The 72089-nt window shown below is 41.3% G+C and overlaps 1 protein-coding gene and 1 pseudogene across 1 annotated transcript; both read right to left on the bottom strand.

Moving 5' to 3' along the window:
* Positions 1 to 12239: 12239 nt before the first annotated feature.
* On the bottom strand, positions 12240 to 67636 carry LANCL2 (LanC like 2). The gene is given in 10 exon segments (XM_043975427.1): positions 12240 to 12566; positions 17045 to 17117; positions 21044 to 21220; positions 26393 to 26575; positions 31347 to 31493; positions 33198 to 33290; positions 33292 to 33346; positions 33926 to 34133; positions 37219 to 37336; positions 66056 to 67636. Coding segments are annotated over 10 exon segments (1365 nt in total). The 5' UTR covers positions 66251 to 67636; the 3' UTR covers positions 12240 to 12450.
* Positions 67637 to 69650: 2014 nt separating this feature from the next.
* LOC122726573 lies at positions 69651 to 69976 on the bottom strand (annotated as a pseudogene).
* Between the last annotated feature and the right edge of the window lie 2113 nt (positions 69977 to 72089).

The raw sequence follows: 72089 nt of genomic DNA, 5'->3' as shown, positions 1-72089 counted from the left end.
GGAGTTGAACTAGGTATTACCTAGTTTCCTAGTGCCATAATTCACATTTATACAATAATGCTGGTGGTGGTGGTGATGATGATGGACAGCTAAGCAGTTCAGGGGAGTCAAAAAGACCTGAGTTCAAATCCAGGTCACAGTCTAGCTGTGTGACCTTGGGCAAGTCACAACCCTGCTTGCCTCAGTTTCCTTATCTATGAGCCGGAGAAAGAAATGGCGAACCACTCAAGTATCTTTGCCAAGAAAACCCCAAATGGGATCACAAAGAGTCAGATAGAACTGAAATGACTCAACAAGAAGTAATGATAATAATAGTAATATTAAGTAGCATTTATATAGTACTTTAAGGTTTGCAAAGTGCTTAATATGTGTTTGCAAAATAGTTCCCTCATGGGAATTCTGTGATGTATGTAGTACAAGTATTAATACTGTATTCCTAGTTTATTTCCTCATCATTGCTTTATAGTACAGTAGTATTCCCATTACATTCCCATACTATAATTTCAGCTATTCCCTCATTGATGGGCAACCCATCAGTTCTCAATTTTTTGCCACTGCAATAAAAACTGCGACAAATATTTTTTTTTTTACAAAGGAACCTTCTCCATTTTTCTTTTTTCTCTTTGGGAAATAGACTTAGAAGGGGTATTGTTGGGTCAAAGGGTATACACAGCTTATTAACTTTGGGGACATAGTTCCAAATTACTTTCAGAATGGCTGGACCAGTTCACATCTCCACCTACAGTGCATTTAAGCCTGTTTTCCCACAGTCATTTCCCTTTTTTGGAGAGTCAACTCTCCCAATCTGATGTGTATAAGGTAAAACCTCAGCGTTGTTTTAATGAGCATTTCTCTAATTATTAATGATTTAGAGCACTTTTTCAGATGGTTATTAACATTTTGGATTACATCCTCTGAAATCTGCCTGGTCATATTCTTTGACCATTTGCTAATTGGGGAATGGTTCTTATTCTAGTAAATTGGAATCCGTTCCCTTTGTAGTTTCCTTTTGTAGATCTTTATCAGAGAAACTTGGGTAGCCAAAATTAATGGGACCTTAGACTACAAGAGGTGCACAGCATCCAGAACTGCTATACTCATTTTTTATTTCTTTTCTTTTTTCTTTTTGTGGGGCAATGAGGGTTAAGTGACGTGCCCAGGGTCACAGAGCTAGTGTCAAGTGTCTGAGGCCGGATTTGAACTCAGGTCATCCTGAATCCAGGGCCAGTGCTTTATCCGCTGCGCTACCTAGCTGCCCCAGAGTACTTTTTCTCAATCCTGAGTGTCACATTTAGGAAGGACATTAGTTAGCTGTAGTGTATCCAGAGGAGGGCAAGTAGAATGAATGGTAAATACCCTTGAGCTGATGCTATATGAGGACTGGTTGAAGGAACTGGGAGCTTAGATGGGAAAAGAATGATTTGGGGGAACATGACAGCTGGCTTCAAGTGCCAGAGGGGACATCCCATGGAAGAGGGATAAGACTTGTTCTACTTGGTACCAGAGGAAAGGATTTGGAACAATGGGTAGCACAGTGTAAATTGTACTGACTCTGATTTCAAATAATTGGGGTTCAAATCTTGACTCTTTTACTCAGTATGACCTTGGGTGAATCACTTCATCTCCTGGGATTTCGGTTTCCTCACCTGTAAAAATAAAAGGGTTGGACTAGATTGCTCCTCCCAGCTCCAAATTGATGTGTGTTGCAAAGGCAGGTTTAGATGTGATGTAAAGAGACTTCCCAATAATTAGAATATCCCAAAGAGAGTCATCACCCTCTAATGGGGCTCACTGGTGACACCTCTTATCACATCAGCCTCCTGAAAAGCACAAATCTGGCTGTTCTGTGGAAATTTTGAACGTCTCAACCTCATCCCACCTGTTCCAGGGGAAACATGTGTTTCTTATTGTTCCATCCTCACCAGAGATTGCAGAGTTCACTTAAAACATCTCATAACATGCTAGGTCATGGTGAAGCCTGAATTTTCACTAGGTAGAAAATGTGTAGAAGCCAAAATTTCCCAGCTGCAGTTTCAGCATAGTTTTAAGTATCCACAGGGAGCCAGTAATGAGCTGCCTGGCAAACATTCTGAAAATGGTCCAAGCCCTCCCTTCCTTACCCCCTTGTTTCCCAGAGGGCAATTCTCATTCTTACCTTCAGCCCTGCACCTGCATACTTTGAGGGAAATAGGAAGGCTTGGGGCATCCCAATCTCCCTCTTCTCTCCTCTTCCCCACCCTCTGTTCCCACTTCCATATCCCCTGCCCTAAGTAGTGTGCTGTGCTAGCATCAGCATCAGCCTTCACTGCCTGCATTTCAAACTACATCAGGATCCTTATCAGGTGTGTGTCCCTATGTTCCAGAAGTACTTCAGACAGGCAGCAGGGTGAACCACTTAAACACCACAACTCTGGATTTTATGCATGATGACTTAACTCTAAATTAGAAATCCTGTCCAACCTTGTTTTTAAAAAGGGAACTGGAGGAAAGAACATAAGACAGATGTTGATGCAATTGAAGCTCTCCCTTGCCAATAACTTCCCTTATTGTTCTTATAGAAAAATGGCAAACTAGCCAGTCTCAGTTAATCCCCATTACCACTGAGAGTAAGCTCTTTGGGAAGGTAGAAAGCATGGAAGTACATTAGTTGTTTCTCAGTCTACAATTGTACCCCTTTTCATCTGTGGGGCTATAGATAGGGCAATGAATCTCTCTGAGCCTCATTTATAAAATGGAAGAATAACCCTCGAGATACCTGCCTCACAAAGATGTTGGGAACATCAGAATGTTCTGGCAGTTTCTGAACCACATTTTCCAGAAACCCAGGTATGAATTTGTCATTTTCAGTGGGGACAGTTTGAAAGTAAATTGCAGAAAATATATAATAAAAGAAATTAAAAGTAAACTTTATTATACTGTGTTATGGAAATTCTTGTTTTATTCCATAAATTTTAAAAAGAAGTAAAATGGGATTTGTGGGAAATCTGAAGGATGATACATTGACCAAGACCAAAGGATAGAAGCTAAGGAGATGAGGAAGAAGAAAATGGGGAACTGCACTGTGGCGATTAAAATTATACGGGATCACCTTATTACTGTCCCAAGTTTTAGGGAAAATTAGCTGGGATTTTTATATGTAGCTACTTAGAAATTAGAGGCTACTGCACCAGTTTTGGGCATTAGCATTTATTAAAGCATATTAAATATTAGTAAAGAGAGAGAGCACATTGCTCAGAAATATCAGAAGGCCTCTGTAGGATAGAGGTGAGAGAATCATCCACATCTTGCCTCCTTGAGCATTCTAAGCCAAGAGAGTGAGTCAGAGCAGACACTTCCTACGGTCAGAAGCAGAGGTGGCCCTTACACACTGTTTAAAGCTAATTGGCTAGCATCATTCAAATCTATTGGTTCATTGGACATAAGGGTGGTCCATGAGCAGTGTGTGCTGATGTCAGAGGACAGAGGGCAGACCCTCTGAGGGGAAAAGCTTTCAGGTAGATGTGGTTTTGAGTGAGGTAACTTCCTGTAGGTAGTCAGCAAGGTCATTCTACATTTCCTTGGACATTCTCCTGACTCTGGGCTGGCCCCAAGAAAGGTCGGGCAAGGCTCTCTGGGTTAGGCCCTCAAGCAGGGGCCTCTGGGAGTCTCAAAACCCCATTATTTTCTCACAGCACCTAGTTCATGTCAGTACTTATAGCCTGAGGTATTTCCCCTCAGCTGTGCCCTTCCAATGCCAGTAGCTCTACTGTGGTCTAGGCCTAGCTGGTTTCTCCTCTTCTTCTCCATAGGTCTTTCTCGTCCGTCTCTAGCCTGTCATGTTCACTAGACACTAATCTTCATATGGACTCCCATCTTTCCTTCATCCCCTGCGTGTTCAGAGATTCTGACTCATGTACAAGGTTCTGGGAGTTGTGGCTCAGAGACCTCAGGAACACCATTGCTTACGAGTGCTATAGAAATGTGAGCAGGGGCAGCTAGGTGGCGCAGTGGATAGAGCACCGGCCCTGGATTCAGGAGGACCTGTGTTCAAATCCGGCCTCGGACACTTTACACACTCACTAGCTGTGTGACCCTGGGCAAGTCACTTAACCCCAATTGCCTCACTAAAAAAACCCCAAAAAACAAAACAAAAAAAAGAAATGGGAGCTATTCTTTTTACTGTTATTATTATGACGATGTAGTGGCTTTCCTCCCATTGATGTACATAGCAGTGACTTTGTTTCCTTTTTTTAAAAATGATTGAAATAGAGATACTCCAGTGACACGTGTTGAATATGGAACAGTTAACTGTAGGCAAGCCTCAAGTAATGCATGTAAAGGGTGTTGCTGCTATTTCTCCAGAGCAGGTAGAGAATATTATGGATGACTCAACATGGCTAATGTTAAATTAGATTCCACATCTCACTGGAAAGGCTATATTGGTCTTACTACCCAGCCAGGCTGTCTAAGCTAACTAGGAGTTAAACTCAGTTATTTCTTTTCTTTTCTTTTCTTTTTTTTGGTGAGGCAATTGGGGTTAAGTGACTTGCCTAGGGTCACACAGCTAGTAAGTGTTAAGTGTCTCACACCATATTTGAACTCGGGTCCTCCTGACTCCAGGGCCGGTGCTCTATTCACTGCGCCACCTAGCGGCCCCTAACTCAGTTATTTCTAATGGCTATCAGAAGTCTCTAAATCTGAGCACCCTGGGAAGACCTCCACTTGTCCTGTCCTAGTTACAGTTTGGCTAAACACACATTTTACCTCCCACTGCTGAATGACATTTCAGATATAAGGCAGTCAACCTGAAAGTGCATGAGTTTTCTGTCCTGTTTTTCTCCCAAATTGACTTCTGTAAAAGCCATGTGCTTCAAGGTTGGTAGGGAGATGCAGGAATGGCCAAACAGTATGGGAAGCACAGTTATGAAGGCCCAAGAGGAGTGTGAAATGGTGATATAGATGTGACATGTAGATTTAGGTGTGAAGTCCAGATCTAATGAAAAACTCCCCCTCCTCCATTACTGGGGTTTGCCATAGTCAGGGCTGACCCTGACAAAATTGTTAAGCCAGAGCTGTTTCCTTCCAACCTTCCTAGATGGCGATGCTCTCTTAGGCAAACTCAACTATATGGAAAGGTTTGGGTTTTCATTAATATTTCAGAGGTGAAGCTGATAATACAAATACCCCTGGGTGAAGTAACATGATAACACAGTTAGACTAACTGTGCTAGGAGAGATTAAAGGAATCTCTGACTCCAGTGAGGAAGGGGGTTGGGCTCATCTGGCCCTTTCCTAAGAAGAGCTGATTATGTCACCTCCTTATTCAGTAAACTCCAGTGGTTCCTTATGTGTAGGCTCAGATAAAAACTCCTCTGTTTGCCCTTTAAAGTTCTTCACAATTTGGCCCCTTTTCTACCTTTCTTTTTCTTTTTTTTTGTAAAGCCGTTGGGGTCAAGTGACTTGCCCAGGGTCACACAGATAGTAAGTGTCAAGTGTCTGAGGTTGGATTTGAACTTGGGTCCTCCTGAATCCTGGGCTGGTGCTTTATCCACTGCGCCACCTAGCTGCCCCGCATTCTTCCTTTTTCAAATAAAACCTCAATACAAGGAAAAAAATCCAAAGTAAAACGGTCAGCATATTGTTGTTGTTCAGTTGTTTTGGTTGTGTCTGACTCTCTGTGACCCCATTTGGGTTTGTTTGTTTTTTGCAGAGATACTGGAGTGATTTGCCATTTCCTTCAGCTCATTTTACAGATGAGGAAACTGAGGCAAACAGGGTTAAGTGACTTGTCTAGGATCACACAGCTAGTATGGTCAGCATATTTCAACACTACAAATGTCCATTACAGCAAAGAATTTAAAAACATTTGGGGGGGGAAAAAGGGAGGACACTCAGGCCCTCACTCAAAGATTACTATGAGTTTGAACATGCTACTGACAATGCTTGTTATCTGATCCCACAGAAGGTTGGAAGTGGGAAATGGAGTTGATAGAAAGGCAGTCAATAATAAGAAGTGATGGAGTACAAAAAAACCCCCAAACAAACAAAAACAAAACAAAACTCTAACCAAGAAACATTAAAAATGTACCCTCCACATCCCCATTCTGAGACCATTTAGTGCAAGGGCCAAGCATTCTATATACTTATTACCAAGGGCATACCAAGTGCACAGCTGATCATTAATTCTGTTTTGAATATATTCATATTCACTTGCATATATGTTAGATTTATTATCCATTTACAAGGCACATCTCTCCAAGATAAGCTTTTTAGGACATCATGAAGCAGTAGAAAAAACACTGGATTTAGAGTCAAAGGACCTTGGCTCAGTTACTTAGGACTAGTGTGACTTTGGGTTAAGTTACTGAATCTCTGTGGCCCCAAGTTTCCTTATCTGGAATGAGTACTAGATGTCTTCTGAGAACTCTTCCAGCTCTAGGCTACCACCATCCTCCTACTTATTCAACCTTACAACCTTGGTGTCATTCCCAACTCCTTATTCTCATCCCAAATAATCAGTCCCAGACCAAATCCTGTCATTTCTGCCTTTGTGATGCTTCTCACCAAGTTCCCTTGTCTCCACTCACATAGCTGCAAACCTAGTGTAGGTCCTCAGCACTTGCCGCCAGCCTTATCCTAATAGCCTTCTAATTGGTCTCTCTGTAGCAGATCTTTCCCCACTCGGCTGCCAACGCCCCTGCTCCCCTGCTCAGTGAACTTGTTCCATATTGCCTGTAGGGTCAAATAGAAACTATTCTGTGTTTGGCATTTAAAGCCCTCACAACTCTTACATGTCACTCCCCGCCCCACTTTGTACAAACCAGCCACACTGGCCAGTTATCTCCAACTAGCCACTTCTTTCCCATCCCCATGCCTTTGCACTGCTCAAGCCCTGTGCCAAGAATTTTCTGCCCCCTCACCTTAGTTTCCCTGACTTCCGTCTAGACACAGCCCAGATCCCTCTCCTATCCCAGCACTCCCCACCTTCTACAGCCTTCCCCACTGAGACTGCCTTAATATATTGTGAACATATCTAATTGAGTCCCCTTCCCCTTTAGACTGTGGGCTTCTTGAGGGCAGGAGTTGTTTTTGCCTTTCTATGTATATCTCCAGAGCTCAGCACAGCACCTTGACACATAGCAAGTGCCTAAGAAATGGTAGACATTTTTTTGTTTGTTTTTTTTAGTGAGGCAATTGGGGTTAAGTGACTTGCCCAGGGTCACACAGCTAGTAAGTGTTGTGTCTGAGGCTGGATTTGAACTCAGGTACTACTGAATCCAGGGCTGGTGCTCTATCTACTGTGCCACCTAGCTGCCCCCAATGGTAGCCATTTTTATTCCTGCCTTTGTAACCCCAAGGCCTAGTGTTAAGCCAGTCCTATAAGGTAGGTGATTCATATTTGTTGAATTTAAATTGAGTCATTAAGGAAAGAGAGCCTCCTTTGGTATGTTGCATTTTATGTTGACAGGAAAAGCAGCAAATAATGCATTTTAGAAGAATTTCCATCGAAAATGTTAAAACTGAAAACAAATTGTGCTGTCTGGTTTCCATCTTCCCCGTTCAAATGCTATCTCCTTGTGAACAGGAGTTATTCTGTATCCTTGTTTTTGCAGTCCGAGGTAGGTACTTGCGGGTAAATGCTTGTTGACTCACTGGAACAGTTGAATCAACACTACTATTTCTGAACAGGAACCGCGGTAGGGGAGGGGATCACCTGCCCTGTGGTTCCACTCAGTGTTTCTGTGAATGAATCTCAGTCTCAAACACCCTTCTTTTGGCTACCCTTCTACTATGGGAATTGCTTTCCCTAACACAACAACTTCCATGAAGGCAGGGCCTGACTTGCTTTTTGTATGTGTATACCAGTGGTTAGTAGTAATTGGCAAATAGTAAGTACTTAGTAAATGTGTTTTTGTTCGTTCATTCATTCATTCTTCATTCCCCAACAATACTGGGGTTACATTAAAAGCCATACATTTTAACACAGGTATATTTTGTAACAAAAAGGAGCAATAGATCTATTTTTCCTAGTTGACTTTACTTTTTCCTCTCACCTATCTAGGAAAGTTTGGGATAGCCCAGATTCCCCTGCCTTGAACCAGACCAGACTTTTGGGAGTACAGCCAATATGCAGGAAGGGAGTAGTCTTTGGACCACACCTGCCTTATTCACATCTTGGCTGCCTGATTAGTTTTTCCACCTGCAGTCCCAAGGTTTTCTCCCTTGCTTTCCTGCCAGAATCTTTTCCTTCCAATTAGTTGCCAAGGCACATGGACATGCCCGTGTCAGGTGAAGCAAAGTTCTAATGACCCTGATAAAGCTGTTGGATGCATTCAACTGCAAAGAAAAGCTCAGTATCCCTTCTGTCTTGCCAATAAGACATTATTTTAATATTGTAAAGTTTTGCCTGCAGGGCTCTACCGCTTAAGAGTGATCAATCACCCAGGGAAACTTGAAAGGAAAGAGGAAATTAGGCAGGGGAAAAAATGTTTTCAAACCATCTTTTATTTGTCTCTTCCTCTCTACTCCCACTGGCTCTGGCCCTCATTGATTCGTTCTAGATTACCGCAGTAGTTTTCTAAGCTGATTCTCTCTGGTTCCAGGTTCCTTCTCCAGTCTGTACCAGACACTTTCTCCAGATCTTTTTCTTCGATCACCCCATAACCCCTGAAAAATTGACAATGGTTTTCCACTTCCTACCATTTGATGCAATGAACAGTACTAGGTTCAACCACCTCCACTTCCCCCCATCCTCCCCAGGCCGCTACCTGTATGACCACGGGCAAATCACTTATTCTGAGACCATGTCCTTACCTGTCAAATGGAGAAAATAATTCCTGTAGTAGCAACCTCACAGGGTTGTTGAGCCACTCAAATGAATGTATGTAAAGCCCTTTGTAAGCTTTAAAGTGCTATATAAAAATCTTTTTTTTTTTTTTTTTGTGAGGCAATTGGGGTTAAGTGAGTTGCCCAGGGTCACACAGCTAGTAAGTGTCAAGCATCTGAGGCTGGATTTGAACTCAGGTCCTCCTGACTCCAGGGCTGGTGCTCTATCCACTGTGCCACCTAGCTGTCCCTGCTATAATAATGTCAGTTATTATCAGACCTTTTCAACCTAATTTTCCAGAGTTTCTGTGATTTGACCTCATTCTACCTAATCTTATTTCTCACTACTCTGCCATACTTAGGCAATGCTCTTAATGTCTTGGTTTTCTCTTCTTCCTAGCAAATCCTACCCACCCTTCAAGACTCAGTTCTAGTAATGTTTTCTATGAAGCCTTCTCAGACTCCCCAGTGACCTCCATGGCCTTCCCTAATTGCCACACCTTCACAGCCTGTTAGGGTACCCTAATACAGTTCCTGGCACTAAGTAGGCACTTAGACTTGTTGAATTGGATTGAAAAATGATTTGAGCCTTCAGAAAAATTATAAAAAATAATTAATATAATTCTTCATGAAGCAAATGCAAGAAATAAAGAAACCTCAAGGCATCACCACACGCAAAAAATATTTTTACTAATGAAACCAAATAATCCCCAGCACTTTAGTAGACATCAAAGTTTTTCCTAATTTTCAAACAGTATAATGCACTTAAAGCATTGAGAGCATCAGTGTTACACAGCTGTGAACCCCAGGAAAGCCATATCCTCACCAATGAAATGGAGATGCTGAAATTTTAGGAGTCAACACAAACTCCCATCACTAACTACTAAATATAATTCTTTAAATGACCCACCCTTTGAAGCAAATGGTACTATCTACTTGCTTTCCAAATAATGTGTTGCAAATTCTTGACAAACATCCATGTGAGAAGACACAGGGAATTGGGGGGTGAATGACAAATAATAATGCAACCACCTTACTATTTAAGAGTGTGAATATTGGCAGCCATCCTGCCCCCCTTCCCAAAAGAAACCTTCAAACTATATTAATTTTCACTGGGTTGAAAACTTGTTTTCCACATTAGCTCTTTCAGGAAAGTCACTCATTCTGCAAATATTTTTGTTGTTAACCTGAGATAAACATAATTATTCTACCTCATCAGGTTAGCCCCAAAGTCCAAATAGTTATTTTTCAGACAGAAATCAAAATGAACAAGCTGAAATGCAAGGCAATCCAGTTAGACTGAACCTTTGGTGCTAGTCTGGAGCTCTCTGTCATAACCAACATCCTTAGGGGAGTATCTCTTCATCTTGGCAAGTCTCATTTTTGGGGGTACCTAAAGTGATTCTATTTGCCCCTTTTCACTGGCCCACTGAGTCCTTCTAGAGATGGTCAGTCTTCTATTCAGATCACAACTACTGGGAACAGAAAAGGGCATATAGGCAGTAGGAGGTCACCAGCAAGTCCTGCAATTTGTGGCTACTGATGATGGGTTGGTAGTTTATAGGGCACTGGATGAGGTTCCACATGATGTATTTTGTTTTGCAAAACAACTCCTCTTATATCATTCACGACAGCAAATTATTAGTCTGAATCCTGATGAAATTGTACTTTGCATTTCACTTTTTTTTCTTTTTTGCAGGGCAATGAGGGTAAAGTGACTTGCCCAGGGTCACACAGCTAGTAAGTGTAAAGTTTCTGAGGCCGGATTTGAACTTAGTACCTCTTGAATCCAGGGCCGGTGCTCTAACCACTGCACCACCTAGCTGCCCCCTGAAATTGTACTTTGGTATATAATTTTTAAAAAGTCAATGACTTAGAAAAATGCTGCAATGGCAAGAAGAAACAATGATAATTTGAAAGTTATGGGGCATCTTTCATCTTTGAGGATTTCCTCAAATGTTATAAACTGATTTGTGAACTGAGGTCTATCTATTCAGCAATTACAATTGTGGCTTGTGGTTCTTGTTAATAGGGCTCAGGAATCCTTCAGTAATGGTACAGGGCAGGAAATTAAATTTAAACTGAAATGTAGGTTATTTTCCATTTACAAAAATAAAACTCAAAACCAGGGAAGAAAACACTTGTATAGGTTGTTCCTGGTAATGGTGAGGTTGATCATCAAAAAATTATATTGTTCTTCAAAACCCAGAACATTCTGCCTTGGCAAATGTCATCAAGGTTACGTGATTTCTTTGTATTATCTGTGAGGAACTAAGGTGGGTATGCAATGGACTAGAAATGGAAATTACCAAATGGAATTTTTAAGATATGTTAGCCAGATTAGTAGCAGATGAAAATTGAAGCACTATTATTTTTTTTTAAACTGGTAACATAAAGGCAATGATATTGTCAAAATATTCTACATCTCTATTATGGAAAAATTATAATTAGGTCTGCATGTGCATAAACACAGTTATACTCCCATATTAAATATAGCTCATGAAATGAGAGTACTCAAAATTTTATCAAATAATTTTCATTGTAAGTCTATAAGTGGATTATTGTTTCTGAAATATTTTAATTACAGGGTCACCGTGATGGTTTAATTAATGTTTTCCTTTGAAATTCCATTCACTGTTCTCATCATTATAACAGGTTATGAAATTCATTAATTCTTGAGGCTCAAGTGTAAACTGCTTTAATAATGCCTATTTTCAGTACATGTTCCTGTTCCTGAATTACTGACAATCAGATCTTGGTACTAACTATGCAAATGTTCTGGTTCAGGCTCCTCTTAAGATGTTGCCTTACACACCATAAATCCAATTTGACACAGGAGGGCCTTGGGAACCAGTTATTGTTACTACTACACAATAAAAGGAAACAAGTCATTGGAAAATGGCATCAAAGGTATATGAATTCTCTAGTAAAAATTGGGTTATGTCAGTGAGGGTGGGGAGGGGATAGTTACAACTTAGCCCAAATAATTCCTAAAAACAGAGACATAAATTGCGCACTTATGGGAAATTCTCAACTGTTTTCAGAGGGGTTTCCAAAGAACTCTTCACTATGGCCCACCCTCTACCTACTAGTGCTAATTTTAACTTCTTAGAGATGCCCTTTTCTCATGAGAGCTGTGAGAAAATACTGCTCAAATGAAAAGTACCCACAGAAAATGTGAGGAAGGGGGGAAGAAGAAGGGAATACAGTCACCATATTAATAGAGTTCAAAGATCATAAGCTCGATGGACATCATAGTGCATTTGCTGTTCTCCTTTGATGTAAATGAGGAGGAAGCACCGCTTTATTCACTAGGGATGTGTGTGCTGCTGCTGTTAACACTCATGCGAGGGCTCTATCTCCAAAGAGAACAACAAACTCACACCTACAGACAACACCAAGAAACATGCAAACACCAGAAAGAGCCTGAAGGGGGGAATGGCAAATGAGTTTAAGGAATTCATATTTGACACAACTGATGGGGATGTGACAACAGAACACCAATGTGGTGGTTTCCTTCGTTCATGCTTTTCAGGGTCCTTGGGACAAAAAGGGCGAGGGTAGATGCTGACTTCTTCAAGATCCAGAGTTGGTTCTGTCTTCAGGCACTAAATAGCTGTGTTGCTTTTGGTACAAAGGGATGGTTTTAGCTGTCCTTCTCTACCCTTTTTTCCCTCTGTGGAGGGGCAAGTTCGAATGCTGGAAAGCGGGATGTCTCTGGAACCAGGATATCTGACAGAAAGTGAATAGCGCCTCCCATACCTGTAATACACAAAATATGATTCTCTTTTCATGAAAAGGTGCTAGGATACCTTCTACAAAACAATCTCAAAGTATATTCTTGAAAATTCATAAGTCTCAAGGGCTTAAAAATAAACACAAAACCAAAATTCAATGAGAACATAGCCTATAAAATGGAGACCGCCATTCAGAATAGAATAAAGATAAATGAGGGGGAAGAAAGAAAAGGAAATTTTTTGAAAGAGAGAGCTGGCAAAAAAATTTCTCAAAAGCAAGTGGAACCGCATCTTTCATTAGGCAGGAAAAGAGGAGGGTCAAACGATGGTGAGAAATAGATTAAATACAAAAGAAGTAAACAGAGGAAAACATAAGCCTAACAAATCATGATCTTAGATATGAATGGATTAAATAGCCTAATAAAATGAATGAAAATGGATAAAAAATAAGTTTAACATCTGATTCTTCAAAAGAACATGTTTTTCAAAGCAGAAATATATTAATTTCTAGGCTCTAATGAGGATGTATTCAACATATGCTTATACGTGGTATCTCTATGAAGAATGACAATGTCTTCAGCTTGACTCTTAAAGCTGTAGGTTGAGGCTCTTCAGTTGTCAATGCTCTCATGACCCTGACTCCCCTCATTGTTTCTATTTACTTTGCATATATTTTGTATTTACTTATCATGCAAATATTTGCCCCAAGAGAATGCAAGCCCCTTAGGGGCAGTGACAGCTGTATTTTTGATTCTGCTCCCCAGAGCTCAGCACAGTGTGTGGCATACACCAGGAACTTAAGGAAAACTTGCTGAATTGGACTGCACTGGGGACAAGAGATATTTGTAGAACAAAGTAGGGCTCTCGAGTAACTACAACATTCTGGGAAGAAAATGGAAATTATAATAATGTTTAGCTGATATTTACAAAGTGCTTTTCCTAAACAAAAAGCTTTACTTATTTCATTTGGTCTTCACGATACCATGTGGTAGCTATCCGTATCTATCTTCATTTTAATCCAGATGAGAAAATGAGCTCAGAGAGGGTTAAATGACTGAGTCACAATCACAGAGTGTCAGGATTTGGTCTAATTCTCTGTGTCTCCAGAAGGTAAACTTAAGACCAATGGGTAGAATTCACAGCCAGGTAGATTTCTGCTCCATATGAAGAAGGGCATCTTACCAAATGAAGCTCCTTGAAAAATGAGATTGGGGTGGGGGGTGGGCTCCTCAGACAGAGAGTTCCCCATTATCAGAGTTGCTGAAGTAAAGGCTGGAAGAATATTTATCAAAGACAATGGTAGGTGGGATGCATGAGTTAGGGTGGAGGATTAGAATCAATGATTTCTAAGGTCTCTTCCAACTTTGAGAGTGTTGTAGTGTTTTCAGAGTAGAATGCAACATTCTCCTCAAACACAAAAATTCAACCAGCTATGGATTTTGTCTTGTTTTAAGTAAATATGTTTCAGAACTGCATTTTCTATTTTGTTTTTTAAAGTTTAAGAGGCCCTGGAATATGTCAGGTCCACTGAACTGAGATGATAAACTTTAAGAGTCAATCAGATGGGGGCAGCTAGGTGGCACAGTGGATAAAGCACTGGCCCTGGATTCAGGAGGACCTGAGTTCAAATCCAGCCTCAGACACTTGACAATTACTAGCTGTGTGACCCTGGGGCAAATCACTTAACCCTCATTGCCCCCCCCCAAAAAAAAAAGTCAATCAGATTAGGCCAGGTTACAGGTAACCAGTTCCTCAGGGACAAACAAACGATGTGTCTATGAAGTTTTCTGCAAAGCAAGAACTCATTCACTCTTAGGTGACTGAGTAGGGTGGGCACACATTCAGGTTTCCCAATCAAAAGGGCTCTATCTATCTATCTGTTACTCTTTCAGATAGAGATAGAGATATATTTAGAGGCAGTCAGGTGGCACAGTGAACAGAGCACTAGGTCTGGAGTCAAGCCGCTTATTAGCTGTGAGATGTTGGGGCAAACACTTAACCTCTGTCTGCCTTAGTTGCCTCAACTGTAAAATGGGGATGATAAGAGCATCTACCTTGGCAGGATTGTAGGAAGATAAAATGAGATCATCTTTTTTTTGGGGGGGGCAGGGCACTGAGGGTTAAGTGACTTGCCCAGGGTCACACAGCTAGTAAATGTCAAGTGTCTGAGGCTGGATTTGAACTCAGGTTCTCCTGAATCCAGGGCCAGTGCTTTATCCACTGCGCCACCTAGCTGCCCCCTGAGATAATCTTTGTAAAGCCCTTAGCACAGTAGGAACCTGGCACACAGTAGGTACTATATCAATGCTGTTTTGCTGCTGCTGTTATTATTATCACTAAGAGCATATGATTCCCTCCTAATTATTTGCCAGCTTTACTGGCAATTGCACTTATGTACTAGAAAGTTCTGAGCTTTGCCTAAATAGCTAATAAGAGAACATCCAAATGAAGAAATGGGTCGGAGACTTGGTGGACACTTGAGGACATTCATGTTTAATAAGTTCTTGATCAAATGGAATGAGCTTCCTTCCTAAAGACTGCCCTTGACAGGGACTCCCTTGGCTGGAGAAGGAAGCAACAAGATCACAGATTTAGACCTGGAAGGGACCACATAGATCACCATGTAGTCCAGCTCCCTTACTTTATGATGAAGTAAATGAAACCCACAGATGTGGGGGCGGCCGTGGTGGCACAGGGAGAAAGCCCCGGCCCTGGATTCAGGAGGACCTGAGTTCAAATCCGGTCTCAGACACCTGACACTTACTAGCTGTATCACCCTGGGCAAGTCACTTACCCTCATTGCCCACAAAACAAAACAAATAAAACAAAACCCAAAGATGTTAAGTAACTCGGCAAGGTCATAAGGTAAGAAGTATCAGGCTTTGGACTTGAAGCTTGACCCTCTAATTCCATATCCAACGCTCCAATCTAGGATGTGTACAGGTCTACTATTTTAATCAAGATCTTCAAGCTCTCTCAATAGCTTATGTCAATTTCCCCTCACCTTCATATACATACACAATAATTAACTCACTCCTAAGACTTCACTTTATCCAAATTAAAACAATTCTAGTTCTTCACAGCAGAGGGTTTCCCATCCACATGTTTATTTTTGCTACCCTCTTTCAGACCTTCCCTAGTTGTTTTCATATTTTTTGTTGTTTTTTGCTTTTTTTTTGCAGGGCAATTGGGTTAAGTGACTTGCCCAGGGTCACACAGCCCAGTAAGTGTTAAATGTCTGAGGTAGGATTTGAACTCAGTACTCCTGAATCCAGGGCCAGTGCTCTATCCACTGCGCCACCTAGCTGCCCCCAGTTTTTTTCATATTAAAAAAAAATGGGATGCTGAAAAAATGGACTCATGATTGTAACTGAAGTCTCTCACCAAGAAAGGGTTTAAGGAACGTTGACAGTTGGCTCTTTCCACAATGATCATCTATTGCTAATTCATATTCAACTCCACGTTGCACTCCAGAAGGCTAGGCAGGGGGCCTGTTAATATCTTGCAGTTTTAGGTAGTTGTAAATTGGTTATTAATGATTTGTTTTATCAGTCTTGTGATCTTTTCATTCTTGTTATTGATGTCAAGCTGATCTAACAGTAATTACCAAGGTGCTGTCTTTTTTTTTTTTTGGAACATGGGCATAAGACCAATAAAATTTATTTCCATTCACATACACAAGTACTATGCTACAAAGTTAACGTGAATGTTTACCACTAAACCCCTTAATTTCTCTACATTTCCACCTCTTTTAAAGTATTCTATGTCTGGTTTAAAAAAAAAGAATTTTGTTCAAGCTACTTTGGGGTTCAGGTTAGTTTGGACACTAATGACTGCTCCATTGTATTGCCCAAACTCTAGCTACTATCCTCAAGCCACTGAGCTATGTGCCAGGCACTGTGCCATGTAGTAAGAATATAAATAGGAAGCACAAAACAAACCCTAGTCTCCAGATAAAGGAACTAACAAAAATTATGCTTCAATCTGTATTCAGATGCCATCAGTTCTCTCTCTGTAGATAGATGGCATTTTTCATAAGACCTTCAGAGTTGTCTTGGATCATTGCATTGCTGAAAATAACCAAGTCATTCACAGAAGATCATCTAACAGTATTGCTGCTATTTTGTATATAGTACATTTCACTCTGCATCAGCTCATGTAGGTCTTTCTAGGTCTTTCTGATAGCATCCTACTCATCATTTTTTAAATAGTAAAACTACATTTATATAGTACTTTAACAGAAGATTTCCTTACAATAAACCCATGAGGTTGATTATTGCAACAACAGTAATAGATAACATTTACATAGTACCTTATACAACAACCCTATTCTCAAGGAACATAATATTCTAATGGAGAAAAGAAGGATCTATTTTGTTTCTTAGTATTCTTCTTTACGTAAGAAAACTGTCTATCCTGCTCATCCTCAGAGAGAAGTCATGGATTTTGCTTCATCACATTTTAAGCACAAATGTTTAGCTCCTTTCTCTTGGCAAGCCTTACCTTCAAAGAGCGAGTAGGGTCTGTCTGGAATACGACAGCCATGTGCTCCATAATCTAAACACCATTCTGCAAACTGCAGGGAAAACAACAAGGAAAAAGGAACGTGTTATCCTGGAAGAGATGGATTCAAAAGGTACTTACTTGCTGGAAAGGGCCAAAAAATTGGCCTGATATATGGTAACTTCCATGAAGACGCTGGGAAACAATTTTTAAAGTACCATATTAAATACTCTGGATAGCTCCACTGAGATATGAGCATATGTTTAGTATCTGATAGTGTGAAATTAAACCATTTCAATCTTCTTAGTTACAATTAGAGGAATCAAAGTTATTTTTTTGGTTTCATTTCTACATCACAATATAGAAAAAACATCATTAAGTATCAGTTATATATACTACAGTTACATTATCATGGCTTTTGTGTCAGTACATTCTTGAGGCCCATGAATGGTGTTTCACTTCTCTTTGGGCTGTTTAATGGTCTCTTGCAGGTTTACAGATCGATTAAAAGTGTTTTCGCTAACTGGTTCTGTTTATTCTTCCTCACCCTTTTCACATATACTGGCCACAGAGCCAATCTTGAGAAACTAGAACTAGTTAACTGAAGAAGCATTTTTGTGCAATTACACATCCTTGCCTTAAACAGTGCCGCAGGGGGAGTGCAGAGGAAGAGACGGAGGTGATGTAGCAGAGATTTGGACTATTGACAATAAAGCGGTTTTAAAGTTTTTTTTTATAAACTTATTTATTATATTATTATTTCTTAAACTTAGTGTTGGAAAATGCTAGAAAACACTTCCTCTGAACTGCAGGGACCATTTGGACAAGACCTTGTTCTGTCAAACACCGCCATTTCTGGGAATTGGGGTTAGCAGATGAGCAGAAGCAGGGAGGCCGACCTGGAAGCAATCACTGGTCCAGACCAGGCTCAGTGATTGGCATGGGACTCTGGACACCAACAGAAATGAATCTGTAGGAGCGGCCTTCTGGACAGAAGCCAATAAAAAGCTCAAAAATTTCAAAGAATTAAATTTTAGAGACTTTAAGAGAGAAAAGGTTCAGCCCTTTGATGTAACTGAGGTAGTAACAACTCAAAGGGATGCTCTTAGTACAGGGAGCCTCTGACTTATTCATGGGCTGTGTTCCCTAAAGGGTGTACATGGTTTGGAATTCAGAAGGCATTTTCCCATAGAAGCTGTGGTTTATAAATGGTGGTTTTATTCCCACATAGAAGCATCAAAGTCCTATTTAACCCAAAGGGTAACAGTCACATTGTATTAAAGTGCAGTAAAACCCTATTATCATTTAGGACAATGTTTTGATAAGAGAACTGTTCAGAGCTGTAACTGGGAGAGCAGGAAGCTATCTGCCTCTGATTCTGGTCCTGAAAATGGGGCTTGCCCTTAAAAAAACACAGCTCTGGAGTCAGAGAACTTGGGTTCAATCACATCTTTGATGCTTACTATCTGTGCAACCCTGGACAAACAGCTTAACCTCCCTGGGCCACAGCTTCCACATCGGAGGGGAGTCTGAGGTCCCTTCTAGCTCTAATGTATAAGCTCTATGAATCTTCCAGGCAAGCAACACCCCAGATCTAAGTCATGAGCAAGTTCCTCTTGTGGCTTTAAACATAAACCGCAGGATGGGGGATGGGGGATGGGGGATGGAGGATGGGTCAGGAAAAGGGTGAATTAGGAAAGGTGAATTGGAATTGGGCTGGGTACTGAGAAATGAAATGAATAGGGAATCCTAGGGTCCTCCCATGCAACAAATTCCTTGATTTTTTTACTACCATTTGCATGGTGAAATATTTTAAATAGTTACACATTTGTTTTACATAATACTATTTTGATGGAAAATGCTACTTTTATGAAACTAAATGACATGACTAGAGAAAGTACCAACATATGCAATTTTAAAATTGAATTCAGGTTTACCATAGCAAAATTTGCTTTGTTTTACAAGCAGTAAGAATGAATAGGTTGTCAGGTTTTAATCTCCCATCATTATTTAAATATAATAGAATATTTTTCTTTTTTTAGAATAGAATATTTTTCAATAAAATTGTATAATAAATTAATGATTCCCCCCCCAACATTAATTTTAAACAAATGTCCTTGGTCCCAACCTACTCTGTAACAAGTTTTTACTACTTAAGATCACAAATAGGTATGGGCATGTCCCCAACAAAAAGGAGAACATCATTTACTTATATAATAAGTATTTCAATCTATTTTTAATGTTAAGAACAAACATTTCAGGGGACAGCTAGGTGGCACAGTGGATAAAGCACCGGCCCTGGATTCAGGAGTTCCTGAGTTCAAATCTGGCCTCAGACACTTGACACTTACTAGCTGTGTGACCCTGGGCAAGTCACTTAACCCCCATTGCCCCGCAAAAAAAAAAAAAAAAGAACAAACATTTCTATAATTTCTGCCATTATCAAGTCCATCTGCCTACCAGGACTGCAAAGAGTTTCTTCCACCTTCTTGGCGGTGTTTCTCAGGTTGTAGTGAAAGCCTGTTCGGTATTGTTAGTTTTGCTTTCTGCACTCTTAGATACAGCATTTACTTTCTTAATAAAGGAGCTGAGGAGCAAACTATGAAATGATCTGTCTGGAGTCCCACAGCAGTGGAGTTCAGTAAGAAAACCCAGGAGTATCAGCTCTCATCAATGGCCCAACTGGTCTTTCTTTCATTTTTAAAAAAGAGCATAACCGGTGAAGAGAGGGTCCCATGAACAAAGCTCTCATAAACAGAGATTTTGTGTCCCCATATGCTTCTGCTTGGCTGAGGGCCACGTCACCGGCTTATCTTGTGCTGTGGCAGGGCCTGAGTTGATGCCACCTCATGAAGCCTCCACCTTTTTGAATTTGCTGTCTCACAGGAATCACTTATGACAGAAAAGGCAAAGGAATATCTTATTGTTAGGTATTTTCAATAAGCATTCACAGCACGTCCAATATGTACAATACCCCAGGCAGGCACTGAGAGAGACACCAAGCTGTGCCAAGTACCTCACTACAGTGCAACCTCAAAGTGCCAAGAGGACTGACCAGGGAGGGGGGCATGATCTCTTTTGACTGGGGGGTGACAGTGAAGGGTCTGTAGTGCCAGTGACAAGTTCCCTAGGCCTGAAAGGCTGAGAGGATTTTGAAAGATAGAAAGGAAGAGGCCAAGAGGACTGAGATGAAGAATCTGAAATTCATCCCTACAACGGCAAAGAGTTTTGGAAAATCAGCTAAGGATAGGTGCTGTGGCAAATCACTGTGAAAAGGCAAAGCAATGTTAAACCGGAGAAGGTGAAGACAAAAGCACTCAAGGCTTCTGAGCAGGGGAATGAAGTGCCCAAAACTGGGCTATCAGAAGAATAATCTGGGGGCCCATGTAGCCTAAAACAGTATGTGAGGGCAGGGGTGGGGGGCTCGAAGCAGGAAGACTGTTAAGGAGCTGCTAATACAGTCATTTATGGGCAACGAGGTGGTGCAGTGGTTAGAGGGCCAGGCCTGTAGTCGGAAAGACTTCTCTTCTGGAGTTCAAATCTGACCTCAGACACTAGCTTAGCTGTGTGATCCCGGGCAAGTCACTTCACCCTGTTTGCCTCAGTTGTCTCGTCTGTAAAATGAGTTGGAGAAGGGAATGGCAAAACCACTCCAGTGTGTCAGCCAAGAAAACCCCAAATGGGGTCACAAAGAGTCAGACGTGACTAAAAAATGATTCAACCACAACAACAACACTGTAGTCATTCAATAAACTAAGCACTAAAAGATCAGCCAGAAAGGAATCCATCACTGACCTCAAGGACTTTCTCCATCTTAGGAGAAGGCAATGAAAGCCTGGTGATGGAGATGGCAGGAGGGGATGGAAAGGAGAGAAACAGCAATGGAGCAGCTGATTCGACCTGAGGACCAGCTGTCTGTGGAGCTGTCTAACCCAGGTGCATGGGAGAAATGGGCAGTGGGTAAGGTGCTAAGATGACACCCAGGGGAGGCGACCTTACCTTACAAGCTCTGTAGAGGTACTTTTTATCCTGAGTTATATGATAGAGGGACAGGAAGGAGTAACCATTTCCTGCCGTCCCATGGCAGATTCCGTATCCTTTCCGTAGTAAGCCTCTCTGCCAGATTACATCACTACATTCCATAGCATCTTTCAAGTATTTGTCCTCCTTAAAGATCTGGAGAATTAAAAAGAGAAGCAGATTTGTAAAAGAATTTCTTTTATTCTGATTTAGAAAATGTTTCTGTTGACTAGTTAAAAAAGGTAGGAGTTATGCTGTGAACACAATCCATTAGGAATGGCATTCAGGAAGAAATAAACCCAACGTCAAGAACATGTCTACAGTCTCCTAACTTGGCATTTCCCCCTCCCCCAACTCCTGCCATTTCACAGATTTTCTCAAAGTCATTCTCAGGTCTTGTTTCAGCTCTGAAAGTAAAAGAAAAAAATTGAACAGAACCTCCTGACTGAAGAGATGCCTGTGTCAGAGCCTAACTACTCAACCTTGTTTGGAATGCGACCAGAGATGCTTCTGGGCAATCCATTATGATATCCCATTTTATATAAGAGGGCTACTTTGATGTCCAGGCTGACAGTTCATATTAACATTACTTTAATGGTGTGAGTATGATGATACCTGCACGGTGAATCCTCTGGGGAGAAATCTGTCCTAATGAATGTTGGTTATGTTTATTAAAAAGTGCTACTGACTCCTGAATGTCATAAATCACGGGCTTCCACGGATGGCACAGCTTGACAGCCACGGCTCTGCTAAGCATGCATGGATGGAGGAGAGGAGGACCAGAATGCTTCTGTGGCTCAGATTCTTTGTGTTTGTTCACACACGACAAGGTTAGCCCAACCTGGGTCGTGGGCGTTTCAGCTCCCAGAGCCCCCCTCCCAACCCTGCCAGTGCCAAGCACCCTGTCTTCTCCTCCTCTCTGATCTCAGCACATTCTCTCCTTTTTGCTGTATCATTTACAACTACCGACGGATGGATTGATTTCATTTCATCCGATTTTGTGTCGGCCCGCATATTACTGTGAATCACAGACTTTTAAAGCTCCAGGGGACCTCTGAGACCATCCAATTCAACGCCTTCAGTTTATAGATAAGAAAACTAAAGTCCAGAATGGTTTTCCCTGGGTCATGCAACCAGAGAGGAGGAGAACTGGGACAATAACTCCAGGATTCTGGGTCCCCCATTTAATGTGTCCTTTCCTTTTCATGACACAGTCACTATGAAACATTTGCAGTTTGTTGTTTACTTCCTACTGTGAAATCAAAGTCTCCATCCTTTGCCTCAGTAACCTGGGAGGGAGAATTCTTTTGGATGAACACACCCTAAAATCTCAAGGAAGTTTGGCCTTGGAAGTAGATTTGAATTCTCAGCATAAACCTTTCTGTGCCAAGTGGAAGTAGGGGATCAGAAAGCACAGACTCTCCTCAGCCTCGCCAGACCCCAGGAGGTAGGAGTCAAAGGCCTAGTCTAGCTGGTGCTGACAAAAGCCAATTTCTGGGAGGAGGCAGAGGGGGTGGGGAGTGTGGTGGAGAAGAAGCTATGTTCTCGCCATCAGTCTACTGCAGCATATGGGCTCTGCCCTGTCTTAGCACAGGTTTTGGACACCATTGTACAAAAACCTCCTTTCTTAAAAAGAAAAAGGTATATTCCAGTTACAACAAATTCTACTAAGTGAGAAATCTCATGACAATGAGATGCTTACAAGTCCTTGCCAATTTAGCAGTCAGTCTAATGAATCTGTTGTCCTTTTGGCACACTATTCTGAATATCATTATGAAAATATTGAAAATCATTATGGCTGAATAAAATGCTAACAATGACCTTTGACATGGTTTTCAAAATATGTTGGCATCTTTTGGGAAGGAGAGCAGCAATTAGGTTACTCTGGGGTTAAATTTGTTTATAAATTGTAATCGAAACCAAGTTAGGAGGAAGAGAAGAAAACTGTCTTAGCTTAAGTTAGACAAGATATTGAAATGAAGGACAGCTGGTGGTGTCTCAGAAAAATATTAAGGACATAATCAGGGAGGCTTTAGAATGGGAATACCAATTTGTATCTTGAGAGAAACAGGCTAAGGCCTCTAAGGGCAGAAGGAGCAACACTAATAAGAAAACATTCTTTTAAAATGAGTATTTAACCTAAATAATAGGCAATTATGCCAAATGGCTGATAAAAATCTCCTCCCTAGTCCCCAGACTCCTGATTAACACAAGATGCAGTGTGCTACTTTCTGAACCTAGGAGGAATCTTTTGTTCTTCCAAATGGGAATCTGTTAACCTGCAGTATTTCTCTTTGGCATAACTAACTAAAGGGAAGGGTGAGAAATAATTCAAAAAAAGGGGAAAATCTGATTGAAAAATGACTGCATCCATCTCACAACTCTAATTACCCATCCCCCCAAAGAGTAGGTGAGTTAGCAAAAAATTCACAAGAGCCTCAGGATTGGAATACCTAACATGATGCCAACCTGGGGTGACATTCGAGGACAAGGCTGTGAAGTTTCCCTGAAGCCTGCCAGCAACTGACTCCAGCCAATGTGAGCTCTCCTTTAGTTTCCCCAGCAACAACAAAAAGCATGCACTTACTCAAAAAAAAAAAAAAAAGATTTGAAAAGTCATCCCATGAACAGAGATACTTCCAATAACTGGGCATTTAAGGGCTTTGGATTTAGAGGAAATGGGCAGATTTTAGTATATATTCATCCTTTCTATTCTGACCCAGAAAAACTGGACAGAACCATCTCTAATTTGTAGACAGGTGAGAGAAGGTGGCTGACTTATCAATACCCCTGATAAGTGAATGCCTCCGGTGGCTAGAGACTCACCTTTCCACCACTGCTGGGGAAACCTGAGATCAACATCCATATCTTGATGCTGCTGGGGAAACCTGAACCCTTCACTGGTCTCTCATTCCTGCGACCCCACCCACCCAGTGGACCCCTTTACAATCCTCACTCCTGCTATTGCAGCCTGATGCAGCAAGTTCTTATTCTTACATCAAACAAAAGACGTATCTATTGATTTGAAAACAGAAGTAACCAAAGTGTCCTGCCTATTTCTATGATCCCTTTGAACTTGTCTGTGTTTGGCTTAGACTTAAGGCTGTATTTGCTGTTTTCATTGCATTGCATAGATTCAGTCAGTGTTTATATTGTTCTTGTGGTGAATACCCACATTTTCTAATGCCCTGACCTGCACTTGTTTCAGAGAAATTATATTGTTTCTCAGCTTACTATAAGTACTGCTTTTATAAAAGTTATTTATAGGGGGCGGCTAGGTGACGCAGTGGATAAAGCACTGGCCTTGCATCCAGAAGGACCTGAGTTCAAATCCAGCCTCAGACACTTGACACTTCCTAGCTGTGTGATCCTGGGCAAGTCACTTAACCCTCATTGCCCAGCAAAAAAAGTATGGGGCAGGGGGAATCTCCTCTTTAGTGTCTGGCTGAAGTCTGCCAATCTAAGTTATGTCCTCATTCACCTTGGAAGCTGAGCATTGGATGCTAGCGGTCCCAGAGTAGCCAATCGCTGGGTATTGTGACAAATGATTCATTGTTCAGGATGCTACAGGGCATAGTGATATCCTGACTCCCTGTTACTTCCTACTTTCTCCAGTCAACTGGAAGACTGAAATTAGTGACAGAAACAAGGCAGGAAGGAGAGACAGTTCTAGGGATTACTTTTCAGCAGAGCAGAGTGCCCTGTTGATATATGCCAACCTTTAAAAGTGAATGTGAAATGAGGTTGTGGGCACACACAAATCCATTTAGCAGCCAAGCTGCCCAGACTCTATGTCTATGTTGCCTATTGAGGGATATCTATACAAACAATATCAGGCTGAAATATATCTTTGGAAGAAGGCATTATGGTAGAAACAGCTGCAGTTAAGCACAGGGTGGTATCCTCAGCTGAGGGAGCAGGACTAAGCAATAGAATGAATACTAAGGAGGGATGGGCCGATTAGTATTTAAATAGGGGAATTTCAAGGGAAGAAGAAACCTGAGTAACAGGAGTCTCCAAATGTTCTCTTAGCTGTTTCTTCCTTATACCAAAAGGTAATGGTAACAACTTTCTCAAATATTCCCCCTGAGTTATGCAGGGCCCATGTCAAGCCTTTGGCTTTTGATTTATGAGATTCACTATTTAATTGTCCTTCCACAAATGCCCTTTTCTGTTGAATGTTCATGAAGAGTTAAGAAAGGGAAAGGAGATAGATTCTGGTTTTCCTTGATGGAGGTCTTCCTTTCTTTTATGTTCACGTTCTATACCAGGGGCTAAAAGAAAGGGAGGCAGGCCGGGGAGTGCAGCAGGAGGGCCAGCATCCGGAAATTCTAAGGGTGTTCAAGGCCTGCCTCTAAAACAAAACAGCAAGCCAGGTAACCTCCCGGTGCCTCAGACCATTTCAAGACCATCAAAGTTGTGAAGGAGTTCTAGGCCTGCATCAGCAAAGGGCACTTACTCATAAGGAATTCATAATGGAATCATGAGTCCCTGAAAAAACAAAAGATCTGAGAACATTCAACTCTGATTCTTTGCCAAGCTGACCAAACTTTTAACAATTAACATTTCAGCTGAAATGTGAATGATTATTCTGTCATGCAGGACTGCCTTTTTGTTCCTGTTTCAGAAAACCTCATCATATAATCAGAACCAATCCTCGTGGAAACAAATACATTGCGTGGTTGTTGAGCAATGTGATTCAGAACACTACCATCTCTAGGGAGAGGACTTTCACAAATAAGGGCGCAAACCGTGGAAAAAGAAGCTGGAGAAGAACCATTATTAACTTTAACTTATGTGGGGCAATTTGTCCAAACTGTTTATCAGGAATTCGTTTTAATACAGTAGTGAAATAGGCCTAGGATTTAACATTATCTCCTCTTATTTTCCTCTGGTGGACACCAAAGTAATATTAAATATCTTGCTATTTCCCTTCAAAACCCAAATGTACAAAGTTCCCAAATGACAGTATCGTACTAAAAGCTTGTCAAAAGTCAGAAGGGGGTAAAAAGAAAGTGTGTGAGATTAGGTGGTTAGAAGGAAGCCAAATGCCCGTAGCTGATGAAATTTTCCAGTCCCTCAAGTTGTCGTAAGCATCTGGGCAGAATGAAAACTGTGCTGTTGTCTACGTTTTCTACCATTTATTAAAGTTACCAGTGAGATAAAACAATAACCAAACTAAAAAAAAAATCTCCTCCTTTCTTTGGAAGAATGAATATTAATTTGGAAAGTCTCCATACTTCTCAAGGTGAAAACAAAAATCTACTTGAGTGAAGGCAAGTTGGTTACTTTTACACTGCACGTTCTTTATGAAAAGTGAAGACTGACCTTATAGGCTTGGAGAAGCATGTGGATAACCCCAGGGGCACCGTGGCACCAATGGACTAATCTATCCGTTTCATTGCTTAATGACGATGGATAATTTCCAGATCGGAATTTTTTATGCCGCACATAATCAACACTTGGTTTCACCAACTCTGTCAAGGTTTCCTGGTCCACATTGGATACTGGGCTTTAACAAAACAAGACACACATTTATAATATACTCTTTTAGCATTTAAAAAAAAGATTATGTCATAGTAAATAGAATTTGGCAAATGAAGAGTTTCTGGTTATTTTAGATGTTCGGTTATCTGAGACTTAATCAGGAATCCTTTCTATGAAACTTCTTTTGCTGGAAAAATCACTTTCCTTAAGAAATAAGGAATGTGGGGCAGCTAGATGGTGGTGCAGTGGATAGAGCACTGGCCCTGGATTCAGGAGGACCTGAGTTTCAAATCTGGCCTCAGGACCCTTGACACTTACTAGCTGTGTGGCCCCAATTGCCTCACAAAAAAAAAAAAAAAAGAAGAAAGAAAGAAAGAAGTAAGGAAATGTAATGAATACAGAGCCGCATGGGAAGGCTTATATAAATTGACAAGTGAATTAAGCAGAACAAAGAAAACAACAACAAAACAGCTGAAACTAAATGCTGTAAAATCTTATAGGGGGCAGGCTTGAACCCAAAGAATAGAGTTGGAAGATACTTATCTCTCTCTCTCTTTTTTTTTTTTTGCACAGGTAGAGGACTATGAGTATGGGAAACTGCAGACAATGTCAACTCTTTTGATGTGTTTATTAGTTTTACTGAAGCAGCTCCCCCCCTCCCCCATGCTTTGTTTATAAAAGGATGGTTCCTCTAGAAGCAGAGGAGAGGGATACTGTGGGAGAAATGGTGCTGGAGATATAAGTAAATACATCAACTCCGGGTGCATTCTCCACATCCCTCATCTTATCCTACATGTTGCTCGCCCGGTTTTCCTCCTAAATGCCGACATGAAGTATCTATCCACATGAGTTAGACTCCTCCTTGTTGATCTTTTAGTACTCAGACAACCCAAGTGTAACCTGAGAACCCCCCACCTTGTACCTCATTTTTGATAAGTGACTTCCCCAGCTTCATTTCTAAGTGTACACATTCTCAATTATTGTCTTTAATTGATCGATCGCCAGGGATGTATGAAATTAACTACTCTGAGCCTGGTACTGTGCTAGGCACCAGGGATACAAAGACAGCTTCTGTCCTCAGCAAATTTACATCTAATGGATGAGACAGCACCCACACCACATGTAGAAGTAGATACAAAAATATAAACCAAATCAAACCAAGGGGATCTTGGGGGTAGGGAGAAAGGGGAGCTCTGGCAGCTAAGGGAATAAACGAAAGTCCTCATGCTGAAGGAAGCCAGAATTTAAAAGACAGAGATAAGAAGAGGGTGCACACCTGGCACAGGGGATGCCAAGGCAAAGACCCAGAGATGGGATATGGAGTATTGTGTGTAATGAGCAATTAAGAGGAACAGTTTGGCAGGACCACGGAGTACATTGAAAAAGTAGGACTGGGCAGGATTATGGTAGGATTTAAAATGATAACTAGCAGAGTTTCTACTGATCTTTGGGAGGCAGGAATAGAGAAATAGCAGCGTTTATTGTGGGTGAGGAGGGTGAGTTCAGATGCATTTTAGACCAATCAATTGGCAGCCATATGAAGGATGGACTGGAGTGGGGAGCCTTGAAGAAGGGAGGCCAATTAGCAAATCATTACTATAGTTCAGGTAAGAGGTGATAAGGGCCTGAACTAGAGCTATGTAGCTGTGTAAGTGGAAGAAGGGGAATATGCAAAAACTGTCATGGAGGTGACAACAGAGACTTGGCAACTGACTGGGTAATGTGTGAGAGTTAAGGATGACACTGAGGTTGCAAATCCAGGTGACTTTATGCCACTTCTTGCCTGCAAATTGTCACACCAACAGGCTGCAGTCAGCTTACATTTATCATCCATCATTCTTTCATCCACTGCATGCACACCTGCTGCAACCTGGCAATGAGTACTTATAATTAAGCCTAACAGGTCTCCCTACACTTCTCCCTATACCTCTTACTCTGCCTAATCCTCAGTATCTGTCTCTTGGTATGTGTGTATATGATTTTGTCTACTGCCTTCTTTCTTTCCTTATATCTTTTCCCATATCTTTCCCTTTTCTTTTCCCTTTTCCTTCTCTCTATTCTTCAATAACCACAAAGTAGACATGTTATTGAAGAACTGCTTCATGTATTGACTAGTTTTTAAGAAACTAAATGTAATATTCTTTTTTCAAAAACTTCATAAGGTATATTTCTCTTTTAAAATGAAGTTAACAATTAAATTGTGTTGCTTTTTATTTCTATGGGATATAATATTCATTGACTGAAAAAGGTTCCCCATGTCTGGTATAGAACTGTAGTTGTCCAGGGAATAAGGAAATGAAATAACCATTCTAAGTGCACATAGTATTTTCTTTTTTAAAAGGCACATGATTTTGGTTATTCTGAAGGGATCTGTGTATGCTGCAAAGGATTTGGCAGGCTGGTACATTTCTATGTTTATCTATCTTGTATAATTATAGTGAGTTAAATAAATCATAGAGAAATGGACTTAGACCTGTGCTGGGCATTTAATTTCTTATCCTCAAAATTCTGTTGTGAAAGAATTATTTACATTGGTACTTAAAAACAATTGGGCAGAATTTACTGTTTTACCCTGCTACTTGGGGCATTATCTATACCTCATTAATCACCGAAGCCACCATAAATACTGCAGCCTGGTAAGCCCTATTAGTTCTTGAATTAATAGGTACTTTAAAAGAATTAATATCACCAAAAAGGTCAATCATTTTCTTTTTCTTTTTTTTTTTTTTGTGGGGCAATGAGGATTAAGTGACTTGCCCAGGGTCACACAGCTAGGAAGTGTCAAGTGTCTGAGGCTGGATTTGAACTCAGGTACTTCCTGACTCCAGGGCCAGTGCTTATCCACTGTGCCACCTAGCTGCCTCTGGTCAATCATTTCTAACAAAATTCAACACTGAAGGAGATTAGTTTGTTAGTTGACACATTTATCAGAATAAAATAAATCCGTCATTAAAGCTCATTTTGGTACCTTCACATGATGCTTCACTGAGATTTCAAAATTACCATTGAAAATTTCTCATCCCCAAATGGAAACCTAAATATAAAGACACAGCTAAACCAAAATGGGAATGTTAAAGAAAACAAGTTTTTTTCTTTGGCAGAAGTAAGTAGGAGAGGCAACAGACCTGGCACTGATGTGGGAATGGGCATCACAGAAGCAATGCCCTAAAAAGCATCTCCTTGAGACCCTACAACTTGGAGGGTGTGCTTGGGAAGTTTGTGTTTAGGCTAACCTGTGGGATTATTTAAGGGATGAGTTTTGGTGCGATCTGTCGCTGGTGGTATCTAAACAGCTGAGAGCATTCTGCTGTGGCAGGGTCAAGACGAGGATCATGGGTGGAGAGGGTGGGAAGGGCTCCCAGAAAAGTGAGCTGGTGCTGTCATCGAACATCTGCTGGTAGGTGTCATTCCTTCTGTCCAAATTCTCTGTGACTCATTGTAGAGTGGAGGCCATACATGGGTTGTATCATTTATGTGTGTGTTGCCAGGGTGTGAGCATGGAAACCCAGCTCTGAGGATTTCGAGGCAAGCAGCACAGATATTTGGCCAATGGCATTTTCATGAGGAACTTAACGAGTTGAACATCTGCTGTCCAAAGCTTTGCCTTCCCTCCGAAGGTGGATCTGCTTCACAGGTCTTGGCCTCTAAAGACCTTCACTGGGACTTGGTAGGCTTCATTTTAGTATTTCCTGCTGACAAATGAACAAAGAAGGAGGTTGAGTCTGAAGTCCTTGTCCTTATGTCTGAGGGAAGCAGCAAATCTTTGTTCTAAACTCAAAATGGGGAACAAGCTGTATGAGTCACCTCTGGAGGCAGTGGGTCCCCTGCCTCATTGGAAGTCTGCAAACTGAGGATGGTGGCCATGTTGTGGTTGGTATGGGTCAGATGAGATAGCTGCTGAGGGTGCTCCAATTCTGAAATGATGGGAAATTTATACAGTCCATGTAGCTAGAGAGGAATAGGAAGTTAAGAAGTCACTGGTGCCCAGAAGTACCCATTGCCTTCTCCTCTTGGGTTGTTTCTAATTGAGCTACTGCAAAAAGTGTGTGTGTGTGGGGGGGGGGGGAAATGGGGGGGGGGAAATGTTGTGAGAAGAGATGAATTCCTGACATGAGACATTGGAATTAAAAATGCATCTTCCCATTAAAAAAACAGTAATAACAAACTATGAAAGCCACTCGTGAATAGCAGTTAAGTGTAGCTGAAATCGCACTTTGAGTACAATTAGAAATTCAAACACCATTTGTGAGAAGGTATAGGAACTTTACCACTATCTTTACCATTTTTCCATGAGAAAATGTGTTCTGACCTTCACACAGATTTTTTTTAAAAAAATGTGCCTAACTAAATCCATTTATTAATTGGGGACTGGTACAATATAGTGTCCCTAATAGGAAGTAAATCAAAAGTCTTCAGGGAGGTCAGTGTCTGTTATGTGACACTCTCTGCAGGTCAAAAGCATGCCTACTGAAGCCAGTGGGAGACTATACACCAAGCAAATGAGTGGATGACAGAATCTGTATGGCCCAAGGCAGCTTATCTGCAAATACCCAGACCATTAGACATTTTGGTACAAATCGACTTTCATTTGCAAGCTTGTGATCTGGGAGAATCCATCTGTGACTCACAGCAAGGCAGGGAAATCACATTCTCTAAGTAATACCAGCTTGACAATAGTGGATAATAAGAATAAGTCTCTAGTTTCATTCTGGACTTGGACGTATAACAAGGCCAACAGATTTCATTAACACTCGATGAAAAAAAATGGCCGTGCTTGACTCTAGAACACACTTACCTGCATTAACATATAGTAGATTCCAGTCACACCATGAGCTGCTCCCACATACTGCTTTCTATGCCACTGGAACAGCAGCGGGCAGCGTTCAGTCTTGCGTTCTTCCTTGGATAAATTTTTACCCGATTCAATGATAGCATTTACTACCTAAAGATGAAACAACGTGAATCTCAGAAATTTGTAGCCATTGAGTTGGTTACAAATATCAATCTCTTTATTATTCATACAATCTAACCTATGGTAATACTAGTTCTCTAGAATCATATGGAATTCATCATGTGAAAATTTCCAGGCATTCAGCATGCATTACTTCCATTTGACAGTGTGAGAGGGTAATGGATTTTGGGATACCCAGAGGGCCGCTCGAGAGGATACTATTGGGATTGATTGGATTGAATTTGCTGATTAACTCACTTAAAGTTGACTTGATTGAAACCACACCTACCTGAGAGCCTGGCCCTCAGAGGGTGTGTTCTCTGAACTCTGACCTCAGCGCGTTGGCTCATGGACCACCCTCAAGTCCAGTAAACCAATAGACTTGAATGATGCTAGTCAATTAGCTTTGAGCAGTGTGGAAGGCCGCCTCTCCTCTGGACCCAGAGGGAGCTGCCAGTTCTCAGTTAGACTCTTGGATGCACTCATGGAGGAGGACTTAGAGATAAAACAGGCCAGGCTGGATACGTTCTGAGCCAAGTGTTCTTTTTTTGCTAATATCTGGTATGCTTTAATAAATGCTTAATGTCCCAAACTGGCGCTAAAGCTTCTAATTTATAAGTAACAAATATATTAGAAACCCCACCTAATTTTCCCTAAACTTGGGATGGAAATAAGGCAACCACATATAATTTTTTTTTGGGAGGGGGGGGTGAGGCAATTGGGGTTAAGTGACTTACCCAGGATCACACAGCTAGTAAGTGTCAAGTATCTGAGGCTGGATCTGAACTCAGGTCCTCCTGAATCCGGGCCAGTGCTTTATCCCTGCGCTACCTAGCTGCCCCTCACATATAATTTTAAACACCAAAACAGATGAATAAATTGAGGCTCCAAGATACCAGGAGACTTTCCCTACGACAAAACCTAGGGCATTATAAAAATGTCAAAAGTCGTTCCTACAAGTATTTTTTGTGATATTTAGAAAGGAATTACTACCTAATAGCTTACTATTGCTCTTTCTGTCTTCTCTATTGAAGTATCGGGTCTGTGGTGAGTGGTGGGTAAGAAATCAAATATTTCAGACCACTTTGTTACTGTTCTTTGCTAGTTCTAACTTTATTCCTTTTTCATAGGAGGGAAATACAGAAGAATAGAAAATAAACCTGTTCAGGCTGGAGAAATTGGCAATATTTAGGCCAGAGAAGAGATGGCTAAAGGAGATCAACTATCTTTATCATTAACTGAGAATGAACAGGAACTAATAAAATAAATTATAGCATAAGGGATTTGTGTTAGGCACCAGGAGGAATGTTCTGAGACAGGCTGCTAATGGGATGATGGAGGAAGTAGTCTATTTCAAAGGTTTATTTAGAAAGAAAAACAGGAGCTATTTCTCACGTACCTAAGAATGTTTAACACAGTACAAGGGGAAAGAGCACTGACTCTGGAGTAGTCAAAGGTCTTTGGTTCAAATCCCTCCCTTATTGTTTATTCATCATGTTGACCTTAGGAAAGTCACTCAACCTCTCTGAGCCTCAGTTTCCTTTTCTGTAGAATGTGAGAGTTGAAACAGATTGCCAAGGAGGTTCCTCCCGGCTCTAGACCTGTGACCCTGCTCATTGTTGGATTTTAAACCAAGAGATGAGTATAACTCTCTCACAGCCATCATGATTGGCAGTCTTCTCCTAGAATCAATACCTCTTTGATAGTTGACTCAGAAACTGTGTTGGGACCAATTTCTGTATTCAAGTACAGTAAGGCATATAGGTAGCCTGCCCGTCCATAAAGGGCGTTCATCTGGAAGGTCTGAGTCTGGACTTACAACTGTTTTCTGTAGCTGCAAAAGTCTAATCAAAAACAAAAACAAAAACAAAATAAAACCAAAAATTAGTTTCTTCAGAAGAGCCATTTAAAAAAAGAAAACTAATTCAGTCACATTCACATATCCTTAGGACCTGATGAATGAGGTCATCCCTGATTCAGGGACCAGATTAAAAAACCCTCCAAATCCTTTTCTATCCCCACTAATTCCTCTCCCTTAATAGGTACCAGTTAGCATGTCAGCATAGGGCCCTGGCCCAGACAGCCTCCATTAAATGCCAGCTAAGGCATCTGAGAAAAAAATATTTAAGGAGGAGGCTTCGACTATGACTCAAAGTAACATGTTCATTCCCTAAAATATAAGCCAAACTCGTGTCTCAGCTGTACAGAGAGCTCCAATGGAACCCTGCCCACAGGAAGAGAGAACTTGCTTGTCCCATTGTGATGCCCACAGTGCATATTGCAAAAGACTTTTAGTTCCTGAAGAGGCATGTTTGCTTCCCCTGTCTCATGTAAGACACGCACAACTGCAGTTTTTCTGAAGTATTTTTCCACAGCAACAGCCCCAATTAGGAAACAAGAGGAACTTGCAGCTCAACACTCACTTTGTGATGCACTCTCTGGACTCGCTGTCACTCTTTAACTTGTGGTACACCACAGCCCCCACAGCAAGGGGCCCTGCGTCCCCACAGAGAAAAGTGACCCTACGGCCATTGAGATTACGCAGTGTTCTCTTCACATAATCCAGGGAGCGCAGCAGGTAGGCCTGGTCCGAAGTGACGCGGTACAACTGCAGGTACAGAAGGGCTATGCCTAGAGTAAGCCCCCACCCCAAAAGAAAACTGTTATTCCATTTCCCTTCTGCCTCAGCCCCCGTGACGGTATTTAGAATCCACTCATAACATTCTTCAGCATCAACTCCTCCCACTGTATCAGGATAAGAAACCATTTCTGGAGTTGAGAGTTGTGAACAAATAAGGCCAAGCTTCAGAAGTAGGAGGCCCAAGGGACACAGCTAAAGAGCTTTACCATAGAGCAAGGATGCCACGAGTAACCACTCAGCAGGAGATTTCTATTCCCTCTTTTCCACCTCCAGGCTGCCCTCTATCTACTTAAAAACCAAGAGCTGATGAACCTCCACTTAGCTGACTCCAGGAGGGAAGGAACAAGCAGAATCCATGTCCCTTAAAACCAGTGTGATGGAGCCATTGACTGCACCTAACAAAGCGATATTTAGAAGATGCCCGAAAACAGCACTCGCTGTGAATGTTTCTTTTTTTCTTTTTGTTTTAAATTTACACTGAGCTTACTGAAAGTTGACAGAGTTACCTGTGAGCAAACTAAAAAAAACCCAGCAGCTGATATAATGCAAGGTTCTATTTACAATAGCCTTCATTTAACTATGTGAGGTGGGTACAATATGATTGACAATGAAATTCTTAAAATGAGATCCAACCTTGGGTGGGCCATGAGCCAAGAGCTCTTCACGCTGGCCAAATGGCCTCTTCTAGTGACAGAGCGAGCTAGTAAGACTCTAAGAAGCAACATATGCCTGGGCTAGGGACTATCAGAGGTAAACAAGGGCAGCTGGGGAGAGAGGCCTGCTGCTGGCTGGCCCTGCTGGATTCCTTCTTACACACACTTTCCTTTTATATTTTAACTCACTTTAGCCAGGTTAGGTTCATAAGTTTTCCTTTCTGTATGTGTCTGACTGGCCTCTTGTATTTGTTTACTATTGATGGCACTAAGCAATTTTTATTGATAACGAGTTACCTTTTCAGCATTAACTATTTTAGTCTCCTCCACACACTCTCTGGTCCTGCCAAACTGGCTCTCTAGCTGCTCCTCATGCATGAAAGCACATCCTGTGCACAGACTGCCGAGCACCTACACTAGTCTCCCTCCTCACCTTCACCTCTTAGGATCTCTTTTCCTCCCAAGCCCAGGTCAAATGCCACCTCTTGTATGAAGCCTTTCCTGTGCTCTCCTGCCCTCTCCCCACTCCGAGTCACATATTTTATTGAACTTCCATGTGTACATGCTGTCTCCACAGATAGAAGGTAAGCTCCTTCCAGGCAGGGGATGGTTTCATTTTGTCTGTATGCCCATCACTCAGGCGCAATATCTGACAGAGAACAGTTATAGAACAAATGTCTGCCATTTGATTTATCTGGGAGATGTAGGCCAAGGACCCTGACTCTTTTGACAGATGTGTCAATTCTCCCTTCTGGTTTGCGTCAACTCCAAATTTTAAAACCGAACTATTTCCCATTATCCCTTAACTGCCAGAAACATTAGAACTAAACTTATTGCTAAAGCGTTGAAAACATTGTTTTCTTTATTTAGATGGTCTCTGCTCTGTCCTTAAATACAACAGAATCCAAGAACTTTAGTGTTGGAAGGTACTTAGGAGGTTTTCCTATTGGATTCTAATCTGTAAGCCACCTCTGGTCCTTTTGTTAGTAAGCGGGGTATAAATTTCAAATAGATATGAAAGTTCCACTCAAAGCTTTTGTCCTTGGCATAGAATTCAGTCTATAAGTTTATAATCTTCTTAAAGGGCTAAAAGGTTTTGATTGTTATAGTGATCAGCAATTCTGATGGTAGAAAGCCAGACACTTCTAACTCCCTAAGACATGGGGTATACTTGCTAGTAAGTCTACAGCTATTCCTTGAATTCTTCCTCTGTGTCATCAACTTGGCTAGAGGTTTTCTGAGAACAAGTACCTTCTCCTGATTTCCCTTGTTACAATCATTGCACTGACTGAATTGCTACATATATATGAAATAGGTACCTACATGCTGAATTAGTGGATTAGAATCTTGAAAAGGGAAGATCCCAGGTCAAATTTTAATCTAATCCATTTATGTATTTCAGGAGGTCTGTGAGTTTGGAAGAACAAAAAAAATTTTTTTTTAAAATAAACTTTAACTGAAATTTAACTTTTATTTCAATTATTAATTTTTTAAAGAAATATTCTAAGAAGGGTTCCATAGTCTTCATTAGACAGCTAAAGGTTAAGAATCCTTGCTGCAAATAATTCTTCTTGCTATCAAACAGCTAATGTTGGCTATTTTCATCTATTAATGAACAGATTCAAATTTCCTGATTTCAAAAGATGGGCTCGGGATTTCACTCACTTCTAAACTAGTGTCTCTAAGTGGGCATATGAGAGTAGCCGATTGCTCTATTACCAAAAAATCCATTCAGCCATAATGAGCCACAAAGTCTTTGGGGTAGGGGAAAAGAGGGAGTGAGGAGAATCACACAGGAGGCAAGTTAAGACAGTTATTGTTTTTAACAACTTGCATTTGTAGTTACAAAGTAATCTCACACATATTATCTCATTTGATACTCATAAAGACTCTGTGGGAGGAAACAATGGTACAAGTATTAATATGCCCATTTAACAGATGGAAATACTGAGGCATGTAGCAACAAAAAGTTTTGTACAAGATACAAACAGAGACAGTAAATGACAAAACCAGAACTCTAACTCAGGACTCACTCGGCCTCAAAGATAAAAGATTCTACTACTGTTACTGTGATGTGCTTATTATCAAATGGCAGCATGGACAGTTAGTTGCAGAGTTAAAACGTCAATCAAACCAGATTATTTTTTTTTTAATGAACAAAATTCAAGTGTTGATTACCAAGTCAAAAATTCTTAAGGCACAAAAGACCTTTGTACAAGACAAAAGCGTCTGATCAACAAAAACTGAGTTTGAAGTCATAAAGACGTACATTTCTGTAATACTTTAAGGCATAAAAAGTGCTTATCCCAAACTCTTGTTTACAAATAAATACTCACTGTTTTAAAAGGAGAGAGACCATAAACCTGGCAAAAAGGACACAGTAAAAGGGACCCCCCCTCCCCATGCTATGCTCCCGGCTTACCCGTCCAGCCAGTGTATGCAGAGCAGTCGTGAGGATCAGCTGTCTTCAGTCCTTCCTCCATCTGCTGCAGGAGGTCCTTGATCTTGGTCTGGATCCTCTTGGTCAAACTGGCATTGATCTGCAAACCCAAGCAAAGAGAGGCTTATGTGGTGAGAAATCTTCAAAACTAATGTTTTTTGCTAAAAAGAACATTGGAGGCTATTCATTCTAGGTCACCCCTGTGCACCCAGTGCGCAGTTTATGTGCACTGGAGTCAGAAAACCTGGCTTCTCGGGCCTGTGTGTGCCTCACTAGCCATGGGCCCGTGAGCCAGTCCTTTATCCTTCCTGAATGAGCTTTGTAGATTGACCAATGATTGGCACTGGAAGGAACCTTAGAAATCATGATGGCACAGCCTTCTCAACTAAGAGATGAGACCCAGAGATACAGGATGAATTTTCCAGTTACAGTCTTGGTGAGTTAGAGCAGAGCTGAGATTTGATGGGCTTCTGACTCCTTGTCAAGCTCCACTAGAGCCTGCTCTTCTATTAAACAGAAAATGAGAAGGGGAACTAGGTGGCATAGTGGATAAAGCACCAGCCCTGGATTCAGGAGGACCTGAGTTCAAATTAGGCCTCAGACACTTGACCCTTGTTGCCCTGCCCCCCCAAAATTAATAAAATAAAATAGAAAATGAATCCTTGCAATGCCTCCTGACAGAACTGATAGCTAACTAGCTAGTTAACTTATTAAGTACTTATTTGTGCTGGGCACTCTGCTGAAACCAAAAACAAGCAAGCAGGACTGTCTTAGCCCTCAATGAGCTTTCAGTCTAATGAAGGGAGCTGGATACAGGAATGGTATGGAGAAGGGCTCTGAAATTGTCTCCATGACTGGCTCTGGGAAAGATGAGGCAAAGCAAGACTCACCTATCAGAGTCCTGTGTCCCATAGTAGTCCAAGGGACTGTAGTGAGTTTGGGAAATGTAAAATCTTATTTGAGCTTCATAACACTGTCGGGTAGATGATTTTGCTAGGAAAACATTACGGGAGTGCAGCTAGGTGGTGCAGTGGATAAAGCACTGGCCCTGGATTCAGGAGGATCTGAGTTCAAATCTGGCTTCAGACACTTGACACTAGCTGTGTGACCCTGGGCAAGTCACTTAACCCTCACTGCCCCACAAAAAAACAAAACAAAAAACCAAAACAAAACACTTCCCTGAGACCCCAGAGGACACAGTCCAGGACTCTGTGCCCAAGAGCCCTCAGTAACCTCTATAACATTAGCCCTACTTCTAAGTCCAGCACCTGGATGAAATCCCTTCCTGCTTGACAGGAACAGCTACCAGAGAAATACAGAAAATAAAAATTCCTTAGGAATGCCAAATAGCTCAAAGGATGTGGTTTTATCATTGGAAATTTCATTAACAATAACAATAGCTAAGATTTCTATGTAGCAGGGATTGTGTTAAGCACTTGATAACTATTATCTCATTTGATCCTCACAATCCTAGGAGGTAGGTGCTATTATTATCCTCCCTGTACAAATGAAGAAACTAAGACAAATTGAGGTTAAGTGACTTGCCCAGGGTCAAACTACTCCTAAGTACCTGAGGTCGAATTTGAACTCAGGTCTTTCTGATTTTAGACTTGGCCCTCACTCTATCCATTGTACCACTGAGCTACATTAATATCTGATTTGCCTCTGTACCCCAATTGCCCAGAAGCTGAATCTTTTTATATGTGTCATCTTCCTCTGGGAGCTCTTTGAAAGCAAAGACTATCTTGTGTTCACATCTGTGTCACCTGCAGTTAGCACAGTGCTTGGCACATAATAAGGGTTTAATGTAAGATTTTCATTAATTAATTCAAATCCTACAATAACTATGCAGTGGCAAAATTCACCTATCCCACCCCCACCAGCACTGCACCACCCCCACCCCTACTCCCTTCCCACCAGCCTCAAGGACTAACCAGGTTAAAAGAGTTTTTAAGGCTGACTCTGGTTTTGTTTTAAACTGTGCCCCAGTTAGCATCCAACAGCCCCTTGCTGAAACCATGTGGGCAGACTCCTAACTCAGTCAGTGTTCTGAAAAATCTATTCTCTTTCTTGTGTTTATCATTTACCCAAGAGGACAGTGAGCACCAGTGGGCATGGGGGTCTAAATTCAGATTTGTCCCTCAGACAACTCCCCTCTTAAATGGCTCAACCAAAAAGATAGGCCCCTCCCAACCCCAAAGACACTAACATATGCAGTTCATTCTGATGATGCTACAGAGCAAAAATGTTATTAAAAGGTTTCAAGTTGCCAGAAATGTATTGAGCTAAACATGTGGGGACAAATTGCCCTCTTAAAATACATTTTAAAAACTCTCCTCCTTCCCAATATCCTCTTCCTCCCTTCCTAGCAAGCCTTTATTTTCTTTGAGTTACTTATTTACATGTTGCCATATAAATTTGCAAAAGGATTTACAACCTTTATTTAATCACAAGGTAAGAAAAAAAAAGCCCAGAAACCACAAGGCAATGGAAGAACAGGCATATTTACAGGATGCCTAGTGGCCCTGGTTCTAAGACTTATTTATAGTGATTGCATTGCAGTTGGAAGGAAAATGCTTCTGTTCTACAAGCTAGGCAATTTGCACAAACAAGGAGGCCCACATGTGTTATAAAGCAAGCATATATTAGGATGAACACTAATCGCTTGTGGTTAAACTCCTCACAGTGCTCCAAGTCTGTATAATTGCATCTATTATTCCAAATGGCATGTAATAGATGTTATAGGAAGATTTTCATTTTTGTATTCACATTATTTCTCATGGCAACAGATATTATTAGCACTGTGAGAGCCCTCCCCCCCCTTTTTTGGCAATGAGAAGATTTTAAGTAATAAGCCCCACCTCTCCCATGTTTTCAGAACTGGCTTTAGTAAATTCAATTAAATTCATTTCCTCCCTGGCCACCATGTTCCTTTTACACAATGCTTTGGGAGAAATCTAAGGCAGAGAAAAGTCTTCTGATTCTTCATTAACTTAAATGGAAAAACATAACACTCACAGCAGGTTTTTTCCCCCACAGCTTTTAATCTCTAACAACGAGGTGTGAAGTCATACTCTGCACTAACAAGAGCCCAAAGATTTTAGGGGTAAGTCTTATTGCACAGAAAAAAAAAACAACCAAAAAGCAAAAAAAACAAACAAACAAGTAGATTTATATGTTCTTGCATCTTTTAGGGCAAGAACATCCTTCATGGTGTTGTTGAGTCTTTCATGCTGACTCTATATGACTCCATGGACCAGACTTTAAATTCAATCGCTTATTTTTCCTATTTTTAAAAGTTAATTATAGCTTATCCTGATGAGAAGTTGACCCTGGATTCTCGAAGGTTATGCCCACAGAATACACGAGCTGACAACAGTCTCAAACCAGAAGGGCTCTAAGTACAGGCTCTAACTTGCCCACCTAGGACCGGCCCACCTGCCCCTGGAAAGGCTCAGCACTTCTATGTTGGCTATGAGGAAATGAATTTTTTTTCAGCTTCAGCAATGTAAAAATAGTGTCTCCTAAGCTTAGAGTAGTAGGAGCACCCATATGGATAAAATAACAAATCTTTAAAGAATTGCACTATATAATGTATGGCAAAATAATAACTGAAATACTCAAATGGATTTGGATATTCCCCCCAGTAATGCAGATTCATGCCCGCCCAACCTGGAAGGCTTTCCCTCTCTAGTCAGAGTTCAGTGTCAGCTCATCTTCTCTTCCCATCACACATTTTCTTAATGACATCTTTTGCTCTTGTTCTTCTCTGAAGTTCCTCATTGCCAACATTTCGGAGCCAGCTCACCTCGGGCCCCCCCCCCCCCGCCTCCATGTACCTCTCCTTTGTTCTCTGGGTGATATTTATTTTCAGCTCTTCTAGTCATGTTGCATATCATGGTTGCTGCCACATAGCAACATCAATAGAATATTGGCATTAAACAATTTTATTTCCAGAGGAAGCTTAGACTCATTAAAGGAACTCTGCAATTTCATGAAGGCAATACAGCCTACTCTCCTCTTCTTGTTCAAATATGGGTTCAACATCTATCTATACTATCAGTCTCAGGTATACATACTGACAAACAGACAAACTCTAAAGACTGTTGATCCAAACGCATGTTATATTTATAATTGGAGTAACATACATTTTTTCATCTAGTTGGTCTTTAATACATGAATGGTCAAGCCAAACTCTTGAATGGTTGTTTATAAATTTTTCCTAGAAAGCTCTGCAATGTTGCTGGGCTAGATGCAGCCAATACAACGTCATTCACAAAGAATAATATCTAGAATTCATTGTACAACCCATGAAGCAATATTAATAAGACCTAAAAAATCCTAAGCCGAAATATTAACATTAAAATATCGATAAAATATTACTTATATTTGCAAATATAAATTTCAACTCACAGTTTAACAGTTCTAAAAACAAGACCTTCTACAGTTAATTACAAATTTGATAGATCTTACAAGGTAAACATTTAATTTGATTCTGAGAAAATACACACATGTATATATATATATATATATATACATATATATATATGCTACGTAATGTATGAACACGGAAATCTTAAAAAGATGAATAACTAATAAGAAAAACATGATTATAGAGTATCTTCAATTAGTAGGACAAAAGCATAGCAGATGAATCTTCTAAAGCTAGCATTTAACATGCATATTTATAAACTAGAGCATTAGCATGGCACAGTGCATTAAGGGCAGCCATTAGAATCAGAAAGACCTGAGCACCAGTCTTGTCTCTCACCTGTACTACCTGTGTAGCCAGGGGTAAGCCACCTCACCTCTCAGCACCCAAGGCAATTCTCTAAAAATGAGAAATGACAGACCCCAGTGGAGGGAGGTTCAACACGAGCAGTGCCCTATCCAGATGGGTGCTGGGTTTGGAGCTGGGTAGGTCTCAGTTTCAGGCCACTCCCTGGCACTTCTAAGCTAAGTAAGGAGGGGCAAGTCACTTCATCTCTGAGTCTCAAGCAACTTCCCTCAGCTGAATCTTACTTTATGCAAAGAAACCCTTTGATTTAGGACTGAGTGTTAGAAAACCAGTCATTTCAAAAGGTTATAAAAGGGGCAGCTAGGTGGCACAGTGGATAAAGCACTAGCCCTGGATTCAGGAATACCTGAGTTCAAATCTGGCCTCAGATACTTGACGCTAGCTGTGTGACCCTGGGCAAGTCACTTAACCCCAACTGCCTCACCAAAAAACAAAAACAAAAGGTTATAAAAACACTTTGGTTTTTATAAATGACATAAATTTATATGAACTGGTTTTTAATGTTTTGGGCCCAGGATTTAGGAACCTAGTTTAGGAAATAATATAGGACTTTGAAAAAGTTAAACTTGGTGAATGGAGTTAAAGAAGATATGTAGCACAAGAAGCAGTTCCCCATAAGTTCCAAAAGACACTTTAAAAAAGGGATATGTGTATGTGTACGTGTGTGTGTATGCATGTGTACATGTCAGGAATATGTTCTCCTAGTACAGCTATGTAAATGTTTTTCAGATCTCTAGGTAGCAGTGGGTGAACACCAACTGTGCCAGGAATCTTGGCACTGTCCCTGCTATGGATCTCTTCTCTGATTGGCCAGTGTCTACACCACATGAACAGCCCCAAAGGTGGGGATAAAGGGCTACCTGATTTACAGAAGTGTGGCAGTACTGGTGATGGTCAGAAATCTTAAACTCTACTGTCAAGTACCAATTGTTTCAAAACCGAATCCAAAGAGTAACCAGCTTTTAAGTATAAACAAGATGGTCCTTTTGGGTGTGTGGTGTCACATAGGGATGGATCCAAATTCAATCTTCTATCTTTTCAAGTCAGGTTAGTCATATTTAAACTTCATAAAGCCAAATCATACTCCATCATCAACTGACCCATCAGCCAAAAGATCTGTGATGTGTGAAAGCAGCTTGTTTGATTATGTGGGATGTGCTATGCCAGATACAGCAAATATAGATATGCTAATTCATCCTTCTCATCAAAGTATTTTAATGAAGCTTTCTTTTAAGTCAGGACAAAGTGCAGACAATGAATAAGTTCTGTCATCTAGGCAGTAGGGTTTATGTTGGCTTTTTTTTTTTTTTGGACAGTAAAGATTCCAGCCTGGTCATGTGCCAGTCGCTTCCCAGACTGACCCAGGCCTAGTCCCCACACCTAGAAATGGCTGCCTCATTTTTAAGCCCAAGGCAATCTTGCTCAAGGTTGCACAGTACTGGCTGCCTTTCTGGCATTCCCAGCCAAATGGAATTAGTTGACTCCATGAAAACATGAAGTTAAAATGCAATGTTATAAAGGGGCAATTAGTTCCACAGGAAACATAACTGGGAGATTGGCTAGATGACATTATTGCAGGGTGCTGCAGCATGAGAGGTCGGGGTTGGTTCTGATGTGATGTACAATTGCTACTAAACTCTGTTGGTCATGCCAGTAGTCACTGGCCTTCTTTTTAGCATTAAAACAAGAGCTTTATAGGAAAATATCTCATCTGAACACCACACGAGCACTTTAGGAAGTGAGTATTACAGGCATTATTTCCATTTTTCAGATTAGGAAACTGAGGTTCGGATAGGTTCAGTGATTTGCTCGTGGGAGTACGTCAGAGGCAGGATTCATACTCGTGCCCTCCTGACCCCAAGTTTAGGACATTAACCACTCTGTCATAGTGGCGTTCCATGTCCTAACACAGCCTATACTTCCCATAAAACAGTATTGGAGGGTTCAGCACACCCCAGATCAATGAGTCACCTCTGGGCCGGGCATGGTGCCAGGCATCAAGATACAATGACAAAAGCAAGAGGCTGCCTGCCTCCAAAGAAGCTTCCATTCTGGGGCTGGGGAGGAACAACATGTACAAAGAAGGTTAAGTAGGAAATCAAGACAAGCTAACTTGAAGGGGAAGGCACTAGCAATCAGGAAGTCAGCACCAGGCTTTCTGTCAGAAGGGGCATGTAGGTACCCATGAAGCTTTCAAAGAAGGTGGGGATTATCCAAGGTGGAGGTGAGGAAGGAGTGCAGCCCAGGCATGGAGATGGTAATGGAATGCCAAGGACAAGGAAGAGCCGCAGGCCGGTGTGGCTGGAACCTAGAACACAACATGGCAAGAGGAGGTTGGGGCAGGAGCCTGGGGTCAGGGCTGCAGCAGGAAGGCCAAAGACTTTACAAGCCCCAAGAGTCTGAGGGGAACAATGGGGCTTCCTGAGCAGAAGAAGAGTGACCAGACCAGGCCTAGGCTTTCAGAGTATCCATCTGGCCACTGTACAGAGGGCAGAGAAGAGAGCCTGGCATGGGGAAATGCTTAGGAGCTCCTAAAGCCAGCCAGGCCCAAGGGCAGAAGGGACAGAAGACAGTGATGTCCTCTGGAAAACAAAATCGACTGACAGGGGCCTCATTTCACTCCAGATCTATGTTCGACGGTCACATTGCTATCTGTCTCCCCAGCAGCCAGCAGATTACCTACCACACACACAGTAGCTGCTTCATAAATACCCAATGACTGGCCACCGGATGTGTCTTTAAAATGAAAAAGGGAATGAAATGCTCACTGATGAGGCTGGATGATATTTGGGTCAAAGAAATATTCGATGCTAGGAGAAGATTCTTCTCTAGTCCATTTCTTTCATTTAACCACACTGAAAGTCAAGGGGCTGAAGAAAAAGACAACAGCTAGAGCATGCAGGGGAAGGAATGCTGAGCTTCAACTGACAAACCCCTTAACCTCTCTGGGCTTCCTATCTGGAACAAAATCACTGTCCATTGGTTCCTTTTCCCAAAGGACATGCCCCTTCTTCTGTCTCTTCTCCCCTCGGGCCTGCAGCCTCCTAAGCCTTTCCCCCAACTCCAGGTTCTCTCTCCTGTCCTCCACACAGCTGCCAGATGGATACCCTGAAAGCATAGGCCTGATCACTCACTCTTCTGGGAGGATCAAATGAGATAACACTTGTGACACCGCCTGCAAACCTTCAGGCGCTACAGAATAACTGAGCGTAACAACAACTACAAACACTTATCTAGCTCTTACAATGTGCCAGGCGCTGTGTTAAATGCTTTATGCTCACTGTCTCATTTGGTCTTCACAGAATTCTCCATCATAAATATCAACCGGCCCATTTATGATTGTTTATCATTATTGTCATTAGCAAATGCTCGCTGGACATCTTTGGTATATCCTGTTCTAAGTGTTATAGCCTCATAATTGCTACCATTTGAATGGAGGAGCAAACCAAATGGGGAGAGCAAGGCAGCTATGACACATGTAGAATGTACACATGACAAGATAAATGAGTTTATACAAGCTGGTTCCTAAATGTATCGCACTGGATTATTAAAGGATATAATATGAGAGAAATCAGAGAGACACAGAGAGAGAGAGAGAGAGAGAGAGAGAGAGAGAGAGAGAGAGAGAGAGAGAGAGAGCGAGAGCGAGCGAGAGCAGTGTTCTGAGGTCTGGGGTTACCTGAATCAGTTTCTTTTCTTTTCTTTCTTTTCTTTTCTTTTCTTTTTTTTTTCTTTTTTTTTTTTTTGCGAAGCAATGAGGGTTAGGTGACTTGCCCAGGGTCACACAGCTAGTAATGTCAAGTGTCTGAGGCCAGATTTGAACTCAGGCACTCCTGAATCCAGGGCCAGTGCTTTATTCACTGCTCCACCCAGCTGCCCCTCTGAATCAGTTTCAATGGAATAAACCAACTTGCTGCATTCCATGAACTGAAGCCTAGGAAAGGTGGTTAAAACTACTAGAAGAAAAAAAAGCTACCATGTTTGTCATACTAAATTTAATGCAATTTAATAAGCATTAAATGCATACCTGCTATGTGCTTAACACTTGATTTGGTGTTCTGAAGCAGGGCTTAAACTTTTTCCACTCATGATCCCTTTTTACCTGAGAAATTTTTACAGAATCCCAGGTATACAGGTATATAAAATTGGTATACAGATCAAACATTTATTGCCAGAATTTTTGTGACTCCCATATTCAGTTACATGACTCCATGTGGGCTCACAACCCACAGTTTAAGAAGCTTTGTTCTGAAGAAAGCAAAAGAAATATGACGGTTCCTATTCTCAAGGAATATACAATTTTATCTGTAGAGGAGAAGACAGCATACGAAAGCAGGATCCACCATGCAAGGCATGTAGATTGCTGCCTAGGCTTTGGATATATTCAGCTTTTAAAGAACATGAAAAGCCTGCCTCAAATAATATAAAAATTTTAACATCCTATGTATATATTTTATTCATGTGCTATAATTATTTATCCTGTATTATAATGTAGCTAATATACCTGAAATAGTTATTGTTGTCCCTAAGAGGAATAAAGGAAGAGGAATGCAGAAAACTCTAGTTTTTCCTATGTTCCATTAAGAGCATTTAACTTAAAGAAACACTTCCCGATGCTTTCATTTGACATTCAGAAAGCCATGGCTACACCTGCCAGATATGCATTTGACTGTGCTGCTAACAGAGTATCTTGCTTGAATGATTTCCAGAATTCAAGTGGCTTTCACTTCAACTTATAGGGGAAAAAAACCCCCACACTCTATTGGCACTGAGCTTCCTTGAACATATGTTCACCCCCGGCTCCAAAATAGATGGAAAAAAACCAACCCAGTGCTCTAGAGAAAAGAAAGGGTGTTAACACTTTTCTTAAAGCTAGTCAACACAGCAGCTAAACAGCTTTTAGCTCCTATAAGATTTCTATAACTATTACTACCATCATTTTCCTTTCCTCTCTTTTTTTTTTCGGGGCAATGAGGGTTAAGTGACTTGCCCAGGGTCACCAGGGTCACACAGCTAGGAAGTGTCAAGTGTCTGAGGCTAGATTTGAAATCAGGTCCTCCTGGATCCAGGGCTGGTGCTTTATCCACTGTATCACCTAGCTGCCCCTCTTTCCTCTCTATCTAAAGTGGAAACTTAACACCCTATTTTTCAAGTCTCCCTCATTTCCCATTCTTCAGCTCCTCCACCATATTTTCTTTCTATAATGGCAAACAAAATAAAATAGGTGGCTGAAAGTTCAGTTAATAGTAAAATATTCACCACAGCAGTAAATTGATTAATTATACAAAACATTCTCTCCACACTATATTTTGTTTTGAATGAAGACTTTAGAATTAGATTCCTAAGCATGACAGTGGAAACAAGCAACTTAAGATAAAATGCTTCCAACAGCTACTCATCATGCTGATCATGCCAGGATTATAGGTAGCAAATCAAAGTGGTTCTATTGCAGAGCACTTGCAATAAATAGCCTAGGTGTTGGGAAATCAAAGTCAAATTGAAGTCGTTATTTTGAAATAAGTTTCTACTTTGAGGCTAGGAAATTAAATAAAACTTTCAAATCAAAGCTGTGGGAGAACAATCTCCCTGTCTAAACACAAAAGTAGAATGTTATATTTCTTGAGAACAGGGACTGCTGCACTTGGATGTCTGTCTCCCAGCATCCATCAGGACATCTCCCATCTAGCGGGCACCTATACATGCTTCATGACTGTGCAACTGATTTGCTTTTAAAACTAATGAGTGTTTGAAAAGCTTACTGCTAAGGCTGGACTAAACTGTAGTAAAATGAATATTCACTGCTAGAAGAAAAAGCTTCTTGGATTATTCTGCTCATTTCCTTTTAAAGATAAGGGGCTAGAGCCCTTGACAAAAGCAGAAAAGTATGATGGAAGGAATGCTGAGCTTGGACTCCAACTGTGTGACCGGGGGCAAAGTACCTAACTCCTCTGGGCTTCAGGTTCTTCATCTGTAAAATGGGGGGGGGAGGGATAAGATCAGGGCTTCTTAAACTTTTTCCACTCACTACCCCTTTCCTCCTGAGAAATTTTTACATGACCCTAGGGGTGTGTGTATGTGTGTGTGTGTGTGTGTGTGTGTGTGTGTGTGTGTGTGTGTATAATAGGCATATAAATCAAACATTTACTTGCCAAATTTTTAGCGAACCCCACATTCAGTTAAGCAACCCCACATGGGGTCATGACACTGTATAAATGTGGGTTTTTCATCAACCACCAAAATATTAATTGGCATTTCTACATATGTACAAGATAATAATAACACTCCAAGACATTACAACCAATCAACTGATCCACCAACAGTATTTATTAAACACTTACTATGGGACAAAGATGGGGGTAGGCATGGGAGATAAAAGGCAAAAGCCTAACAGTCTCTGCCATCACAGAGGTGGCATTCTACCTGGGGAAACAAATCTCTACTGATACAGAGATGTACAAAACAGGAAATAATTTGGGTAAAGGGGGACAACCACTAGCAGGTATGTTATCAGGGAAGGCTGCATGTAGGAAGTGGTACTTAAGAGTTGAGCCTTGAAGGAAAGGAAGAATTTTAAGAGGTAGTGCATTCTAAGAAAGGGGACAGTCATGGTAAGGCTTGGTTACAAGAGAGGGGGAATACAGTAAGAAGAACTGTAAGAAAGCCATTCTGGCCAGGCTACAGAGTCTGTGGAAAGTAGTGATGAACCTGGGAGGTCACAAAGTTTTAGTGCAGTTTTAGTCACTAAAGTTTAAGGCTAAACCAAGACTCCTGGAATCCCCTGTATAAGAAGGCTTGAAAGGTAAGCTGGGCCCAGGTTTGGAAGAAGAGCTTTGAATGTCAAACAGAGGCAAAGCCACTGGAGGTTACTGAATAATGGAGTGACATGGCCAGACCTGTGCTTTAGGAAAAAAAAAAAATCCTCAAAATGATTAAAGATGCTCGAAGTAATTTCTGAGTATTTAAAATAGGTTAAATTGTGTCCAATCTCAGTGCAGTGTTAAACATTTTCTCCCCTTTAATTGAAAAGTGAAAATGCTCTCATCCATAGGAAATGGGCTTAAGAGACTTGAGGTAATTTGTTCCACACGTACAGTTTCCCATATTTATGGACCTAAAAATCAGCCCAAATATTTCTTGGCCAACTAAAATTTCCCAGATTTTTAGGAAGAAAAAAATAAAGAAGAAAAAAATGGATGTAATGCTGCTTTAGGGCACTGGTTTCTACCCTTCGGTCAAGGTCAACAAGGGTCCCAAAGGCTCAAGGAGGGAGCTGACTGTCTGGCCAGGACTTAGGGTATATCAAAGACCTGGTGATTCTTCCCTTTCTTTCCTTCTCAAGCAGATAGGTAAAGAGTAGGGGCCAAAGGGAGGTGTAGGGGCAGATGAAGAGTACAAGGGACGCCAGGGGATCCTTCATTGAAGCCTACTGAAGAGCACTATTTATTGTCTAATTAGGGATTTCTGGGTAACGTGACCAAAAAAAGATGGAGAACTAGACATTTTCTCTGACCCCTCTCAAACTCTCCAAAATAGCAATTATGCACAAAAGATAAAGCAATTTCAGCCATTGCCATGGTCTAGGGCAACAAGAACCCTAACAAGGTAACAATTCAATGACCTAATTGCAGAGAGGGTTAATCCCTAACTTATATCATTCACTTAAGACCCTTTAGCCCACGGGCTGGGCCGGGTACACAAACCAATTTGAGTTGCAACAGAACTCGATGCTATCTAGGCCTCACCCCGGCTGCCAGAGGAAGGGCTGGGAGACAGCCCTAATCTGTTTTGCAACAGAGCTTGGCCAGAGAGTGGAAGAACAAAGAGAAATGGGGCAGAACACATGTGAGGGGCTGTGTGGCAGTCAACTAGGCAAGCTGCAAAGAGTCCAGCATTAATTTGGAATGTCTAGGGGTGAAGCCAAGATGGCAGAGTAGAGAAAACTAAGCTCTCCCAACATTCCTCTCCAAAAAAATTTTAAAATAACGCCTCAAATCAAATCCTGGAGAGGCAGATACAACAAAAAGTCAGAGTGAAACTGTCTTCCAGCACAAGACAACATAAGAGGTTGGGAAGAGAAATCTATGACACAGGAGCGCAGGCTGGCTCAGAGCCCACAGGGATGAAACACGGCTGGTGAGGCCAGGCAATGGTGTCAGAAGCAGCAGCAGCTCTGAGAGCTCTCAAGCCAGAGATGGTAAGCAGACCTGGCAACTGGTCAGAACGAGATTAGTGGGTACTCCTGGACTAGCACTGAATGCAGGACCCAATGCTGCTTGGCTACTCCATTGCTTATACCCACTTCTGGGTCATAGTTCAAGGACAGAGATGAGCACTTTCAGACAAGAAGGAATGGGAGCCCTCAGAGGCAGTATCACTTCTTACTCCAAGGAATTGGAGACCCTGAGGAACAACATAGTTTCTGGTCCCAAGGGAGGCGGGGCCCTAAAAAGAAATACCAGTTTCAATTCCAAGGGATCAGGGGCTCTTGCCGGGTAAGGACAAAATTGCAGATGAAGAGAGTAGTGACTACACCTCTCCCCAGATCACACCACAGGACACATGTGTGGGGGCATCTAAGCAAGATGGAAAGAGCCCAGCATCAATTCAGAATGTCTGAGAGGCACTGTTACCCCCTACTCAATAAATTCCAGTGGCTCCCTCAAATAAACAATCCTTTTGCATTCAAAGTCCTTCATAACCTTCCCCCGTTTCAGTCTTCTTATTCTTTTAAACTCCAATGTACTGTGATCGAGAGACCTCTTTGTGGTTCTTTGAACAAGACACTCCATCTCCTTACTTCAGGTATTTTCACTGGCTTTTCCCATCTCTGCTCCTGGCTTTCCTGGCTAACTTCAAGTCCTAGTTAAAACCCCCACCTTCTATAGGAAGCCTTTCCTGATTCCCCTTAATTCTACTGCCTTTTCTCTCTTGATTATTTCAAATGGATTGCACATATAGCTTGTTTGTACAGTTATTTGCATCTTGTCTCCTTTATTAAACTGAGGTTCTTGAAAACAGGGACTATTTCACCTTTCCTTCTATCACTAACTCTTAGAACACTGCCCAGCACATATATTTATTGACTGAGTGATATTTGTGGGCAAAGAAGTATAAAGATGAAAATAGTTTCATTTTCTGAGAGGCATTCAAAGGTAGAGACATCAAAGTGATTGACCTTGATGACATGAAGGAGAAGTTAAGGACTCCTTAATGATATCTGAAATGCTATCACTGTTTTTGTGCATATGAATGAAGGAAAGTAGAAGATGACTTCCTTTAAGTCCGTGGTATCTCTGGATTACATTTTATAAATCCCTAATGGGCATGAGCATCTGGAATGATTATTTCTCTGCCCCTCTTATGCTATTCCTGTACAGGTACCCAATAAATATTATCTAATGGGCTGAGACACCCTGAGACTGGTTTTCTACTACTGCTTTAATGATGAGCCAAGATTATGCTGCATGTAGAATCATAGGTCACTTTTTTTCACTGCTACCTTTTTTGAGAAGGCCGTGCAAACAATTCTCTCATATGATTGTTTGTTGATAGCCCATATTCTGTTGTAATTCTCTTCGTGGTATACAAATCAATGATAAAATCTGAGAATTAAGGAGCTGGAGAGAGAAGACTACCACCAACTTTTAGTCCAAACATCTCATTTTATTGTGAGGAAGCCTGTTCAGAAGCTGCTCTGAGGATATGAGATACAGGCTCACGTTTCAAATAACTTGCTCTAAAAATCCATTCAAGCCTACTCTGTAACAAATGCTTGGGATACAAAAATAAACATGAAACAGAACTTTCCCTTTAAGAAATTATTATAGCCCATGGTAGGTAAATTATGGACATAAAAAATAGACCAAGTAATGTCAGGGAAAGGGAACTGCATTAATTACTGGGAAGGGAAGGGATAAGAACTTGAGCCAAGGTTTGTAGGGAAATAGAGATTCCAAGAGGAAAGAGTGAAAAATCACATTCCTGAAGCAGGAGATAGGTTGTGTGCAAAGATATGGGGAGAAGGGGGTGAATGCTGAGAGAAAAGAATAAGCATTTTTATAGTACCCACTATGTACCAAACACCACTTAAATGTTTTACAAATATTATCCCATTTGACCCTCACAACTCTGTGAGGCAGGAGTTGTTACTATTCCCATTTTGCAGTTGAGGACACTGAGGCACACAGAGTTTAAGTGACTTGTCTAGGGTTGCACGGCTTGTGTCTGAGGCTGGATTCATGTTCCTGATTCTGGGACCAGTGCTCTGGGCACTATGACGCCATCTCGAGGCATGGAGGATGGGGATGGAATGTTATGGAGGAAGAAGAGCAAATATGCTGGTTGAGCTAGAAGGCAGAGTGCATGAGGGAGTCGTAACATGCCAGATCGTGATGGTCTTTAATGACAAAAAGAGAAGTCTGCATTTGATTCTAGAGTCAAGCGAGAGCCACTGAGGCTTCTCAAGAATAGCAGCGACCAAGGGGCAGCTAGGTGGCGCAGTGGATAGAGCACCGGCCCTGGATTCAGGAGAACCTGAGTTCAAATCCAGCCTCAGACACTTAACAATTACTAGCTGTGTGACCCTGGGCAAGTCACTTAACCCCAATTGCCTCACCAAAAAAAAATAATAATAATAAAGAATAGTAGCGACCTAGTCAGACCAGTGTTTTAGGAAGTTGGTAGCCAAATGTTGTTCATCTTTCATTTCGAAGAGGGCCAATGCTAGAATGGGGAGATGTCTGTACTTGTGAGTGAACTGGATTTAAGTGAGGCAGAGTCTACAGTATCAGCCTCACTCTTCCAGAGTCATAAAAATCCAATGGCAAGATGAAAGTCAGGATGACTGCTTATGGCCCCGGGGTTAACCTTGGCATCTTCAGTGCCCGCCTGCTTCAGAAGCCTTCATGGCCACTGGAACACATTGTTCTCATCCATCCATTCTGCTGGGGGATGTCTTCACATGATTGGGGTGGACATCCGCCTAACTCACTGATGGGTTTGAGGCCTGTGGGTTACCCTCAACCAGGTTTAGCCTGTCTGCCAAGATAGTTTTATCAGGGAGCAGCCCTGAAAAGGGCTCGGCAAGCCCTCACGATGGTGCTAGTCCTTCCTGATCACTCCATACAGCCTGGTAGCTAAGGAAAGCATGGCAGAAGCTGGAAAACACTGGAAGCAAGGAACCCAATTAAGAGGTTACTGACATAGTTCAGACAAAGTCCACCACACTTAGATGAGATGCTGAAGAGGATATCCCGGTAGAGCTCACCAGCAGATACTTGCTTATGCAGGACTGCAGCTCAGGAGAGAAAGGAGGGCTACACAACTAGATCTCTAGATCTGAGAGTCATTTGCATGGAAATAATGGGCCCACAGAAGCTGAAGAGATGACTCAGTGAGTGTGTGTGTGTGTGGAGACCAGACAGAGAGAGACACAGACAGATACAGCCTTGGAGTACGCACATGGAGCTAAGTAAAAACCAAAAGTAAGCAGTGTCATGAAAACCAAGAGAGGAGAGGGTCTCCTGAAGACAGCAGTGGTCCTCAGTGTCGAATGCTTCAGAGTGCTCAGGGAAGACAGCAATAAGCAAACAATTCAAAAACCCTGTTAAGGATGGAAGACTGATTATTAGTAATGGGTGAATAAAGTGTTAAAAGGTTTTTCATTTTAAAATACTAAAATGCCTTTCCTCTTCCTCTCCACCTATACCTTTTTATGTATCATTTTCAAACCCATTCTTTTCCTCACTATTACAGGGAAACGATAAGGAGAAAGACAATAATTATAAAGGGAAATGGCTATACGACGTTTTAATGACTACAACATCTTTTATTGTAAGACCTTAAGGCACTCCATTAAATTCTAAGAATATGAATTTGTGGTTGTCTCGTTAAATATATAGGTGGGTCCCTTTTCAGTTTTACACTTAGGTTTCTTCTCCCCTTCTGCTATCCCGGCAGCGTTCGCTTGTATTTCATGACAATCCCATTCTTTATATCTGACACTCTCATGTTGCAGACCAAATGTTGACCCTTTTCCCTCAGAATGTTTCCTCCACTCTTCATCTTTTTTTTTCAAACTGAGTTCCTAAGAAGCTAAAGGCTCCCAGATCACACTTTTTAAAAAATTGTTATCGACATCTTTTGTTCTTCTGACACCTTCACTTCCAAATCTCTAAGTGTACTCCCTTTCCCAGAAAGTCAGTCAACCCTTGTAACAAAGAAGAAAAAAGAAAAAAAAAGCCATTCAGAAGAGTAACACTAATGCATCTCCTGAGTCTAATACTAAATGCAAATGCTCCATAGGTCCCAGAGTGACTGTTGCAAAGAAGGGAGGAAGGTACATTTGTGTCTCTCTTCTTTGGTGTTGACCTCAGGTCATACTTTAAAAAGCAGTAAGTTAAATATCATTTGATTGCAAATTTGATTATATAAGATTTAGAGATGGAATGGACTTGAGAGATCATCTAATCCAAAACTCCTTATTCTATAGATGAGGTCATTGAGACCAAGAAATGTCTTCTACACTACAAAATGGGATTGGGATGAATAAATGCTATACATTTAATGCTTGATTCATTAAGAGAAAGAGGCTAATATTGATCACACAATTAAGAAAAATACCATGCAAAACACAGAGTAAGAACCCAGTAGGCATACTGAATAGAAGATTAAATTCATTTAAAACATCAAGATTAAAAATTAAAACTAGTTTGCACCCGGGGTGGGGCGGGGAAGAGGGGGCATCCTATGTTCTAGGTCTCAGAAAACAAGGATTAAATCTCAGAGTTTCATTCATTATGCCATCCTCCCCCAACCCACCATTTACTATTCCTTTTCTAAACTAAAATATTACAGAGATTTAAAATCTTGATAGATACAACAGGCTTCAGGTATTACTCAGAAACAGATGGTTTTGTCAGCTTTCAGCCTACAGCACACAAAAATGTATGGTGCAGACGGTAAAGCTCACACCACTACTAGCTACCTCTCAAAAAAGCAGAACTTGCTGAAAATAAGAGCACAGGAACAAAAATAGAGTCTTCCACTTTCAAACCTCCTCACCTCACCTCATAGCAATTGGTATTTTTTCCAAAAGGAGCAGAACTGAGTAGTAGAGAGCGGGAATTATTATTATTATTATTATTGGCGAGGCAATTGGGGTTAAGTGACTTGCCCAGGGTCACACAGCCAGTGTCAAGTGTCTGAGGCCGGATTTGAACTCAGGTCCTCCTGAATCCAAGGCCAGTGCTTTATCCACTGAGCCACCCAGCTGCCCCAAAGCGGGAATTATTAAAGTGTGTTTCTTTAAAGAAGATTCAATGCCCTAGCTTAAATAAGACTCTGGACCTCAGTTTTCCCCTCTATAAAATTAGGGAATTGAACTAGATGATCAATTCATCATCAAAAAGCCTGTTACAATTCTAAAATTCTATGGCTTTCTGCATACTACCTAGAGACTTCTACTACCTATCCAATGGGTTTGTGATCTAATCCATTTGGGAGCTCCCTAAAGTGATGTAGATGATAACCCTTCTATCCTTTTTCATCATGCATGACTCTTGTCTGTCCGAGACCTTTCTTGCTTTCTCCCAAAAATGGGAGAATACTAAGTAGAGCACTGGTTGCCCACTAGAAAGCACCAGAGTGGCCCTAAGGGTCCTAACTCAACCCTCGCCCATCCCCTAGTGCACCACCAGGCTCTAGCTAGTAGACCACACCAGAGAGGCATGGACCCCAACTGTCCTAGGCAAACTCACCCACCAAGACTGCACCAGGATCTCTGCTTTTCAAAAGTAATGGGCCTGGATACAGGACAGACATGGCATATTCCTAATTTTAACCTTAAATCCAATTTTTATTAATAATGTGATGATAAAGATAATAGCTAGTATTTCCATAGTGCCTTAAGGCTTGCAAAAGAGTTTATATATGTTATTTCATTTGATCCTCACAACAACCCTGTGGAATTAGGCACCATCATTAACCCCATTTTACAAGCTAAGTTGTTTTATGGCAACTACAATTCTTCTGGTTAAGATAGAGGATCGTCGGGGCAGCTAGGTGGCACAGTGGATAAAGCACCGGCCCTGGATTCAGGAGTACCTGAGTTCAAATCTGGCCTCAGACACTTGACACTTACTAGCTGTGTGACCCTGGGCAAGTCACTTAACCCCAATTGCCTCTCAAAAAAAAAAAAAAAGATAGAGGATCATCAGGCCTTACAATCTGCCAGACCACTGTGCCATCTAGTATCCCTGGGCCTTGAATGCACCCTGCAAATGCCCGCTAAAGACTGTCAGCCCTTCCCACTGATCTTGTAGCTGAACTCTCTTAGGTGTGTTGTCTCTCCAACAGAATATGAGCTGTTTGACAGCAGGGGCTGTCTTGCTTTTGTATTTGAATTTCTAGTGCTTAGTACAGTAAACATTTCATAAATGCTTTCCCACTCCATCTGTCATCTTTCACCCTTGCCACTGACTTTTTATCTTATCACATGCTTCCTTGATAAATGATGCTATAAACTAGATATTTCATAGGATTGCTGAGACAATAATTTGACGACAAGGTCCCTTCTAGCTCAAGAACTTTGTAGGCTGTAAATATGTTGGAATATTTTGATGATTAAATAAAAGTTTCCAGATTCACTGCACCTCCAATTCCATTGTGCATATGTATGCACATTCTTACAAGTCTTAAAATCTATTAAAACACTTAAATTTATCATTCTGCAATCTGTATCAAAGCATATAACAGATCTTCTTTCCCTTATGCCTTAAATTAAATACTAAAACTACCTCTTAGTAATATGAATAAGATTTTCTCAAATTATGTTCTATAAAATCCTTGTATATTATATGATATAACTAGGAAGCTCCATGAGAAAATTGAGTAGGATCATAGTTTTAAATCTGAAAGGGACATTTGAGATCATCTAGCCTAACCCTCTCATATTAGTACAATTTTCTTTCTAAAATATTAAATATTTAGCAAATTAAAACAACTCTGTTGTACTACTTCATACCTATCAGAGTGGTAAATATAACAAAAAAAAAAAGGAAAATGTTGGATGTTGGAGGGGACATGGGAAAACTGGGACACTAGTCCACTGTTGGTGGAGTTGTGAACTGATCCAACCATTCTGAAGAGCAATTTGGAACTATGTCTAAAAGGCTATCAAACTGCATATCCTTTGATCCAGCAATACCGTTGCTAGGTTTATATCCCAAAGACATCTCCAAAAAGAGAAAAAACACCTATTTGTACAAGCATATTTATAGCACCTCTTTTTGTGGTGGCTGAGAATTGGAAATCAAAGGAATGCCTATCAAATGGGGAATGGTTAAACAAGCTGTGGTATATGACTATAATGAAATACTATTGTGCTATAAGAAATGACAAGCAGAATGATTTCAGAAAGGACTGGAAAGACTTGTATGAACTGATGTATAGTGAAGTGAGCAGAAGCAAGAGAACGTTGTACACAGTGAGAGCAATATTGCTTGATGAAGAATTGTGAACAACTTAAGTATTCTAAGTAATACAATGATCTAAGACAATCCCAAAGGACTAATAATGAAGCATACTATTCACCTCCAAAGAAAGAACTGATGATATTGCTTGAACACAGACTGAAGCAGGCTATTTTTTACTTTCTTTCTTTCTCTTTTTTCTTTTATTTGAGTTTTCTCATACAAAATTACTAATAAGATAATGTTTTACATAATTGCACATATATAACATAACTGATTGTTTACTGCCTCAAGGAGGGGAGAAGAGAGGGAAGAAGGGACAGAATTTGGAACTCAAAACTCTAAATAAAAATGTTTATTATCAAAAAATATTAAATATTTAAATAACATACTGAGATTATTTGTGTATAGCAATTTAAAGAAAATTATGTGAAATATAATGAACATATCAATTATATGAAAATAGGCTTAATTCTCTTTTGTCCTAAAATTTCCCTCTTCCCTCAATGATATTCAAAGTCCTCCAGGGCTAAGATTATGTATACAAAAACATCATATGCAGAGTAGTGAGATATAGCAGATAGACTCCTAGACTTGAAAGTCAGGAAGACATGACTTCATATCCAATTTCTGACAATTACTAGATATGTGACATGTCACTTAACCTCTAAAGCCTCAAGCAATTCTCTGGGAGTTACTTACTATGTCATAGATGGATTGCAACATGCATTGGTAGAAGTTCCAATAACGGGTATGCCCCACATTGACAAAATCACGAACACTTTCCATATATATGACACATATCTCCTATTTGAAACCCAAGGCATTTTTGTGTCTAAGTTAGTTTGGGAATGAACACTATGAATAGTTTTCCTTTTGGAAGAATAAAGTCTAATATAACTAGAAACATACTTGGTAACTGCTATATATTTTGCCTGCGATGGGTCAGGTGTTATTTCTTTCTGGCCTCGATAAGACTGAAATATGTCTGTTACTGGTAGGAACTTTGATGAGATTCTCAGAGCGTAGCTGCTTCCCTTCCACTGATGGCATACAAGGAAGGTGCTACTCCTGTGGGCTGGGAAGCTACAGCCACTGTAGTGCTGCTTCCAGCTAACTCTGAAGGATAAAAAGCTGTTTCCTAATACTGTCTTCACCAAAGAACTCCATACAAGTCAGAAATACCAACATTACACTCCCCAGATGTAGGTCACTCCATCAACACAAGGCTGGGATCTGGCTCATTTTAAGATCTGGAAAAGCCTGCCAATTATATCTTTCTAGAGCAACTGATACAAACATCTTTTGTGGGATGGACCTTGGTGCTGTGCTGTGCTGGCAGCCAGTCTTTACAGCGTGGTCTGTTTGGGTCTCACATCTTTGCTAAATTTGCTGCAATCTTGGTCATTGGGACAACTCGTACACCTCCTTATAAGAGCATTATAGGAGCATGACTTTTTTAACTGTGCTCAACAAATAATTTCTTTTTCTACTTGCCTATTTGCAAGTTTTGAGTTTTCTCTCCTTTCTGGGGACTTCTAAGATTGCAACCAACAGTTTGTATCAAACTCTTGGTTTATGGTTACAAAAATGGAAATACTAAGAATTAGCAACTCAAAAATGAGAGTCCAAATTTGACACCAAACACCGGATGGTGAGAAAGCTCTGTGATTGTGTGTGTGTGGCAATTGGGGTTAAGTGACTTGCCCAGGGTCACACAGCTAGTAAGTGTTAAGTGTCTGAGGCCACATTTGAACTCAGGTCCTCCTGAATCCAGGGCCAGTGCTCTATCCACTGTGCCATCTAGCTGCCCCTCTAATGTGATTTTTTAAAATCATACTTTTTGAAGCTTTGAAAAACATAGAAATAAGATACACTGTGATAGAATTAATGGGAAATTGTTTTCTACTTAGTTTTGGTTTTTTTTTTAAGACTTGAAATTTAAACTTTAACAGGATGGAGGGGATTTTTTTTTTCTTTTTGTATTTGAGCATCTGAAAGCAATTTCTGCTGTATTCCTGACATCTAGCCTAAATCTGCCTCTGTTATTTCTTTCAATGTGTTAATTTGGGCTGCTGGTCATGCACAAAATCATTCAGTAGCACACACAAATAGGCAGAAATTTAGCATTCTAAGTCAGATTTTAGTAAATAAAAAAATAAAGCCTGAAATAGCTTATTTACCATGCATGTAGCAAAGGAGAGACAACATGGAAGAGCTGAATACCAACCGGATGTAGAAAAAGAAGACCTCTACACAACCCTGACTCTACTGATCTCAGGTCTTTTGGTTTCTTTCCTGCAACATGAGGGGACTGGACATCCGATCTCTCTAGTCCCTTCCACTTCTAAATCAACCATCCGTCCAATAAGTGAAGAGTAAAGTGATCTGTATTTGTGTCTTAGAGCTGCACCAACATTCTCTCGGTCCCAAAACTTTATTGCATCTCTCTTCCTCTTCCCCAACAATAAACTGTAATCTCCATAGAGCAGGGATTGTCTCAGCTGAATTCTGTCTCTCTCCCATCAGCTAAGACAGAGCTGGAAGAGACCATAGAGATATTGTTCTACCCCCACAATCTCATTTTACAGATAAGAAAAGAGAGGCCCAGAGAGCTCAAGCTCGAGCCTCTGTGAAGTGACAAAGGTCACAAAAATAAAATGGAGCAAAAGTAGGATTTGAATCCAAGTCTTTCAGCAAATTCATATTCTTTTCAAAATACCACATTATAACACAGGAATAAATGAAATTTTAAAAGGCAAAGCTAGGAACAGATAGCTAATTTAGCGAATTTTGAGAACCTAAAAGATACAAAATGCAATTAGGGTAGGAAACAAGCATTTCTATAGTGTGTACTATGTGCCAGGCACTGGGCTACATGCTTTACAAATATTATCTCATTTGATCCTAACAACCCTAAGAGACTAAGGGAAAAGGAAAGATGAAAATAAACAAATAGGTCTCATCTCAATTATCTGTAAGATAAGGCATAATGAATTTTTCAAGTGACAAATGGAATTTACCCTCAAGAACCAGGCTTGTGTGAGCTGTCTTATAGCTTAGGGAGCACAGATTGAGAGTTAAAATGAACCTCAGGGGCAGCTAGGTGGCCCAGTGGATAAAGTATGGGCCCTGGATTCAGGAGGAACTGAGTTCAAATCCGACCTCAGACACTCGACATTTACTAGCTGTGTGACCCAGGGCAAGTCACTTAACCCTCATTGCCCTGCCAAAAAAAAAAAAAAAAGAATAAAAGGAACCTCAGAGGTCATATAGTCCTACCCCTTCATTTACATATGATAAAACTGAGGGGGGCAGCTAGGTGGTACAGTGGATAGAGCACTGCCCCTGAATTCAGGAGGACCTGAGTTCAAATCCAGCCTCAGACACTTGACACTTACTAGCTGTGTGACCCTGGGCAAGTCACAACCCCAATTGCCTTACCAAAAACAAAACAAAACAAAAAAACTGAGGCCCAAAGGGCTTAAGTGACCTTTTCAAGGTCACACAAGTGACAAAAGGCAGATTTGTTCAGGTTCTGTAAATCCAGTCAATGTTTTTTCTTTGTAAATATCAACAAACATTAGCATTTCAATATATAAAGAAGTAGAAAAGATTATAAATGAAACTATGAATGTGTTTTGTACAATTTTTTTAGTCTATATTAAATTTAACACGATAGTAACAAATCAACTAGAGTTCTTTCCATTGAATCACCCATTTGGCTATATACAGTTTAAATCTTGTCTAGGTTCTTGCATATTAATAAATGCTTGATGAATTGACCGAATTCTCCCAAATCATACTTAATTTTGGCTAAAAAGCAGAATAAGAATTATTATTATTTTTTTTTTTGCTGGGCAATGGGGGTTAAGTGACTTGCCCAGGGTCACACAGCTAGTAAGTCAAGTGTCTAAGGCCGGATTTGAACTCAGGTACTCCTGAATCCAAGGCCGGTGCTTTATCCACTGCGCCACCTAGCCGCCCCAGAATCAGAATTTGAGAGGAGGAAGGGACCTTAATAGCCACCTAGTCCAATCCATACTCAGAAAGAATTCCTGCTGTAACATAGTTGACAAGTGGTCAGGCAGTCTCTGCTTAAAGACCTACAAGAAAGGCAAACCTGCCACGTCTCCAGAAAGCCTCTCCTACTCTTGGACAGGTCTAAATTCTTAGGAAGCTTTTCTTGATGGGCTTAAACCCCTGTTCTAACCCCTGTTCCTGGCTCTGCTCTTTGGGGTCAAAAAGAAGAAATCCAGTCCCTGCAGTTATGTGACTGTCCTTCAGATATTTGAAGATAGCTATTTTTGTCTATCAATAAACATTTGTTAAGTGCCTACTATGTGTCAGGCACTGTGCTATGGACTGGGGATACAAAAAAACGTAAAAAAAACCCCAAACCCCAAACCAGTCCCTACTATCCTGGAGTTCACAAATCTACTAGTCCTTCCTGAATCTTCTCTTCTCCAAAATAAGAGGTCTGGCTGTTCCTTCAGCCAAACCTCTTAAGACATGGACTCAAGATCTTTATTATTCTGTATGCTCTCCTGCAAACAATCTACCCCTTATCAATGTCCTTCAACTGTGGAGTCCAGAACTACATAGGATACTCTAGATCCTAGCTTCTTTTTTTTTTCCTTTTTTTCCTTTTTGATTCTAGCTTCTTAAACTGAAGATTGAGACCCCATGTGCAATGGTGTTAACTGAATGTGAGGATCGTGAAAAATCTGGCAACAGTAAAAGGTTATGTATACCTATTTTATATACCTATATACCTGGGGTTATGTAAAAATTTCTTGGGTGAAAAGGAGTCACAAGTGGCAAAAGTTTAAGAAGTCCTGATCTAGTCTACACCTCTCCATCTAATCTACAAGGGTGATATGAGATACCCCCTCAGGTTTGCTAAAATACATGAATATCAATATACATGAAATACATCTATATCATTCCCTTCACATACTAGTCTAGTAATCTTATCAACAAAAGGAAATGAGGTTAATCTGGTATGATCCATCCTTGATGAAGCCATGCTAGCTTCTAGTAATCACCTTTTTCCCTTTTTAATATTTACCAACTATCTCTTTAATGATTTATTCTAGGATTTTCACAGGAATTAAAGTCAATCTCACTGGCCTAAAGTTTGCAAAATCTGTAATCCTACACTAGCTACAGGGGACTACCAGGACTGTGTCATACTGTAGTTTAAGGATGTTGGGTGTTGGGTTCTACCTCACCACATCATGATGAGTCACAGCAGTGGACTGGAGGCTATTATAGAAATGATAACTTTATTTTTTCAACACACATACAAGGCTAACCAAAATGGAGTTCAGGCATATATCCTAGAGAACACTAAGAACTAACATTTTAGTATGTTGCTTTTGAATAACTATTACCTATTAACAGCATAGAAGGAAGAAAAAGTAATCATAAGAAGTCTCAATTGCAAGAAAATTTCATATTCTTTATTATCTAATGTGAATGTTAGCAAATCAACTCAAACAATTAAAATCGATTTTCACGGAATGGTTAAGTCCATTAACTAGGAAACAAGTGTTCCATTTTATATTTTATGTCTGTGAATATTCATTATACCTGTAACTTCATTTTAATGACATCTCGTGAATTAAAAATAGAGCAATCTTTTGTTAATCAAAATACTATCCACATAGAAATTTATCAGAGACCAATTAACATCTTTAAGCAGGATACCTTTCCTTTCCACCTACTATTCCTTTTTTCTGATATAAGCTCTCACTTTCATCTTCAACCACTCAATTTCCACTGGTTCCTATTTTTCAGCATATAAACACAACCAATATGATGTTCAGAATAATTAGAACATGCCAATCACTGAGAAACGACCATGGAAATATCCCGAATCTATCTCTAGGTCTGTCTCTTTTACAATCCTTCCATGTGTCTCTTTCTTCATTCTTTTTCTCTCCTTCCCCCACCCCCCAACTCAACTCAACTGTGGGGGCCTCCCAGGAGTCTGTCCTAGGTGCTCTATTCCTACAAACCCTGCAAGAATTTTGGTCCACGTCATCTAATCCCATGGGTTCAAATACCATCTCTACACAGATTATACACAAATGCCCAGATACCTAATAAATCTAGACTAAATGATCCAGTTTTCTAGTTTGTTACTAGGTCATAATAAGAGAACCCTTTTAAATTTTTCACATGAAATTTTGTGACCAAAAACATGAATATATTTTTTTAAACTTTTTTTCTCTCCCAGCAGAAAGCATTTTTTAAAAATTTCCTTGCCAAGTCAGAGGAATGAATCAGCCATTTTGATGCTAGCTCCCTCTTAAAACAGCTAATGCTAAATCTGAAAAAGATCAAAAAATGCACCAACTTCCAAATGAGAAATCTACTAATTTAAACATAACTGCAGTCTTTAAATTTTCTTTTAAAATTGTAATGCCTTTAAAAGTATAAAATTAGTGCCTCAAGAAATGAAAATAATATTTATCCACAGAAAAAGGTTAATAAAAGATACTAGAAAACCACTATGCCCTATCTTGAACTAATTCAATTTAATTAAGCTAGTATACAAAGACTAAGATGAAACACTCCCTACTCTCAAAGAGCTTACTTTCCAATTTGAGGGACAAAACATGTACAGAGAAAAAGATAAATAATTTTAGGGTCACTGTTTGAAGGAATCAGGAAAGGCTTTGTGTAAAAGGTTGTACCTGATCTGAACCCTGAAGGAAACATTCTTGGAAATGGCTTAGTTCCCACTCCCAACACCATCAGGTGAGGAAAACAAGTTATTGCACCAGCATCCAGGTCTCCTGACTCTGATAAGCTGTTAACATTATCACACTTCTAGCCAATATCCAGTTTTAGAAAATAACGCTCTGAACCAAAGAGTTAAGGGATGATCAGTGTCCCATCCATTTTGGATGAGTTGGCTAGTTTTGCCATTTTTTCCCTCTTTTTTATTTCTCCCTGTTATAAGGGTTGACTTTCTGGGAGAGATGAGGTATACTGTTAAGTACAAATGATGTAATGAAACCATCCAAAAAAAAATCATTAAAAAACTATCAATGTAGGGGGAAGCTAGGTGGCAGTAGATTAAAGCACCAGCCCTGGATTCGGGAGGACCCGAGTTCAAATCCAGCCTCAGACACTTGACACTTACTAGCTGTGTGACCCTGGGCAAGTCACTTAACCCCAATTACCTCACTAAAAAAAATTATCAATGTAAATAGCTTCATACAGTAGGCCTGAGGATAAAAGGGGGGGGGGGGGAGAAGAGGAGGAGTGACCAGTGAAATCTTTCCTTTCTGGTAAATAAGGATATTTTTTAGGTGAATGATCAGAATACCAAGTCACACACATATTTACACATATATACAAATATACATACATATATACATGTATACATATGTATATATATATGTGTGTGTATATATATATATATATATATATATATGTAGAGAGAGAGATGTGAACACTATATAGGGATGTAAAAGGAGTAGGAAAGCTAAAGAATCATAATGTACGATACATTTATTAAATGCCTACTACGTGCCAGGCTCCATGCAGGAAATACAAGGTTATTTCTTTAAAAAGATCGGATTTTAAAAATCAAGACTTCGCTACGAAAACGTTTCTTTTGGGGAGTTTAACTAGTCATCATCTGATGGACTGTGGGTGAGGGGTGGGGGTGGGAAACATCAGGGCCCCCGAAACATGAAGTAAAAAGACTAGAGGCTAACACCGTCCCGACCATCAAAGCCGCACAGGAAGATCCCCCGCCTCACAGACCCTGAAATCGCCTTGGGCTTTCCGGAGCAATGGGCCATGAAGCCGTGTAAGAGGTAAAACGAAGGAAAGAGAAGCACACAATAACTGGCCCAAACAAAACTCTGGCCAGCTCGGTCGGACCCCACGAGGAAATCTATCTGCGAGCTGCTCACACCTGTGGCGCCCGCTGGCTCACTCCCCACTGTTCTGCTGCCCCTTTCCCCAAATCTAAAACCCGCGGGGTAAAATGCAGTTGCCGTCCGCGGCTCCGACCACAGTTTTCCAAATCTTAGGAGCTGGGACCTAAAATCAGGAGGGGGCACATTTTGGAAGCCGAGGCAGGGGCCCTGGAAGGTTCCCCTACTGGAGGGCGGGGACTTCGTGCTAATTTAACTCGCACGGCCGCCTCGGGGCCTGTAAAGTGAAAGGTTCCTTGCACCTGGGACCCGGGCACGAGGCCCTGAGCACTAAGCACGGGATCAGGACCCTCGGAAGCCCTCCCGCCCCGCCGCTCTCCGCAGCCCGGTCAACTTGAGCTACGACGCCCTGGTGGCCCGAGCTGCGCACGCACCCGAGCTCCATCCCAGCAGAGAAGAGAGGCCCAGTTGCTAGGAGACAGTGACGCCAGCGGCGCGTCTGCAGAAGTCAGCCAGCGGCTGACGGGTGCACCCGCGCGAGGGCGGACTGACTCACGAGAGGGGCGGAGCCGTCGGACCGTACCAACCCACAGCACTCCCCTTCCGCCTCTCCCTTCCCTGGCCCGCTCCTCGCAACCCGGGCAACTCACCTTCCCATCGCCGTGAAATGGGAGGCCCAGATCATTACCAACGGGCGGGGGAGGCTCTTCGGAAGCGACGCCGGCGGCAATCGCCACGGCGGAGGCGGATTCGTAGTCCGGGAAGGGGTTGGGGAAGGACCGCTCCTCCATCTCTGCTTCCCCTCCGAAGTGGAGCTTCAGCCTCTTGGACATGGTCTCGCCCATCTCAACCGCCGCCCCTCCCCCTCGTGCCACGCGCCCTCAACACACACACACACACACTCACACACACCCCCTCCTGCCGTGCGGCACGGCGGGCTGGCTGGGACAAAAAGCTTCTAGACGAGGCAGGGAAAAGAGCAACGCTTTTGAGCCCGGGTTATTAGCGGGCTCCTGTTCCCGGGCGTCGTCGCCTGCTAAGGGTAGCAGCCACAGGCACAAAGGCGGGTGCTGCAACCAGCCAAGGGAAGGGAGAGGGAGGAGGGCGGGGCTTGCGGGAGGGGATAGGGGCTTTCCAAAAGAGGAAAGGCGCTGGGGTCAGGGAGGAGAACAGAGTCCCGAGCTGTGAGTCCAAGCTGTGGCCGCTGCTTCCCGGCACATGTGGCCGCCGCTTCCTAGGGTCTACCTGCCCCCGACGGTCGCTCCTGCCAAGCTTCGGCGGAGGGACCCCTAACACCACGGGCACGCCCTCCCAGCAGCAGGAGTAGCCCCGGGTCCCGGGCGGCGGCGGGCTGCGGGGCGCATCCCGGCTGCAGAGCCTTCTCCCGGGGCAGATGCGGGCGAGCCCCCGACGGGACTCCGCTAACCTGAGCTGCACCAAATCCAAGCAGATGCCAATCCCGGATCAGAGTGTCCGCTGCTCTCTGCAATAGGAGGAAAGGATGGTCCCCCACTGGCCGCGAGCAGGGAGACGTGTCCTCCGTGGGTACCCCGCGAGAACAATTGGTGGTCGTTCAAGGCGTGGGCATGGGTTCCTTAGCAGAGCCGCGAGGTGGGGTAGGAAGAAAAGAAGGTGCCGTCCTCGGACTCTCCCATCATCAGTCTGCCTTTATGGGCTGGCCACGGTCCCCTCCCCGCTAAGCCCCAGCTTCATTGACATTCAGCTTTCATTCAGCCTCCAGCCACCGGGAGAACTGTAGCAGTGGCTCCGTCCCGTGCCGCGGTTAGAAACAAACCGACGCTTCCAAAGGGGAAAAACAAATAGCCCAACAGAGCCTGTGCATGGTGCCAATCTGTGCTCCCAGATGAAGAAGGAAGGCAGGTCTTTGTTTCTGGGGTTTCGCACACCTAAGATTCGATGCTCACCTCAGCCCATGCTACTTTCCATCTCTTATTTCATGCCCCTTTGCTCCAAACGAAGGCATAAATCTTGAGCAGCGGCCACACTCAGGCTTAAAACACACACGCACGCACACAAACGTTTGGACTGCAACCACACAGTCTTAAAACACACGCACACACATACACATTTAAGTCAGCAGCCAAATTGGCTAGCCCGTCCAAAAAAAAAAATCACCCGCAGAGCGCAACCCGTACAAGACACAAGCAAAAGAGATTGCATTCACCTAATCAGAATAACTAGTTTAATAGCTTTTCCCGATCCTGCCTCCTTTTCTTTTGTTCTCTCCCCCCCTCCCCCCCGTATTATTCCTTTGAACAGAGGACTTCAAGTTAAATCAATGATTTTTTTTTCTAGTATCTGGTATAATACTAGTTCTGGTATAATAATGGATTTTGCTTTTACATAATATACCCGCCTTATTTTTTATTCAGCCCATGTTAATAAGGCGGAACTGATTTCTAGACTCCGAAGCTCAATAGTAGAAATAGAAATGTTTGTGTATCCTTTTTCTCTGTAATCTTTTGCTTTCTGGGCAAGGAACCTTATTTCAGCTTAAGGCCATCCAACCCTTCCTTTCTTCTTGGATTATGTTTCAATTTCCAACCATTGATTCACACAATATTAAAATTTTTCTTTTTAAAAACTATACAAAATTTTCAATTTCCTTCACTGTAAAAACAAATGATTTAAGTTATATGTACGAGTATGTACACACCGTGTACTATAGTAATGCCAGACTTTGATAAAAGAAAGGTATCTTCCTTAATACCTCTGACAATTCTGTGAAATGGTTTAATTACTATTCCTTTACTAGTTTAATAAGCTGAGACAAAATTTAGTGATGGCTTGCTAGAGTCCAAGAAAAATAGCATTCGAATCTAACTAGAACCTCCCATATCCCAATACACCATGAGTGGGGATCATGAGATTTAGACCTGACCTCATTTGAGACAACTGTAGCCCAGGAAGAGAAGTGACTTGTCCAAGGTCACACAGGTGGTTGTCAGCATTGTATACTAACCAATACAAAAACTTTAATTTATTTATATGGATTTTTCCCCCTTATTTCCATGTGTGGTCCAGAAAATGCTATTAAATATACATAGTTGTATTTTATGCAGTTTCTTAGGGTCCACAATTATCTAGTAATTAAGTAAGCTAAAATCCTATTCTCCCTGAGTCATCTAGCTAGGCTTCAAAATTATTGGTTTTTATGCAGAGCCCTTCAACGTAGACCTCTTCCTTGATTCATTTATCCCTGATAATAGTGTCTGTTGAACACACCAACAAGAACCTGAAACATCTCACTAATTAAAGAATAAAAAAAAGAAAGAAAAGAAGATAGATAAGCTAAAAGTTCAAAGTGGAAATATTTTAACTGAAATGAAGGTTTATTTCTTTTAGGTGAAAAGCAAGTCTATTTAATGTTGACTTCATTTTATTCTTTGATTAATAGATAGTTATTTTCAATTGGGGCATTGATTGGATTCCAGTGGGCACTATTTTTAAAAAAAACTTGCTAAGTGAACTTGACAACACTTACATAGTGGTCTTCATTTTTAAGTAGGAATAAAGCCCCATTTTTCTCAATAATACCCTATTTTTACAACTAATTTGCCTTTAAAATATTTTTTTCTCCCCTTGGAAAGGGAAAAGGCAAACTTTAGTACCATATCGTCTTTTTTTATTTATAAAGCACAGACTTTGAGACTTGGAAGGGCCCTTCAGTAACCATGTAACAACGCAAAACCCAAAAAGAATTTTCACTCCAACCAGCCTAAGCCTGAACATTTCTAATGAGTGTAAACCCATTGCCTCGTGAGACAACCCATCTCATTTGTGGATAGCTCTGATTGTTAGTTATTACTTGTTAGTTATTCCTTGTGTCAACCCTAGATTGGAAACTTCCACCCAGCATTAATGGGGCCAAACAAAACAAGTTCAATCCCTCTTCAAACACTTGAAGACAGCGGTCCCGTCTCCCCTTCTGCCCAAATAACATTCACATTTCCAGCAACAGAACCTCATAGAACCTGTGCTGGAGACCTTTCACCATTCTGGTTGCCGTTCTCCGAAAATCCTAGAGTTTACTAATGCCTTTCTGAAATTGTGATACTCAGAACTGAACAAAATACTCCAGATGTGAGCTGACAAGGTCAGAGTGTATACAGTTTTACTTCTGTGCTTATAGGAGCCATGCCTTTATTTATTGGGGGGGGGGGTGTGATACAAAGAAATCTTTATTCCAATAAATAAATCCATCGAGGTGTAGCAATTCAAAGGTTAGCTCGTAAGGGTATTAAGAGCTTCTATTATTGTGTTCACGCAAACTTCGTTTTGCTGCTGCCAGTGAGATTTTCATCTCTGTCATTGTGTTAGTTCCAGATCTTCCTTCTTGATTGTAACTTTTGCCGGTTCCTTCTCCTGCTCCTGTTTGGCCTTCTGCTCCTGGAACAACCTGTCTCCAGGTTGGAGCTCTGGATCTCCTTCTCTTCTGCGTAGCCGGTCACTCGTTCCAGGTCGGCTGCGTCATTGTCATGTTTCCGCGGTGGCTCAGGGCCATTCGATTCGGTCTCCAACTCCAGTTCTACATCGCCCTGGGTCGCCATCTCGTCCCCGTTGGGCCGCCGAGCCATGCCTTTATTAATGGAGTCCAAGATCCCTTTAGCTTTTTGGGCTACCAAGTCAGTCTGTTGACTTAACCCCTAGATGATTTTCACAAAAAAACTGCTATCCAGCTATACTTCTACCATTTTGATAATTTTTTTTTAATTGAGCCGAGTCAATCAATCAACAAGTACTCGTTAAATTACTACTCTGTACCACGTAGAATGCTACACACACACACACACACACACACACACACACACACACACACACACACACACACACAAAATAAGGCAATTTTTAGGGAAAAGGCAGATAGGAGAATCGGGAAAAGCCTTACGTGGAAGATAGTATTTGACCTAAGATTTGAAGACAAAGAGGGATTCTAAAAGGTAGAAGTGAGGATCCTCCAGGAGTGTATTCTGGACCAGAGGAAGAGTGAGAACAAAGGCATGGAGAAAGGGATATGCAGTATGAGAAGACCAATTTGGCTAAATTGAAGAATGTGCCCTGGGGGGAGGGGGAGGGGTTAATACATAAAAACACTAGAAAGGTAAATCGGAACCAAGTAATGAAGAACTTTAAATACTAGCCAGAGGACTTTTACATTTGATTTGAGAGGTAATGGGAGCCACCAGAATTTATTAACTAGGGGACTGACATGTTCACACAGTTTTTGGGTTTTTTTTTTCCAGAAAATCATTTTGGCATCTATGTGGAGGCTAGATTCGAGAAGGGATGTATTTGAGGAAGATGAGTAGTTTAGGAGACAGTTGGAATAGTTCAGGCAAAAGGTGTTAAAGGTAAACTGGGGTGGTCAGGTGAATAGAGAAAAGGGCATAGAGGTAAGAGATGTTTGGGATTTGGTAACTGATTGCATTGTGTAAGGGAGAATGGACTCTAAGGTTATGAGCTTGTATGACTGAAAGTATGGTGGTGTCCATGACTGAAATAGGGAAATTCAGAAGAAAGGTTTATTTTAAGGGAAAGGTAATGAGTTCTGTTTTGGACATGTCGAGTTTGAGATTCCTAAAGGAAGTCCAATTTGAAATGCCCAATAGACATTTGTTATGGAGTGTGTCAGCTGCTGTTCCCAATTGGAATCACCCAGATATCCCCATCTTTTTCCACAAGACTTCATGAACTGCCTTATCATGCACTTTGTGGGTCAAATCCAGCATTCCCTGATCTACTGGTCTGGTGATGCTGTTAAAAAAGGAAGTAGGTTAATCTGATATGAACTGTTCTTGATAAATCATGTCATGTTGGCTCTTTGAGAGAAATGTTTCTTTTGGCATATGTTCACTAACCATCTCTTTAGATCCATTCTAGATTTTTGCTATGAATCTAAGTTAAGCTCACTGGCCTATAGTTTGCAGACTATTCTTTTCTCTCTTTCTTAAAAATTTTGGACAATATTTCCCTGTTTCTAGTCCTGTAGTAGCTTCTCTGCTCTCCATGGCCTTTCAGATATCACAGGCAATATCCTAGCAATCCCATACAATGATTCTTTCAGCATTCCCTTTCCATTCTGGTGCATCCTCCTCTAAGCTGTCACAGTAATCTATCTAAAGCAGAAGTCTGACCATGGACATCTTCCCTTCCCTCCACTCCCATTTAATAAATCTCAGTGCCTCCCTATTACCTCCAGGATTGTGAGATTTAAAATTGGATATACGAGCATCAAATATACAATTCTCTGCTTGGCTTTTAAAAACCCTTCATAACCTGGCCCCTTTCTAGTCTTCTTTTTGTTGTTGTTGTTGTTTGGGTTTTGGGGTTTTTTTTTGGTGAGGCAATTGGGGTTAAGTGACTTGCCTAAGGTCACACAGCTAGTAACTGTAAAGTGTCTGAGGGCAGATTTGAACTCAGGTCCTCCTGAATCTAGGGCTGGTGCTCTATCCACTGAGCCACCTAGCTGCCCTCTAGTCTTCTTACATCTTACTCCTCTCTACCTACTCTGTAATTCAGTGACACTGGTTTTCTTTCATTTCCTGTCCCCAACACTCCATCTTACAACACTGCATTTTTACTGGCTGTCTTTATGTGGGGAATTCCTTCCCTCCTTCCTTGGTTTCCTTCAAGTCTCATTGAAATCCCACCTTCTATAAGAAT

This window comes from Dromiciops gliroides, chromosome 1, assembly GCF_019393635.1.
Source record: "Dromiciops gliroides isolate mDroGli1 chromosome 1, mDroGli1.pri, whole genome shotgun sequence".
NCBI classification, from domain to species: domain Eukaryota; kingdom Metazoa; phylum Chordata; class Mammalia; order Microbiotheria; family Microbiotheriidae; genus Dromiciops; species Dromiciops gliroides.
The sequence above is the reverse complement of the archived record's forward strand: the minus strand, read 5'-3'. Positions and strand labels throughout refer to the sequence as shown.